This window comes from Vigna unguiculata, chromosome 1 (genome assembly GCF_037176805.1).
Source record: "Vigna unguiculata cultivar grain cowpea cultivar isolate G323 ecotype 2 chromosome 1, ASM3717680v1, whole genome shotgun sequence".
NCBI classification, from domain to species: domain Eukaryota; kingdom Viridiplantae; phylum Streptophyta; class Magnoliopsida; order Fabales; family Fabaceae; genus Vigna; species Vigna unguiculata.
Window position 1 is genome coordinate 31623988 of NC_140792.1, and position 72089 is coordinate 31696076.

General features: G+C 31.1%; 7 protein-coding genes and 1 long non-coding RNA gene across 10 annotated transcripts in view; 2 read left to right on the forward strand and 6 right to left on the reverse strand.

Moving 5' to 3' along the window:
- Positions 1 to 4508: 4508 nt before the first annotated feature.
- On the reverse strand, positions 4509 to 9377 carry LOC114190486 (protein NRT1/ PTR FAMILY 3.1-like). Its single transcript, XM_028079395.2, has 4 exons — positions 9213 to 9377; positions 6332 to 6549; positions 5690 to 6249; positions 4509 to 5588 (listed from the first exon to the last, which is right to left on the reverse strand). The coding sequence occupies exons 1-4, from the start codon at positions 9325 to 9327 to the stop codon at positions 4661 to 4663; spliced, it is 1821 nt and encodes a 606-aa protein (XP_027935196.2). The 5' UTR covers positions 9328 to 9377; the 3' UTR covers positions 4509 to 4660.
- Positions 9378 to 14098: 4721 nt separating this feature from the next.
- Positions 14099 to 17912, reverse strand: LOC146888867 (protein NRT1/ PTR FAMILY 3.1-like). Of its 2 annotated transcripts, none has more exons than XM_085671420.1 (4): positions 17757 to 17912; positions 15901 to 16118; positions 15228 to 15787; positions 14099 to 15153 (listed from the first exon to the last, which is right to left on the reverse strand). In XM_085671420.1, exons 1-4 carry the CDS (start codon positions 17899 to 17901, stop codon positions 14256 to 14258), a joined length of 1821 nt encoding a protein of 606 aa, XP_085527546.1. In that variant the 5' UTR covers positions 17902 to 17912; the 3' UTR covers positions 14099 to 14255. The 2 variants fall into 2 exon arrangements, with proteins under 2 accessions (XP_085527546.1, XP_085527550.1); XM_085671424.1 differs by having other exon boundaries at positions 15901 to 16047; positions 17757 to 17887.
- Positions 17913 to 24643: 6731 nt separating this feature from the next.
- Positions 24644 to 26228, forward strand: PPD6 (thylakoid lumenal protein (Mog1/PsbP/DUF1795-like photosystem II reaction center PsbP family protein)). Its single transcript, XM_028064990.2, has 3 exons — positions 24644 to 25060; positions 25375 to 25691; positions 25839 to 26228. Exons 1-3 carry the CDS (start codon positions 24748 to 24750, stop codon positions 26007 to 26009), a joined length of 801 nt encoding a protein of 266 aa, XP_027920791.1. The 5' UTR covers positions 24644 to 24747; the 3' UTR covers positions 26010 to 26228.
- Positions 26229 to 30439: 4211 nt separating this feature from the next.
- On the reverse strand, positions 30440 to 33797 carry LOC114195209 (bZIP transcription factor 17-like). The gene is made up of 2 exons (XM_028085639.2): positions 31778 to 33797; positions 30440 to 31140 (listed from the first exon to the last, which is right to left on the reverse strand). The coding sequence occupies exons 1-2, from the start codon at positions 33675 to 33677 to the stop codon at positions 30710 to 30712; spliced, it is 2331 nt and encodes a 776-aa protein (XP_027941440.2). The 5' UTR covers positions 33678 to 33797; the 3' UTR covers positions 30440 to 30709.
- An 11699-nt stretch (positions 33798 to 45496) lies between these two features.
- Positions 45497 to 48476, reverse strand: LOC114179782 (uncharacterized). The gene is made up of 3 exons (XR_003603526.2): positions 48082 to 48476; positions 47082 to 47151; positions 45497 to 45751 (listed from the first exon to the last, which is right to left on the reverse strand). It is a non-coding gene; the product is annotated as an uncharacterized LOC114179782 (long non-coding RNA).
- A 6042-nt stretch (positions 48477 to 54518) lies between these two features.
- Positions 54519 to 57658, forward strand: LOC114185619 (uncharacterized). The gene is made up of 4 exons (XM_028073463.2): positions 54519 to 54935; positions 55673 to 56297; positions 56571 to 56853; positions 57374 to 57658. The coding sequence occupies exons 1-4, from the start codon at positions 54824 to 54826 to the stop codon at positions 57422 to 57424; spliced, it is 1071 nt and encodes a 356-aa protein (XP_027929264.1). The 5' UTR covers positions 54519 to 54823; the 3' UTR covers positions 57425 to 57658.
- Positions 57659 to 61826: 4168 nt separating this feature from the next.
- On the reverse strand, positions 61827 to 64537 carry LOC114192576 (transcription factor MYBC1-like). Its single transcript, XM_028082339.2, has one exon. It carries the CDS (start codon positions 63781 to 63783, stop codon positions 62851 to 62853), a length of 933 nt encoding a protein of 310 aa, XP_027938140.1. The 5' UTR covers positions 63784 to 64537; the 3' UTR covers positions 61827 to 62850.
- A 1495-nt stretch (positions 64538 to 66032) lies between these two features.
- Positions 66033 to 72089, reverse strand: part of CIP111 (Cam interacting protein 111) — a 9764-nt gene continuing 3707 nt past the window's right edge. Inside the window, exons 4-11 of one of the 2 annotated variants that reach the window (XR_014993952.1) lie at positions 71281 to 71485; positions 70156 to 70363; positions 68762 to 69186; positions 67852 to 68278; positions 67544 to 67624; positions 67238 to 67428; positions 66969 to 67155; positions 66033 to 66824 (exon numbers count right to left, since the gene is read on the reverse strand). Coding sequence is in view for 1 of the 2 variants with exons in the window: in XM_085671437.1 (XP_085527563.1) it covers positions 67024 to 67155; positions 67238 to 67428; positions 67544 to 67624; positions 67852 to 68278; positions 68762 to 69186; positions 70156 to 70363; positions 71281 to 71485 (1669 nt within the window). In the remaining variant the exon portion in view is untranslated. The remainder of the gene's footprint in view (positions 66825 to 66968; positions 67156 to 67237; positions 67429 to 67543; positions 67625 to 67851; positions 68279 to 68761; positions 69187 to 70155; positions 70364 to 71280; positions 71486 to 72089) is intronic. The other variant, XM_085671437.1, reaches the window with a different exon arrangement.

The following is a 72089-nucleotide window of genomic DNA, read 5'->3' on the forward strand; positions in this document are numbered from 1 at the left end:
CATTTTTTTTCTATGTGTAGGTGGATCGAATACAAATGAAACCACTAATCGTTCGTAAAATTAATAAATATTTTGGTTATTATAAAATTTTAGTAATGTATAATTGTTTAGTTTTTATATAATTATTTGAATTTTCTCTAGTTGTTATTTGATACTTTAATTTGAGATTTATACTACTATAATATTTTTCTTAATATTTGACATCATTCAAAAAAAAAGTATGTTATTTTAATATTGAATATTTTGATAGTATCATGATTCCTTTAGTGTGATTTTCAAAATTTTTTATAAAAATTATTTAATTGATATTTAAAGCAGTAAAAAAATGGGTATGAATATAGGTATAAGAATATATTTGTTACCCGATGAGGATAAAGATAGATCAAAAGTTGTATACTCACTAGATTTGGAGATGAGGATAGATCAAAAGTTGTATATTCACTAGATTTGAAGATGAGAATGTGGATGGATTTTTATTATGGAGATGAAGATAAGATTATTATACCCGTACCCACCCCATCCATTATCATCCCTAATCACAAGAGTGGGTTACCTCTTTACTTTTACAATTTGGTTTCTTTTGCAAATTGATTGCATTTTGCATTGATGTTAGGTAAGAACAATAGTAAACAAGAGTGGTACTAGGTTTGCAAAATATGATAATCTTTGATGTTGCAGTTGCACTTTTTTTTCCGACAAGAACACCATTGTGTTATAACATCTCAATTCAATTAAAAGATCTAAGAACCATCTAATTGGGATTGAAACACAAATTTAAATTTCACACCGAATAAAAATATAAAATTTAATACCATATAAAAAATTCATAAATCTATTTTTTTAAAATTTTGGATTAAATGTAACATCAATTTCTTATACATAAATTAATGTTATATTTTTTAGTCTCTTGCCAATAATTTACACTCGATCTTTAATACTCTTTTTAAATATATTTGACTTGCCTATCATCGAGGAAGTAATGTTCCAAAATTGCCTTTTAGAAATGAATTTAAAATTTTTTTTCTGGATTTTTTATTTGTATTTTGTACTGTTTTTCAAAAATATATTGATTTTAATGTTTTAAAATATATCAAAAAAATTATAATATATCAACATCAATATATTTTTAATGTTCAAGAACAATAAAATAAATCTAAAAAAAATATGAACTTCTTAAAAGTATTATAAAGGTGAAAATGTTATATCAAATCTAGACTTAAATTCCTCTATGTTATGCTTTTGTAATAAGAATAGCACGATCCAAAAGAACTCTTATAATACACACACACACACACACATATATATATATATATATATATATATATATATATATATATATATATATATTATTCTTTGTTAATTAAGAAAAAAAGGAAAAACATGTCCCCATTTCTAAACATGACAGTTCAATTGTAAATAGTCTCTCATTATCAATAACATCACTCTCATCATTGTCACTAAGTCTTCACTATAATATTCACCATCAATTCCATGCATATTGTCAAACTTATATAACCAATTTGTCAATCACTTAAGGCAACTCACTTTCAAACTCGTTCCATTACCATCTTTAAGTACAATGTTTATCAACCTTAAGATTTATCCCAATGTTTTATTCCACAAAGGAATCATTATCACCGTCTTCATGTATAATATGCTCACTTTAATCTCTTAAACCACTTTTACTTCTTTAATCTCACCAATTTTACTTAAAACTAAAATTTAATTGTAAAATCACAAAATCCAATGATTTTATAAAGTATTTTTTATTTATATCCCATGCATGATTGTGACAAATTAAAATTGTTAGATCGTCGAATAAAATATTAAAATAATATAATTTTTTTTATTAAATGTACCACTTGTTCACCTTAAGTCCACATAGTAAATTCAAATGAAACTAAATTTAATAAAAAATTAATGTAATCAAACATTTAGCTTATTATGTATCGTTAATTGTAACACCATCCAAGATGAATGCAATTAAAATTCACTCTTTTCCACCTCAACACTTATTTACCTTTTTCATGAATGTGGTTTCAGTTAAAATAAAATACAAACCCAATTAAAACTTAAAAGTGTTTTGTACTACTCTCTTACTCTTGTTAATCCAATGAATTTCAATTTAAATAAAATTTAACACACACACACACACACACATATATATATATATATATATATATATATATATATATATATATATATTCTTTGAAAAGTAAAATCTATCATCTCTGATTTTTCAATTGATTTAATCATCTACTATCCTAATCATAATACCGACAACATCTCTTTTATTAACTTTTTCGCTGCTTCCAGAATTTTGGCCATCCCGCTCATTATCAGGACACATAAAAAATCCCTTTTAGGTTTACAAAGAAAGAAGGTTTAAACAAAATTATTAATATTTTTTTATTAAATTAATTACAATATTATATTTAAGAAAAAAAGTCTTAAACTTTTTTTTAGTACTAATATATATTTATTAAATTAATTATAAAATTATGTTTAGGTAATGAAAGATTTCAAAAGGAATATTTTATAACTAATATAGTTTTATTAAACTAATTATAAGTTTATGTGTGAAAATAACATTTAATTAAATTATTATTATTGTATGTAACTTTTGTTGGTATTAAGAATGATATTTGATGAGTTAAATTTTTTTTTGGTGAATTATAATTTTGTTTACGAATGAGATGGTGATTAGTTATCTTTATTTTCTTATAATTAATATTGATTCTATTTTTTTTATCTCTGCGTGACTTCTTTTGCCTCTCCTCTTTCTTCTATTTTATAGTCTTTTTTTTTAGAATTTTGGCAAATTACATTCTTTCAATTTCATGTTGCATACCAATTCATCTTCATTTCTAGTTAGTATATTTTTTCTTTCTATTTGTGTTATTTTATTTTGTTTGTTGGATTTGTATTAAAATTAGCAATGCATTTTTTTTTGCCCAATTTTGTTTTTCGGTATTTTTAGATTTATGGGTTTCGAGTTTTTTTTTTTGCATATATCTTGATGAGTAACTGAAATTTTTCTACAAAACTATTAAATAGATTAAGATTTAGCATTTTTTTTTGTGAATAATAGATTAATTGGAGCATAATTCAAAGTTAAGTTTTCTGTATAAAAAGAATTCAACTTTAGAATAAAAAAGACTTACTATCGAATCAAGAAGAATAATCATTTTTTTAAATTATTTTTATTAATGATTAATCTTAAAATAAACTCTGTTGGTTGTGAAAAAGTTGAGACTTGGAAAGGAGAAAGAGAATTGAGACTACAAGACACTACAGTCTATTCTCAAGTTTACTTTTTTGACAACCAGAACCAGATTTTATTGTTTTAACTCATTCATTTTATCTTTAGTAGTGTTTTATATATTATAATTTTTATATAGATATGTGAACTAGAAAATTTGAATCAGGCTATTCTAAAATCTATAAGAAGAGAAGAATTGAAGTTTTAAGTGTATAACAAAAACGAACTATGAATAAATTTATAAAACAATAAAAGAAAAATAAATTAGAAAATATAGATGAGTACTCTTTGAATAAACAAGATAATAACAATATAGATATAGGTGAAAACAATAATAAAGAAAGAGAAGCAGTTAATAATGAAGATAATTTTTGATTCTCAAACTATGATAACGAGAAGTAGATTAAGAAACTAGATAATGATTCTACTCTTGATAAAAATATATGATCTAAGCTAATAGAAGAATATTGATATAAATTTGAGAGATTTATTGGTTAAAAAATATTCTATTAAATCAATGATGTAAAATTTTCTAAGGATATACATTATAAACACTTTTCTTCACCAAATTATATTCAAAAATCTCGTTTTTTCATAAAAAAAAAAACTCAAAATATAAATTTTAAATAAAATGCTTTTTTTTAAAGTTTATTTTATATCTCCCAAACTCTTAAATTCTTGCTCATTATCATCTGGTGAACTCCCATATTTCGACCCTCATAATTTTTATCTCTAGTTGAACTCATATTATTAATAATATTAAGTTTAGACATAATATATATTCCTAGTTTTATCTACTCTTTATTTCATAATTACACAATTTTGTGATATTATTGTCATTCTCAAATAGTTTCAAGCTTCATGTAAGGGTTTTATCCTTTAGCTTCCGCTAGAATTTCGTAACTTCGTCATATGTTTAATCACCCAACTAACTCTTACACTAACAAAAAAACTACTTATCAATATTAATCATGGAAAGCATGTACATCAGCATGCTGCAAAAGTTGATTCATGTTTAAACTAAACCTCTTTTGATTTGGAATAACAAACCAAATTGCAGACTCGTAACCAACACAACTTCCTCAAAAATACAAACTCCTAAACTAAAAAAAAAAAACCCTCCGAAATTGACAATCCCTATTGTAACCTACGTTCGAAACAATAAAACCCTAAATTGAAATATGATGTACCAACCCCAAATCTAAAAAATATTTTCGAATCATAAATTGAAATGTCACACATGATCTTCGATAAAGCCTTTAGATTATACCATTTCAAACTAATGACGAGTGGAACCGAACACACCATATACCAAATTGAACAGAGTCCAATATACCAAATTAGCCCCTGTATACAACAAAACAACAAGTACATTAATTGATCAATTCCGAACTTTCTCTATTCAGCATCTCCACCATGTTTGGAATTGGCAGATGAGATGTTTGTATTATTGTCCTGTTCCAATTCCAAATCCTTGTGAATGCTCGCTTCAGTAAACTCTTCCAAGGGCTTGTAAGTGTAAAACCAAACACAAATTCCAAAATAAATGATATTCAAGACTTGAATCGCACTAACAAGCAAGTAATAGTAATCCAATCTACCCCTGTTGAGGTTCCTATCAGGCAACCAATTCTCCTCCTTCCCACTATACTTATGCACAAGTGATACAACCAGTGTACCAGCATAGCTCCCAAGAGCAATTACTATACAGTACAAAGCAGTGGCACTGCTTCTCATGCTTTCTGGTGACTGATCATAGAGAAACTCAAAAAGCCCCACAGACATGAAAACATCTGCTAAGCCATGCAAGCAATACTGAGGAACCAACCAGAACACACTGATAGGAATAGTGGCATTTGGACTGTCCAATAAGTGGTACTTGGCAGCAACAGCTTTTCTTTTTACTTCAACTGGTGCTGAAATTAATGTGGCTATAGTGTTAATCACAAAGCCTATTCCCATTCTTTGTAGGGTTGTGATTCCTGAAGGGTTCTTTGTGAACCTACGGATGAATGGAACAAAGAGGCGTTCGTATAGAACAACTCCTGACATCAAGGTTAGTACGCTGAAAATGGACATGTTGGCTGGGGAAATTTGGAATGAGTGAGAGAGGTGTCGGTCCATTGTGCGAGCTTGTTGAATTACAAAGCTGGGAAGATGTGATGAAGCAGCTATGAGCAAAATTCCTGAGGAAGATATTGGAAGGACTCTGATGATGGATTTTAGCTCCTCAACTCTATGAACAGTGGCCAATTTCCACCAGTTCGGTGGTGCATTTGGGTCTCTGCATTCTTCCCCTGTGACAATTGCAGCCTTGTCTAACCATCTGTGGACACAGTGAAGCAATGTTTAGCAATTGGGTCAGTGCAATGAAACCCCTTAGAAATAGAATCATACTTTTTATATTGGCTATGTGATTTGACTTACTTAAATTGATTTGTGTGTAAAAGTCTTCCTTCCAAACAGATAGCAGCATCGAGGTCATTGTTTTGGTACAGAAACTTGGGATCATTTGGCAGAGTCTTGTTCCTCTTGTTTATAGCTGCCACAATGACTTGAACCAAACGAACCAAAGGGCTTCCTTCTGGTTCCTGAGTCTTGTAGAGTGGTGCGCCCAACACAAAGGCAATGATGGATAGAAGCATGACGATAGTTGGTATGCCAAAGCCCCAACCCCAGCCCGTGTTGTCTTGAATGTAAACCACAATGGTCAAGGCACTTAGAGAAGCCAATCCCAGGCTGAAAAAGTACCAATTGAAGAGGTTCCATTTCCTAGATGCCACACCATTTTTGGTCATGTCAAATTGGTCCCCTAAAAAGGGCACAACGCAAGGCCTAATGCCACCTGATCCAAGAGATGTGAGGAAGAGAGAGATGTAGAATATGCTGAGTTGTGAGTGTGTGGCTTCTTGGCAATTCACTTGTGTTGGGCATGGTGGGGGGCGAAAATGGGGTAGTATTGCTGATACTGTTAAACTTACCAGTCCCTGTATGAAGCAAGAGAATGAGAAAACACTAAGCATTTACAAGTGTGATGAGATTGTGTGGAGAAAAGGAGAAGGTAAGAACCAGTTGATAGATAAGAGAAGCAACAGTGATGGTCCAAAATCGACCCGCAAAGGACTCGGCAATGAGAGCACCGAGAAGAGGGGTGAAGCTAGCGGTTCCACCATAGATTGTGAGAATGTTGGAGGCAGATACCAGTGGCATGTTCAGCACTTGAGTCAGGTAACTTATCAAGTTTCCATTGAAACCAGCTACTGCAAATCTATCACAGAATTCATTTCCTGCACTTTCACACACATCCAGCAAACTCAGTATTTACCTCAACATTCACAAAGAACATGAAACTCAACATTATGCATGAAAATAGTATAATATAACATTCCATTATGAACACTATATTTATCCAGCAGCAAAATCAATATTACAGGTAAGATTTTTTAGATAGCTGTTCACTTTGATCATGAACAATTAATATTTTTTCGATCTCAGGACACATCATCAGGTCAATCACCATGTATCCGAGATATTATTTGCTTTGGAACGTCGGTTCCGTTATGATTTTATCCTTATAAAGCATCTCGGTGAAAAGAAGGATAAAATGATATTTAAACCACCTTAGACATCGACTTCTAAGAAATGTGAGTAGGGATGTCAACGGGGCAGACAATAACTCTTTCGTACACTATTCGCTAGATAAATATATGTCTCGTATACGTACCTATATTTGTACGTCAGTATGCGGGTCCCGTATTATATTTTAGGTTAAATTATCTTTTTCGTCTCTCTATTTATCATGAAATTTCATTTTGGTCCTCGTGTTTTTCGTTGTCTCAATTTGGTCTTCATTTTCTTAAAAATGACTCAATTTGGTCTTCACCGTTAACTTTGACTAGACGGTGTTAAAGTCAACGTCACGTGTCAATTTCTTTTTTTTTTTTTTTTTTTAATTTTTTTTAATTTTTTTTTTAAATTTTTAATTTTTTTTAAAATTTTTTTCTTTTTGACACGTGTCACTTCACAGTCGTGCCACATGTCAAAGTGACTCAATTTGGTCCCTATATTTGTTTTTAGTTTCAATTTAGTCCCAATTTTTGTAAAAATGAAGCAATATTGTCCTTTCTCAAATTGAGACTAAATTTACTTTTTTATAAATCTTATGGTAATATTCTTATTAAAATTAACGTTTTTATTAAATATTTTTATAAATATTTTAAATTAACTTTAAATTCTACACAAAACATTATACTTTGATTTTGTTTTGAACTTGAGATTTAGTTCCTAAATTTATGTGTGACAAGTTATTTGATTTTTAATCTTTACTAAATTTGTATAATATGATTGATGCCTTTATATATGATGACAAAATTGTTAATTTTTGAAATTAAGTTTGGGATTTAACTTTTTTTAATAATAAAACTAAAAAAAATTTATTTAAAAATATTTCTATAAATATTTAATAAAAATGTCAATTTTATTAAGAATATCATCATAAGTTGTATACAAAGATTAATATTTTTATAAATATTTCTATAAATATTTAATAATTAATAGTCAATTTTAATATCCACGGATACCCGCGGACGGATATTTACAAAAAAAAATTTTAATATTTAACAAAAAATTTAATATAATACATAATATTTATTAAGTTCATATAAATTAAAAATAACTCATTTAAATAGTGTTGAATGACCTTTTATAAATAAATTGAGATTTTCTAAAACTAATTGAGAAAAAATAATCAATTTTCATAAAAAATAACACATTCAAAATTAATGTACTAATATTTTAATTAACATGCATTTGGTTATAAATTATAATAATTTTTAAAATCAAATAATAGAATAGTGAATTTGCAAAGAATTAAGAAGTGATTTGGGGGTGAAAAGATACTGACTATATCGATAACATATATTTTGACGACAAGGTGGCACTTTATTAGAAAATATTAATTTTTCAAATGAATTTTAGTGGAGAATCGGTCATTAATTCAAACTAAACGTTATACCAGCAAATTATTGGTCCTAGTAGTATTGAACTTTATCATTTTAATTAAAGTTTTTGAATTTAAGTTGTGAAAAAAATATAATTGAAAAAGGATATTTTATTAGAAATGGTCAATCAGATCCTTAAAGGAAATTAGTAATTATTGAAATCAATAAATGCATATTCACACCAATAATAAATAAATAAAATTTAACATCTATATAGCAATTACTTTTGATAAATATTGTATATTTAAAAGCATATAGTTAAACTTTAAAATAATGATAAGTTAGAAAGATAAGTTATATATAAGCCGTACAAGACGAAAGATCGAGTCACTATAATAGTAAATTAAGTGACAACTTGGCTTAAAATGGTTTAAATTACTGGCACATAATTTGTGAAGTTTTTGATATCAATTAATGATTAATTAATAAAGGAAATAACATCTATGCAATATAATAAAATTAACCTAATCATAAAATTAGCAAAAATTAGACATGCATAGTGTAAATGATCAGAATTACAAAACAGATTCTAATCCTCTGTCATAATCTTATTTTTCTTAAAGCCATTCAACCATTCTAAGAGACAAAAATAAGACCCATTAAAACGGGTATTAATCAGTGAACCCTATCAGTAAATAATAACTCTTTCACAAATGGTAAAAAAACCTCAACAATTTGTAAATTTCATAAAATTACGCGCAGTTCAATTAGTAAACAGATGAAATCAAAATCCTTCGCTCAATTACAACTTTATGTTTTCTCAGCAAGAAACAGAATCGCGAATGAGATAACGCAGACCAAGTTCGTTGAAAATTGATGGGTAAAGATTATTAAACATGTAATGAGGATGAATGAATAAGCAAAATTTAACTTAGCTGCAATATTTTCAATTCCTTAAAAATAAGAAAATAATATGATAAAATAATAAGAATAATAAAATGTTATCTGACCAAGGATGAAAGGTAATGTTCTGATGCCACCACGACGTTGCTGTGCTTTCTTCTGGTTCTTCTTCTCAGTAACCTCGCCACTCTCCATTTCTACACTCTTCTTCTCTATCTCCATATCTGCTTCTTCTGTTATCTGTAATAACTCACCTTTTAGCAGTTTTTTTCCTCATCTATATCTATATATATAAATATATACACCCATAATGTTCATATAGGTATAACAATGATAATATAATCATAATAATATAATAGTAGCTAAATCAATGAATATAGCGTGACGTACGTCTTCAGCATGTGCTGTTCTCAGTTTTCAAAGGTTGTCGCCAATTCATTTCCTCATGTGGGGTTGTGAAAGGGAATATTAAATTATAGGTTTATTTAAAATTAAATCATGTTTTTCAAGATAATTTAATCTATATTTTTTAATTAAGTAGATTGAGTTTTGCAGTATATCTTCTAAAATCTTGGCCTTTTTTTATTCAGAGGATTCATCAACTGTTCTAAATCCTTCATTACTAAAAACTCAGTAATTCAATATATCAAATTCCAATAACTAAAAGAATCACCTCATTTTTTTTTCCTTCCTCAAAGTTTTATCAAGTTTCTACTAAATTTGGAAATTTTAAGTTGAAAGAAATTGACGGTAAGGTTAATAAATTTGCGTCATTTTAAAAATAAGGAAAAAGTATAGAGTCGTTAGGAATCTAAGTGTGAATCTAAGTCTCACATTGGATAAAAATGAGAAAGTAGAGCACTATATAAGAATAAAGAACCATAAATTCATTCCCTTAAAGTGTTGGGTTGAGAGTGGTGTCAATGTCTTATGTGGTTGGGTTTAAATCTCATCCTGAAAAAAAAAATAGTTACCTTCACAAAATTAGGTTGAGAATTATAAAATATATGTACTGTATCTTAATGTTTTATTTCTTGTTTTTCAATATAAAAAAATAATGTTTTATTTCTTGTTCTTTTACTGATAACAACTGTAATTCGAGATTGACTCTTATTTTCTTCTTTTATAATAAGATATACTTTTTCAGTGTTATATATATAAATATATATATATATATATATATATATATATATATATATATATTAACAATTTTAGTTTATAGTATTAACTAATAACATTAACAAAACTATTCCTAAAATTAGTACTTGTTTCGGTCTGAAATTAAGGACCAAACCAGAACTATGATAGTTAACTATCGTCCAAAATTCTTCCCTTCTTTCCTTAATCCCTCATGTATATATAGGGTCTTTCAGTTTTAAAACTGCTATCTTACTGCTAGATCTTTAGCTAATCAACCTACCTATTTCTCCACTATTCTCTCATGAAATTTCGCATGGGATGGTTATTCCTAAAATCCAGGGATATTTGCTTGTCACCTCGGCCACCTTGACCCAAATGCTTGTCACCTCGACCACCTTGGCCCAAATGCTCGTCACCTCGGCCACCTCGGCTCAAATGCTCATCACCTCTGCCTGTGACTGAAACTCGTTGTTTTATAATAAATATTTATCAAGTCGAAATCCAAATGAACATGTTGAGGTCGACCATTCCCTGAACGGTATAGTACTTTTATTTTTTTACACGTCTTTCTCTAATATAAATTTTGATGCAATAAAAAAGTATTTATATGGAGGTTGGTGTTCTTAAAATTCTTATTTTGAATTAGTACAAAAATATATTGAAAGTTTAAATTCTTATTGTATTTTATTTATATTAATATATGAAATTATTTGATATTTCACTCATATAGTACAAAATCAACTTAATATAGAATTTTAAAATTTACATCATTTAATTACTTATTATTGTTATTTAATTTTAACAAAAAATTAATACTAATAGTTATGATAATATGAAGTTATAATTTTATAAATAAATTAACAAAATTTTGTCTTTTACATAGTTATTAAATTCATAAGATTTTTTAAAAGAATTACACAGATATAATTTGGAAACTCATGATTTGAAATTACACTTATTTTAACTATAGCTAAGGGCTATTAAATATAGTCAACAACATCTTTGTAACGAAAATTAGCTCCAGCTGGCAACAAAAATAAATGAAAAACATTGTTATAAATTAAACAATACTTTAAGTTTATATTTTTTATAAAAACAAACTTTGCTTGCTTTTTATTTGCAAATTGTAGCTCTCTTTGTTAATTTGTTAGCCATTTTTCATGGAGGTGACAACCCTTACTTTGTATAGTATAATTAAATAAATCGTAATAGACTCTTTCCATTGACTAATGAGAGAGTGCATGCAAGTTGTTTCAAAATATTATAATAATCTATACATACACGTTGATATGGCTAAGTTTTCACGTCGACTTGTATATATTAATTTCCCCTAAGAGCTAACTAATATTATTGTATAAACTAGTTGCAAATTCCATGCTTAAAAAAATAAAAAAATTATAGTGATTATAAAAATAACAATGGGGGATGAGAGTATGTCGATGTATTTATGTCTATATAGATAATTTATATTTATTTTTTCATAATTTTGAAATATAATTAACAATAAAATAAAAATATGAAATGTAAAGAAAAAACATGTTTGGTATACTTTGTTATAGAAAAGTTGTAACATCTCTCAGTATCATTTACATGACTATTAATTAATATACAATAAAAAAAATAGATTTAATTACCCAGATGATAGAAGTGTGTCAATTTGGTACTCACTCTTAAAAAAAGTCAATTGCATCTTAATTTTTGAAAAGTGTCTCAATTAAGTCTCTTTCAGAAAAAAAAAATAATAATGTCACGCGTCATGTGTCAACCTCTTTTTTTTTGTCTTTTTTTTAATTTTTAATTATTTTTTTGAAAAAAAAAATTGTTACCACATGTTAAGTTTATGATGTGACACGTAACAATGTCATTGCACGTGGCATGACAATTGTTTTGATTTTAATTTAGTATCTCCTTTTGTGTCATTGATTCAATTTTGTTTCAATTATTTGTAATAATTAAAATTATTTTATAATCTCCTTTTTATAAAGATTAAAACTAATTAAGTATAAATATTTTTACAAGATTAAGTACTCTAATATTTATATTAAAATTTATTGGTAAAAAAAATATATTAATATAATATTCATATTTAAAAGAAGGAAAATAAACAACTCGAGAACATAAATTTTCTTTATCATACGCTCTCGTAAAATATATGATCATCATAATTGATAAATAATACAATTACACACAAAACAAGTTAAGTTATTGTTTTAAAAGTTTTTTAGATGTATTTAAATGAAATCATACAGATATTACAATTACATCTCATCCATATACTCTCATAAATCCAATTTGAAATCATTTATTTAATCAACATCAGAGTCCAATTATGAATTAACCGACTACATTTCATGTTAAAATACTATTAACTCTCAACCACCATAGACACGTGATTTTACTTCCGGAAGACAGATACATTTAATCAGACACAAAGATTTGTATTTGTTATACTATCTTAACTAAGATTCACAATAACAAAACTACATTATAGAAACTCAATCCACTTATGTGATAATAAATCCTTATAATCTATTTTAGAAAACTTGGCTAATTTCATATTTGTAATCAATGTCTAATTTTATTTGTTGATTGTTATCCTACAGGAAGGGTATGATACCGGGTTATTAGATTTTATGGGCTGCAGGAAGGAAATAGAGGAAGGTGCATGAAGAAGAACCTTTAAAAGGACTATTTCTTGATTTATGTGCCTTCTTTGTGGGCCTTTACGAGATTATACAATTTAAAGATATATTTTAAACTATTCTTCAAAATACGTTTCTAAATTTGAAAATATGTCGGGAAATCTTGTAATGCATTTTGAAACAATTTAAAATACATTTCAAAATTCAAAAATATATTTTAGATTTCTGAATTACGAAATTCAGAATACAATTCTATAAAATATATTTGAGATTGTACTGACATAGTCAGGTTAGAACATATTCCAGATTGTGTGAATGCATTTTAGATGATGCAATATAGAATACCATGTGATCCTGATTACAATTTCAAAATCTAGATTATGTAATTTAGATTCTTCGACTCTTAGTAATTTGAACTTTATTCCCATTAAGGACGATAAGAGATCCGGTCTGAACATATAATGTTTATCCAGTACTTCATTTATCAAAAAAAAAATATTCACTATTCATTTGGTTATTCGTTAAATAATAGTTTAAAAAATATTCACAAATTTTGTAAAACTTACTGATACTCATGATTATTAAAAAAATATTTTATACATTTTTATAATAAAATTTAAAAATATATAAAATATAATATAATATAAATTAAATATAAATTAAATTTTAATTTTAATTTTAATTTTTAAAATATAAATATAATTTAATAAAATAAAAAAAAAATTATTTTTTACTATCCACGATACATATAATATCATATCCCCGTCCAATCTTTTTATAAACAAATATTAAGATATCAATTATCTGCAAATAATAATAATAGATACTCATAGATATAACTATCCATTTAGCTAGGTATATCTGCTAAAAGAAATTATCTGTCCAAAAAATTAGTGTCATTGATGGAAAAAGAAACCTATAAGAGATCCAATTCCTTAGGAGTATGTTGTATTTAGATTTTTGCTCACTGCACTTCATAATTACTGATTGCAACCTCATAATTTTTTTAGAATGACCTTTTTATAATGGTGACTCTTTTGATTAGTTGTTTTAAAAATATATCCGAACAAGTTTTCCAAAATTCCTGAAACATGATTTCCAAAATAAAATTTCTGGAATAAAATTTTGATACAGAATATCTGAAATAGAATTCTAGAATAAGATTTTTAAAATATATGTTATACATCTCGAAACAAACTTTCCACGATAAATTTTCTAGAACACGTGAAATGTTTTATTGAATGAATGAGCTTTCTGGAACAATATTTTCTAAAGTTATTAGAGTGACAATTGTGATGTGGTGCAGTAAGATAAGAAAATGATCTATTTAAATTTTTTTTGATTCTGCTACCTCCTTACATACACCACCTAAGTGACAGAAGAAGAGATTTTGTCTCTGTCTTGTTCCAAATCGTCCAGATTATTAACTTTACTAATTTCCTCCACGGACTTGTAAGTGTAAAAGCATGCACATATTAGAAAATAAACGAGATTCAGAACTTGAATCCCGCTAAGAAGATAAAAGTAGCACTCCAATCTACCCCTGTTCAGGTTCCTATCAGGTAACCAGTTCCTTTCCTTGCCAGAATACTTGTGAACCAGAGAGACCATAACTGTGCCAACATAGTTCCCAATAGCAGTAGTTATGCAGTTCAGAGCTGCAGCAGTGCTTCTCATGCTCTCAGGTGACTGGTCATACAGAAATTCCAAATGGCCAACAACCATGAAAACTTCAGCCACCCCATGCAGACAATACTGAGGTACCAACCAGAACACACTTATGGGAATAGTTGCATTTGGACTGTCCAATAAATGGTACTCAGCAGCAACTTTTTTTCTCTTGATTTCCACCCATGCTGAGACTAGTGTGGCTATGATGCTAACCACAAAACCTACTCCCATTCTTTGCAGGGTTGTGATTCCTGAAGGGTTCTTTGTGAACCTACGGATGAATGGAACAAAAAGGCGTTCGTAGAGAACAACACCTACCATCAAGGTTACAACAGTGAAAATGCTCATGCTAGCCGGGGGGATTTGGAAGGTGTGAAAGAGGTGTCTATCCATTGTGCGAGCCTGCAGAATCACAAAATTATGAGACGATGATGCAGCTATCAGCAAGATTCCTGAGGCCCAAATCGGAAGCATTCTAATGATGGATTTTAGCTCCTCAACTCTGTGCACCGTCGCTAATTTCCACATGTCTGGTGCTGCATTTGGATCTCTCCCTTCTTCTTCTTCTGTCACAATTGCAGCCTTGTCCAAACATCTGCACATATCTGATTGTTGATTAGGTTTGATTATGAAATTTGAAACTAGCATGATATTGTTGAAGTGACGTACTTGAATTGATGAGAGTGTAGAAGCCTTCCTTCCGAGGAAATAGCAGCGTCTAGCTCCCAATTTTGGTACAAAAGCTCGTGATCTTGAGGCAAAGCTTTCTTTCTGTTCTTTACAGCAGCAGCAACTACCTGTGCCAAACGAACCATTGGACTACCATTTGGTTTGACGGTTCTGTAGAGTGGTGAGCCCAACACAAAGACAATGATGGACATGAGCATGGCAATGGTCGGAATTCCGAGACCCCAACCCCATCCCATGTTGTCTTGGATGTAAACCACAATGGTCAAAGCACTGAGAGAAGCCAACCCCATGCAGAAGGAGTACCAATTGAAGAGGTTCCAGTTCCTTGATGCTACTCCTGTTTTGGTCATGTCAAATTGGTCTGCTGAAAAGGTGACAACACAGGGTCTAATGCCCCCTGTGCCAAGAGCTATGAGTAAGAGAGAGATGTAGAGTATCCATAGCTGAGAGGATGAGGCTTCTCTGCAGTTCACCTGTGTTGAGCATGCTGGGGGGCGCAGATGGGGTAGTATAGCTGATAAAGTTATAACAATCAATCCCTGTATCACGAAATTACACTGAATTCATAAACTTTCCAAAATTCTGGTAAACAAAGTAAGAATTTAACTTGAAAGTGATAGTGAAATTGTAGAAAGAGGGTAGTGTAAGAAACCAGTTCATAGATGAACGAAGCGACAAGAATGGTCCAAAAACGCCCAGCGAAGGAGTCAGCGATTAGAGCACCAAAGAGAGGAGTGAAGCTAGAAGTTCCAGCGAAAGCAGTGAGCAAGTTGGAAGCAGGTACCAATGGCATGTTCAGCTGTTGAGTCAGGTAGCTTATCATGTTCGCATGAAAGCCAGAACTTGCAAATCTGTCACAAAATTCATTTCCTGCACAACTCCTAGTTAATTAATCTTGTTAACCTAATAATTATGTTTCTACCTCTAACCTAACAATGTTCTTATTCTTATCTAAATAATATTACTTTATTTTTTCACCATTGTCCTTTACTTTAACATGATTTAATATAGATAATCAATTAATATATCATTATATATATTTTTTAAAGAATTAATTATTTACACTAAATTACGTCATAGAATAAAAAATAATAGTAAAAAAATAAAAATCATAATATAATTTTTCTTCTTATCTAGCACAGTTAATTAATTCAATAAATCTATATTTGTATGAAATTATATATGTTTTATATTGATTTCTGGATAATAAATAAAGATTCGTTTTATCCTTTTAAAAAAATGAGGATTAGCATTTTGACATGGACAAGTACAGATCTTTTTCTTATTATAAGATATCTATTACATATGTTTTATTTATTACATTATATACCAATAAATATATATATTACTTTTCTCTATTCGTGAAACATTTTCCTCTTGTCACAGCACAGCCAACACTAACATACACTGATTGGCTTTCCCTAGGACTGCATCAATGCATTATTGGCTCTTTAATATATTATCTTTATTCATTTTTTATTTGTTATAAAAATGATTAAAAAATAATTGATTTCTTTTTTGAATTTGTTAATAGATCTGAATGTAGTAAGAGAAAGTTTGACTAACATTTCTTGTGATTTTTTTCTCTGAGTAAACTACCGTTGAAAAGGAATAGTACTGTTACATGATTCTTAAGTTAAAAACAAATAAATTCTCAGAAGTGTAATCTGGTAGCCAAATTATTCCTAAACTAATATATATATATATATATATATATATATATATATATATATATATATATATATGATTTAAGTGATAATGTTAACATAAGGTGCACGACCAAAATAATAATGACAATAATAAAGAACAAATAAAGGAGAAGAATAAATATTTTTAATTTAAAAAGTACATGATGAAAATAAGAGAGATAAAAAATAAAATTAAATTGTAATGTTAACATACGTTTAAAAATAAAAGCAAAGCTGACGAACAGTTCGGGAAAGAAGAAGAACTGGGTGCGAAGAAAGTGAAAAAAAGAAGGTATGTTTAGTTTTAAAACAATAGAATAAATATCAGAAAAAAAAAAGTAAAAAAAATTAAATCGTACAATATTTTAAAAATGATAAATATATATGATTAATTACGTATCTTACAACGTTAACACAGAGAGTTGTTTATTATATAATGGATTATTTATCATTGTATAGATGGTAATGTACTAACTAAACAATCCATTATGTTTACGTAATGAATTATTTTCTTTTTACAGTGGTCGTTTTTTTACTTCTTTATTCATCCATTTTGAGATCTCTTTATTTCTGTGTTCTTCCATTCTTTTTTTTTTTCTTTCTTCTTTTTCGTGCAACCAAATATTAAATTTAAATATAAAAGTAAAGCAATAAAAAATTCCAAACATTGTTAACAAAAAACATTAGAGATGAAGGTTTAATTCACTATTCCCTGTATTGAATATTGGAATGTAATGAGTAAAATTGATGATTTGAATAGTAACAGATTGATCGGAAAAAAAGAAGGTTTGAGGAGGAAAGTGCAGAAATGAAGAAATACCAAGGATGAAGGGTAATGTTCTGATGCCTCCTCGTCGACGGTTGTTACGGTGTAGAAGCTCTTCTTTCTCCGCCACCTCGCCATTGTCTCTAATGTTAATGTTTTTCTCTGACTCCATTTTAACATCTGTTTCAGCATATGCCATACACTCGCCGATGTTGTCTATAGGTCTCTCAATACACCTGGCACTGTAATATATATAGAGAGATTAAGATTCATGTACCCGATATAAAATTTAGAATAAAAAATTTCTTTCCATTTACTTTCTTTTAAAGATTAAATATCTTTTTGGTTTCTTAACTTTCAATGAATGTTGGAATTAATCTATTTTAAAACTTTGTACCAATTTAGTTCTTCATCTTTTGAAATACATGAATTTAGTTTTTTTAATTAAATTTTGTTAAGTTTATTTGACATTTTAAGCGCATTTCATAATAGTATTTGATTTAACATTAAAACAAAATTGTGTCAAACAGTATAAACAACTCAAATACAATCCTGAGATGCGTACGAAACATCAAATAAACATAACAATTAAAATGACTAAATTCACGTATTTCGAAAGATAAAAAACTAAATTGATCTAAAATTTCAAAATTGACTAATTTCAAAATTCACTAAAATTTAAGAGAATAAAAATATATTTAACCATTTTTTTAACTAAACATCTACTTCCCTTATTTTATCTTTTCTTCGTTTTGGCTTTTTATCCTTTCTATCAAACTGGGGCATAAACATAATGTGATAGTTACATTACCCAACTTGTCATACTGACTACTAGTTTAACTTAACATGCAATAAATGTTGTTGATTTTTTTTTTATAATTTTAAGATACTATTTTTTTTTCTCAATGTAAACTAAGAAAAATATTTAACATTTTGAAAAAGAAACAAAAAGAAAAAGATTTAACTATTATTTATAAAATTTTAGCGATGGATATTTATTTTACATAATTTAAATATTATGATGTCAAGGTTGTATGTTCATAATCTTCTTTTAAAGTTTGAAAAGTTTTGTAACCTTTTATGAAGTCGAGTTTATTCAACTTAACAATTAAGCTTAATAAGAGATGTCACACAAGGGTTATTCTTAATGTTCATTAATGATGGGTTTTCAACTTTAATACTGAGTTACACCAGAATATAAAAAATGTTACAAGTAATAAACTATAACTGTTAGTGAAATTACACCTACACACCAATGATACAAATTAATTTATAAAGTAAAATATTATATTTATAGATTTTGCTTCACATGAAGCATTATATTTAATATTATCTTCCTTAATAATACAATAAATATAATAAATTTTCTTTTCCGCAAAAACAGGGTCGTAGTGACATGGCTTCTAAATGTGAAACTAAAATAGGAATCAAAATGACAAGCAATAAAAGACAGTATTTTTGGGTAAGTAAATAATGTTAATTACGATTACGTCCTTGCTTACGTTTGCAACACTTTAAGTTTAATCAGGATCGAGAATATGTTGTGTCATTGGAATAAGATCAAATCTTTTGATATGATGACAATTTTAATTTATGTGTTTTGGATACAATTATGCAGTTAGTAGTTAGATTAATTAATCCTCCCAAGAGATTGAGGTTCATAGTGTCTGCTGCATAGTGTTGTCCGTGACACATTGTTGAATACAAAATACCATATATATTTCCAAAGAGAGAAAGATTATACATGCTAATTTGAAGAAGTAACCATTTATATTTTCGATGTTCGAATTGAGATTTTCAAACAATTTCAAGGATAATTTTGTTTTTATAAAAAAAAAATTAAAATACTTATAATTATTTGTATTTATGTGATTGTACTTATCGATTTTCATTCATTTAAAAAATTCAGGTAACTTTTTCTAAAGATAGCCTAGAGATTAAATCATATAATAAATTAAATACTTTACAAGATAAAATAAATATAGTATCTTTCGATAAACAAATCATTGTTAATATAATAAATATTTAAATAGGGTAATGTCCCATTTAATAAAATATTAAATATACGTATGTATAAAATATTATATTATTGGTTGAATTTTGTCGGCAAAAATTTATTGGTAAAACAAATTTAGTGATGAATTTTATCGATGAGTTTTAAAATTTTAATTATTGACAAAATAATTATTGGTAATAAATTTGTTAGTAAAATATGGTAGTAGATTAGAATTTTCATTATCGATAAAAATATTCATAAGTAATTGATTTATCGGTAAATTAGATTTTTTTATTATTGATAGATATTTTTGTCTAAAAATTATTTTGGAAAAATTAGTTTCAAATCTATTGTAATAAAATATGTCGGTAAAATTAGTTGATAATTGAGTTTTTATTAATTTATTGATAAATTTGGTGGTAAAAGTGTTTTTGTAAAATTTCACAGTAAATTCAACACTAACTGGATTTTTTTAAATGTATTCGATAATTTAAATTTTGTTACATCCATTAGTAAATCCATTGTTACTTGTATTTTTTTAAAATTCACCAATAATTATGTTGATAAATAGACATAAAATTTGTTTATCAAATTTAGTGAAATATCTATTATAAATTAATTAGAAATAGGTGAAAAAAAAAAGAGAAGAAGAAGGAAGAAGAGGATGTGATGAAAACAATAGTAAAGACAATCATGAAGGAGGAGGAAATGGACAAAAGAAAACAAGAGGACGACAACGAAGAGATGATAATGACAATGGAAAAGGGGGAGGAGAAAGAGGAAGAAGAAGAAAAAAAAAAGAGACCAAATCACATTATTTACCAATGAATCTTATCAACAATCAAAATTTCTCAATAATTATCAATAAATATTTATCGTAAATTTTATCTAATTTGAATACTTATTCACATGCACATGAAAAATACATGAGAACCATAATTTTAAGAACTTAAAAGGTCAAGACCTTTTTGTTGACATGACTCCAGGAAATTATAACGATGATAATCTAATTTGTTGTGAATTAGAGTACAACATTAAACAAAATTCCAAACTTGTAACCAAGTGAAAGAAAAATCCTCTACTAGGAACATGGGTGAGATAATTGAGATTGACCCATTATCAAAATCAAGACAAGAAGATGATACATTTAAAAAAAAAAATTCAGGTTACAGAATTATGGATAGGAAGACAGATAAACTTGTTGAGTAAAGTCAACAAGAATAATCAAAGATAAATGTTCTTTGCAGAGACACCGGAGATTGGAAAGGATATTGATTAGGTTCATATTATAATTTAGCTTATAATTTAGCTTGGACTAAGAATTATAAAATAACATTTATTAATATTTGTTTAGAGTTTTAACTTTTAATATTGAAAACACAAATCAAAGATAACTTTCACTAAATACATATTTAATTCATAAAATTATATAAGTGTGAAAGTTAGCATTCAAGTGAGAACCAAGATGAAACAAACAACAATAATTGAAGAACATTGAAAACATATTGACGGAAAGAAAAAAAAACTTCAAAATAAAAAAGAAATAAGAAAATGTAGAAAACTTAAATGATTGTAAGAAGAGTTTCATTTAATGATGAAGTCCTCGTTTATATATAAACGTTAACGGTGCATCTTTTCTTGGTTAAGCTTGCATTCTCCTTTCTTTGACTCTTGTTTTGATAATTTACACTTTTGACTTGTTGTTTTCTAGTTGCATTTTTTGCTTTACCTTATCATTTGTCTATATTTTCTTTAAAGAAATCCATCTATATTTATACTATTTACACCACATAAAAATAACATTTCTAAAGTAATATTTTTCTAATTATATCTTCAAGAAATAATAAACAAAGAAAATAGGATTTTTTTTCATTGCAAGAGAATTTTGTCTAAACACATTTCTATTAATTCTTCTTGGGATTATATGTTATAGGTTATTTTTTATTCTTCGTTCTTAAACTCATAGAGAAAGCATATGGATCAAGTCGTTACGATGGAAATGACAGTTAAGGGTGAAGTCATTTCCCACCCGGCTGGTTTCTCTTTTTTTTTTTAAAAAAAACAATGTCGTCATTGAAGACGACAATTTATTTTAATTGAAAAGTGAAATTGTCCTCTAACATGACTACTTCACTTTTTGAAGGTTTTTTTTTCAAATTTCTACTATTTTTCTTTTTTATTTCAAAATTTTCAATTTTCATTATTTTTTCTTTTTTTTTTTAATTTTTGGTTTTCATTATTTTTCCTTGTTTTTCTAATTTTTTAGATTTCATTATTTTTTCTTTTTTATTTTCAAATTTTTCTGTTTTCATTATTTTTCCTTTTTTTCAAATTTTTCGATTTTGATTTTCTTTAATTTTTAATTTTTCAGTTTTCATTATTTTTCCTTTTTTTCAAATTTTCCAGTTATCATTTTTTTAACGTTGCAGTTTTATGTATTTTTGTTTAAAATTTTTCACTTTTTTTAACGTTGTTGTGCAGTTTTATAATTTTTTTTACAAATTTTGTTAGTCATAGAGATTATATTGATTTTATTTGTAATTATTTTTATTGGTACAATAAATTAACTTAATAAAATATATTAGATAATAAAAAATTACATAACAAAAATAAACTAGAAAATTGAATAAAGCAATAAATTACTGACGATAAGGACAGTTGTCCCTATCATGTTCTTCATTTCTACAATATAAACATTTACTTCGTATAAGACATGTATTAATTAAGTTAATTGAAAGATTTTTTTTTTAATTTGAAACTAGTGTCTACAAATTTGTTTAAGTTCTTGTAGGGGCCTTACATTCAAAACGAAGTTAATCAGTTGATTGTGATTGACATCCCTCTAGTGGCTAAAGCAACAGTCCCTGTAATTTGCTTCGCGACAGTCGAAATCCATCAGGCGGATAAGGTCATGCGTCAATTTGGTTTAAGATAAAACATACCACTTGACCCGATTAACCTGGATCAAGTCCACAGGGATGACTTGAGGGGGAGAAATGAAAGAGATTGGGTGGCACATCATCACCAGTGGATTGCAATTTGGAATGACCGATAAAATCGGGTCATTCAAGGTACACCGTTTAGCGGAAATGACCATTTGTGTGATGAAACACCCTACATGCAGTGGTACATCAACCATACTATCTGCTATATATCTCCAAATATTGAATCTTTCGACGATGAGGTCAGTTTTACTACAATGTTGTACATCATTTTATCACGCGTACTTATTCATGGCAATGACCTTGCTATTTATTTTACAGTATGATATGTCACAAGAACCTTCCCAACCTGCTTCACAACCCTACACTGGTCATTCGGGTCTTCTCCAGATTTTATATGTCATCCCTAACAATTTTTTGGACACTCGTCTATGGATCATGGTCAAATGTTTGGACATTCACACCATTAGTTTGGCAGCCCATCAAACGCCCAATTCCAACATGTCTCTTCCTCGTACGGTTTCTTCCTGCATCAGTCAAGTTATAGTGCTAGTCAAGTTATAGTGTTGGTTCATCACAGATGTTTGGCACTTCAGCCATGACACCACCATCTGCCTATTATCCAGGATCTTCATCATCAATGTCATTCTATCATCCGCCAATGTTTTCTCAAACCCCACAAATAACGGTTCACCATCTCCAATTTTCTCAAAGTCATCAATATGAAGATGATGATCATGATGAATCACACCAACAAGACCAACCAGACCCAGAAGACGACCTCCATATGGAACTGGAGGACATAAATAATTTTCTACTAACTTAATTATTGTATTTTAATTATTAATCAATGTTAAAATATATTAATGTTTATTTTTATTCCATTAATGTTTTTTACTATTTATTCTTCCAATAAGTTTAAATTAAAAAATAATCAAAATTCATTAATTAAAAGAAAAAAAACATAAAAAGTGAAGTTGTCATGTATGAGGATGATTTTTTTTTTTCTAACACACAAATCGTCCTATGTAAGGATGACATTACTTTTTAAAAAAAAAAAAAACGGCTGGGTGAATGACGATTTCATCTGTAAAGTCGTTCTCCACCCTGACGACTTAATCTTATTTGAAAAAAAAAAATTAACAAACCCATATTTAACAAATTCACTTCAAACACTGAAATAAAAAAAAAACAAAAACAGGACATTCTACAAACAAAACAGAAGATATAGTGTTTTTTTTAACCTTTCATATATATATATATATATATATATATATATATCCAACAGTAGTCGATTCCAAAGACGTGGAATGAGATGAGATTTTATCAGCACAGTTTTTGATAAAACCAACTAGATTCTAGGTTTTCAATTCCGCTTATATTCTAAAACAGATTTCATGATGATTGATATTTAGAACCAACCCTACTTAGATTTATACCATGAACTTGCATAATGTTAATGGGGGAATCATCTCTGCAGATCCAAGCTTTCATTTTGCAACACTTTTTTTCTTCTTCTTTTTGTCCTGTAGAATGCCTTTGCATATTATCTCTGTAATATGCAAAGCATTTTGCAACATTCCTTTTTTATAACAAGTTTTTTTTTTTCAACACACCGAATTATCTTCTTTATGTTCTCCTTGATTATTTTTATCTCCCACTCATCAATTTAAAAAATATTACATCGTAATTTAAATTTATTCATTTTAAATTTTAATTCTGACATAATTATAAACTTACAAATATTTGTTACAGTTTGTAATTATAATGGTTTATACATAAATATTCGTCTTGTGCAACATAATTATAACTGTTATTTCATCCCTTTTAACGAAAAACAATAGTAAAAATAAAATTGAAATTAAAACATATATAACAAAATGTTTTTGAAAAATGAAAAATAAATATTAAATTAATGTGATAGTAATTATATCGAAGAGCAACTTGAAACTTAACCTTATTAGTTGTTGCCATAGAGGGGGAGTACGAAGTGTGATGGTGGTGTGTCCACAATGGATAAGAGACAGAGTGAGTTAGATTCTAACATCAACCTTAAACCTTGTCCCTTCATAAACACATTTCATGAACATTAAGCCCCCAATCTGAAATGGCAACCCTTCCATTCACTTCCTTCTTCCCACTCACACTCTCATCTCCATCTTCATCTTCATCTTCCAAGCTCTCAACTTTACATGCTTTCAGAGCCTCAACTTCCCAGTATTTTTCCACCCAGCACACACCCAGAAGGGAATTCTTGAAGGGTCTTGCTTTGATGCCTCTTCCTCTTGTTGTGCTGAGAGAGCCACCCCCTTCACATGCCAGAGAAGTTGAGGTTGGATCCTTCCTCCCACCCTCTCCCTCCGACCCTTCTTTCGTTCTTTTCACGGCCTCTCCCAAGGACACTCCCGCCCTTCGAGCAGGTACATGGATTTAACACATTGTTTTATCATTGCATGCTTATGTATCTGAGCATCACATTGTTTTGCTTCATGTGCACGGACAATTTTTTATTCTGATCATGATGTTTCCAAGAACCTGAATAATTTGATAGGCTAAGGAAGCTATGATTTTGATGACTCTTATGCAGACAATCCGGCTCGTTAATTGATAATTAGGGTTTCGCAAATGATGAATTCTGTATACATAGATATTTGAGAGAGAAACCAAATCTCAGGCATTTGATCTTGCCTACGTTGTTCTATGCAATTGATAGTCTAGATTTAGTTCTTTGCAGGAAATGTGCAGCCATACAAGTTTCTCCTTCCCCCAACTTGGAAACAGGCTCGTGTAGCAAACATATTATCTGGAAATTACTGTCAGCCAAAGTGTGCAGAGCCCTGGGTGGAGGTTAAGTTTGAAGATGAAAAACAGGGAAAGGTTCAGGTAGTGGCTTCGCCTTTGATTCGCCTCACCAACAAACCCAATGCAACAATTGAGGACATTGGTACCCCAGAAAAGCTCATTGCTTCTCTTGGCCCATTTGTCACTGGAAACACATTTGATCCGGAAGAACTCCTTGAGACTTCAGTTGAAAAGCTTGGTGATCAAACGGTACATTTCTTTCCATGCCTATGTTGTCGAAACACTTGTGTTTTTTGCTTTCTCATGTTAGAGTGTCGTTTTACTAGTAATATTGCTGATTAGGAAAACTGTTATGAGCAATTATTAGTGAGTAACATTCTGAAATGTTATCTGCAGTACTACAAATATGTGCTTGAAACTCCTTATGCTCTAACTGGCACACACAATCTTGCGAAAGCAACAGCAAAGGGAAACACTGTTGTTCTGTTTGTGGTTAGTGCCAATGACAAGCAGTGGCAAACTTCTGAGGAGACTCTAAAGACAGTGCTTGATTCCTTCCAAGTTTAGTTTTCTGTCAGAGGTAGATAAGAGAAGTTTACCTGCAGTTTATTTCTTTCTAGTTTTGTTTATACAAGAATACTCAGCAATGCATTGGTCACCATTTCAAATTTTGTGTTTGGAGGTTGAATCATGTTTGACTGCTTTAACTTTAGAGCAGTATGGTTTTTTTCTTCTTCTTTGTATATACCTCATTGAGTAAATGACATATGTTTTGATTGCCTTAAATTCTTAATTTGTTTATCTTTGTAACCAAAAACTAGAATTGAGAAAGAAGATAAGTAACAACTAGAAGAAGAGAATAAAGATGTTCAGTGCAGTAGCCGATTCATTGACTTCATTTGCATTTGTGCTATAAGTAGTTTTGTTGATTTTTCGCTATTCATTTTGTTGATGTGTGTATTTGGTCGTTAATCAATGTTGGATTTCATGTTGCTCAGATAAGTTTGTACAAGAGACATATTTTTTCCTGTATGTTCTAAGCACTTTAATTTTGCATCCAATTTTGATTTCTTCCTTGGGAAGTACATCCGTATTATTAAAATAGACAATGATATTTTAACAACTAAATTTCAACAATTTTTTCCTATAACATGTGATGGTCATAGAACTGTCAAAATAGGTAACCCGGCTCGATCTACCATGGGTTGATGATTTAGTGAGCTATTCCAACCCGACTCACTTTTTAGCGAGTCAAAATTTGAACCTGACCTGACCCACCATGGATTGGCGGATTAAATCGGTTCACTTAATTAAAAAAAAAATACAATTTATTTATTTATTTTCCCGGTCAAAACTAAATTATAATTCTAATTAAAATCTAAATAAACTTTAATACAATCCAAATACAAACCAAAATAAAAAAATACAAATTATTTATGTGTTGGCTAAAAAAAATAACCTAACATGACCCAAATATAAAGTCCAATTTAATAAAAAACAATTGTGTGACCCTTTTATCTGCGGGTTGGTGAGCCAACCTGGCTCACCATGGGTTCAACCTGGGTGAGCCGGGTTCTAGATGAGTCGGGTCAAAAATTAATCTTTATTGAAATTTGTAAAAAAATTTCAATCAAACCCGGTCTGAAACTGTGGTGAGCCGGGTTGGCTTGCGGATTCTAATCCATTTTGACAACTCTAGATGGTCACTTAGGAGATGTCACCTCAGTTTGTAAGATAAAATTGACAAAATTTAATTATTAAAAAATATTTTCCTATTAAAATTGTCGATAAAAGTGATAAAATACTTATCTCCATGTGAACTATCTCCAAGAGCGTTTTCATTCTCGAGTACTTTTTAGTTTGGAACGATTTTGTATGCCTTTTTCTAGTCTAGCATGTCTCACATCTTTCTTTACTGGAAATATTTATAATAGGTAGGCCAAATAAATTTCTTTCTTCACCAATAATATAATCTAGAGAAGTGAAAATTATCAAAACCCATATGTTAACCCTGTTATAATTTGGAATCATAGAACCCATATGTTCAAAAAACGAGGAATCTACTCCTTAGAGAGTTAAAACTATACTATAACTAATATTGTAAGTTTTTTTTTTTAATTATTCTTTTGATATTTGACTTTTTCAAAAATATCAAATTGGTTATTCAGTTTTATTAAGTTTTAATTTAGTTTCAATTTTTAAAAATTAATGCAATACAATCCTTTTTGTTAAATTTTTTAACATGGAAATTAAATTTGTTGATAATGATAATTTTCTTATTAATGTAATTAACATAATTATAATGTTAATTTTAAAAAAAAAAAATCATTGATTTATTTCAAAAATTTAACAAAAAAATCCAAGTGCGTTAATTTTTAAAAATCAGAATTAAATTGAAATTTAAATAAAACTTAAAGATCAATTTAAAACTTTTAGACAAAAATAAGGAAAAAAAATAATTAAACCTAAGTTTTCAGTATTAATCCTTGTTCAATCAAACTCTAAATATTATAAACTCTCATATATAGACATCAAAGTTTTTCATAAATAAAATTTATTTTCTTATTTAATTTAAAAATATAAAATATAACATTATTAAAAGTAGTCAACTCTTTTTTTTAAACACTAAAATATTTTATACTAGTATTCGGGATAATAAAATGTTAGTATTTAATTGTTCAAAATAATTTAACGTAATTCAGTAAAAAAGAATATATTTATATTGAATAGAGTGAATTTAAATTTTACGTATTGATTCAGATATTAAAATCATATTTAATATTAAAATTACATTTACCAATACTTTATTTTACTAAGATCTCACTCAAATATTACACTGAATCACAACCCTATCCTTTTATGCCAAACTTTGGTAATAGAATAATATCAAAATCAGGTAATAGTAAAGGAATTAGAGGGGCGGTGCTGCTATAAATAACGTTGAAGCTTTTCATTCTTTTTGTTGCTGCACCTATTTCCTTCATAACTAAGAAACTATGATTCGTGGAATAAATTTTTAATCTTCTGACACAATTTATTTTTAGAATTAGTTGTATTCTATTCCCTTAGGACGCAGATAGTTTTAGTTATCTGCATTTTAACGTGATTTGGTTTCAGTTCTGAGTTTTTAGAATTTATGGTATATAAAGTCTTCTTCAAAATTGATTGGGGGTATTAAATAAATTCATGATATTGGTGAATTTTTTTTAACTTGCTCTTAAATTTATTTTTATTGTTTTTTGTCGTTGGATATTGTTTTTTTACGAATTTATGGTATATAAAGTCCACATTTCAAGGATGGTTTGGAAATATCTCAAAAGAAAATATGCTTAATGACATTTGAGAAGAAATATAAGTAATAAATATTAAGCTTATAAGCACATGGATCTAAGAGTTAAACTTGTAATTGTCCAAAAAACCTTATTTTTTTTATTCTAAGAGATACAAAAGGTTAGTTGGTAAGCTAAATTAATTCATTATGCAGTGTCTTAATATTACCTTTTTAACGAGTGCAATGAATCCATTCTCAAGAATACATTATTTTGGTTCGAGATAATTTTAATATCAAAGAAAAGTCAAAAACAAAATGTGACAATGTCAAGTCAAATAATAAATACAATATAATAAAATTAATCATTTGTAAGCTCCTGTGACTAATCAACTCTCTGAAGAGTTTAAATTTTGAAAAAGTTATCAAACATATGTGACAACCATATAACAATACATAGTTTCTAATCATATCTTTCATATAGAAAGACTATATATTTAAACTTAAGAAATATTATAACTACTAAAAAGAATTAATTTCTTTATAATTAAAAATATCTAAATTATATATATATATATATATATATATATATATATATATATATATTCATGTTATATTTTTATTGTTAGAAAATATCAAATCTTTATTTCTCATTTTCCAATAATTTAACGGTGTCACCTCACAATTTTGTAACAAACACATTTCAACTAAAAGAAAAACTAAAATCATTCAATTATAATATACCTATCAGACAATTAAAGCTGTATTTTATCAATGATTTTTTTTCACCGACCATTATTTTGTTTAGAAAAAAAAACTAATTAAAGTTGTATGACATATTTTATATCTTTCTAAATGTATTTATGGTACTAACATTTTTGTAAATACATAGTTAGGTAAGTGTTATTCCATTTTTATTCATTATGAAAGACGCATCATTGTGAGGAAAGAAAAGTACATGTTATATTTATCTGCTTATTTCTTCCAATCTCTTCTAGTAAAGTACATGTTTTATTCCATTAATTGTCCGAGGTTTTTTAAGTTATCCGTTTATTTCGTTTAAAACATGTTATATTTATCTGCTTATTTCTTTCAATCTCTTCTAGTAAAATAATTTAAATTTAAATATTTTTATTCTAAACTCGGAATCAATTTTTTAATATAAAAACTAAACATGTGGAGATCTATATAAAATCACACGTTTACTTAAAATCATATCAGAGTAAACGGCTATTTTAGTTCTTAAAGTATAATAACTTACAACTTATCCAATTACATTCTGAAACTAAGTTTGAGAATTTTTTTATCGTTCCGTTAAATTAAATATTTACTGATATTTTAATTTATATATACATGAATAAATTTCATATTTTGATTTCGTTTTTTAATCATAAATCATTAATCATCCAATAAATTGAGTATTTCAAGATTTTAGACTGTTATTAGCAAATTACTGTTAAAAAATTATTTAAAACATTTAGTTTAAAAACTGAAGTACCGATACTGTATGCGTTTTGCCCACTCAAATAGAAGTTCCACTCGAGCTAAGTCAAAGAAACGTAATATAAGCGATCAAAGCTCTGCAGCGGTTTCAAATCTATATCAATTTTACAGTCATCATAAAAACAATTTCATAAAATTATGATTATCCAAAATCGAGTTTAGAAGCTTTATCTCAAACACACATTCGAACTATAAATTCAGTCATGCGTGACAAGGAATCCGCTCATAAATTAAAAGGTGGGCATATATTATTAAGTTTCTAAGAAAGGTCTGAACCTTAAACGGTTGGTGAACAACCCCCATTGAAGCCCAGCTCTGTATTCTCAGCTACATTTTTAAGCCTGCTACTTTAAATATGTTATTATGTACAAAACTGGAGCAGAGTTTGTTTCCTTCCTTCCCTGCCGGTTCCCACATATCCTTTTGTTACAAAACTATAACTCGGGTTAGATGGTTCAGCTCTATCGGAACACTTCACCCAAGGAAGGATGGATTCTCATACATAAGCAGTTACCAAATGGGGAGAAGCACGAGGCAGACCGCAAGAGTAAGTCACATACTTGACACTGTCAATTAGCACAACCACGAAGATCCGAGAGAGTGACTTCGGTCTCATCATGCCATCGACATCACCATCACCAGCCTCTTTGGGATCAACAAGGACTGAAACCACCATGGAAGATTCATTACCATGGAGGTGGTTTTTCTGCAAGTTTTTTACATGCTCTTCAGTTACGTTCAGACTCGATCCAGTAAGAGAATCTGGAAGCCCATGAAGGGTTCTTCTATTCCTGCTCTTTTTCACCGAGGTAGCATTCTCACGCTTTTCGGTAGACACATTGGATACTGATGGTGCTGGAACTATAGCAGGACTTGAAACATCAAACTGGAAAACTTCAGTGCACGTGCCAGAACTTAACATCGGCCCTGTATCAGAAAATCAGAAAACTTAGCATATTTTCCATGTTAGGAAGAAACAAAATAGGTCAACGGGTTAGAGGACCAGCCAAAAACTTTGCCCAAGCATGATTTAAAGGAGGAAATCTCGAAGACAATGTTTTCAGCTCTTATATTCAGCCGAGATGCCATTGATAATGAATGTAAATCATGGCCTAAGAAAAGCTATTCTACAGCTACAACAATGAAGATATGCGCCAAAAATGCGAAACGTACTGGAAAAATATTTTTAAAACCAATCTCATCACCCTAGTTTGAGACTCCCAAGGAAACAAAGGAGAAAACATCTAATCAATTCGGAAGGCATCAGAATTTGTTGCAGCAATATTTAACCATAAATATATAAATGTATCATGATTTCTTATCATGGAAAACCAAGGAACAACCAAAGAAAAGAAAAAACATGTTATGTAAGCAAAGATAGCATCCTCAAGACTTAATCATCACCAAAATTAGAACCTAATGTGCTAGAATATTCACAGATTAAGATTAGAAAATAACCAAGACACGACATAAATTAGTAAAGAGTAATGTATCATATTAATTCCTATCAAGCAGCCTATACAGAATAAAATTAACAATGAAAGCCACAATATTGGATAATCACCTGCAAGACCTTCACGGAACCACTGTTGCATTTTACCATCAGTTGCAGAGGACTTCATATGGTCCTTCAAAGCTTTGGTTGAACCAGAGGCAAGAGCCTTCCTCTGTTCAGCAGGAACCCTATACACATGTGGATGTCTTCCAACTTCAGGTATAGCCAATGCAGAATCCCAATCCTTAGGAATGGCCAAACCTGTTTCTCTCTTCTCTTTTGCATCGGCAGTTTGAGAAGCCATAGTTTTTTCACTGGCCATAATGGAATGGATAATTAAGTTTCCATCAATCTTCACCATCTTATCATTCCTAGGAACATACAAAGAAGCAACAAGAGGCTCGCTAGCATTTCCCTGGCGACCAGAATCATCACGGCCCTGCCGTTCACCCCTTTCTTCTCCTAAATGCCGGCCTCTCTCATAATTCATTTTGCCTTTTACACTAAACCTCTCATTAGAAAACCCTACTTCCTCATCTCTTTCAGACCCATTCCTAGGACCATTCACGGACCAAACCTTACCTCCACCATGACCAAAAACCCGATCACTAACATAGCTAGACATACCAGTATCAGGAACATTGTCCACTAAACCGCCAAACTTAAAATCTACAATAGGAACAAGCCCACCAAAAAGCATGATAAAGATAAACAAACCCAAGAAACTAATACTAGCAACCTTCTTAGTTTTCCCCTCACTCTTCTTACTCTCGGACTTTTTGCCTTTGGGTGCAGAAGTGGGTTGCTGAGGCTTCAACCTAGGAATGGGTACCAAAGGAACCTGAGATCCCTGAGGCTTAACAACATAGGGAGCACAAGGCATCCAAGGATAAGGCATGGGTGCCATTGGAGGATGAGGGTAAATCCCGGGAGCAGGTGGTGGAGGAGCACACATCACACCAGCACCCACTTGCTGTCTAAGTGTAGCATTCTCAGCCACCATGTATGAAATCTTGCTACTCAGATCAGCAATGATGGAATTCATGGATCTCACTTTCTCCTCAAGCTCCTCCACGTAATGCTTCTTCCTCTGCCTAGAAAGCTGTGCACTTTCCCTATTCCTCATCAACCTTGCCTTCCTTTTTTCGTCATCATCATCAATTGCATTCACATCTGATGGAATCTGTCTCTCTATCTTAGTCTCCACCGAGGAGGAAGAGTACCTTCTGTGCTTTGTAGCACTTCCCTGACAACTCTCTTTCTTCCTCTTCAGATCACACCCAGAAATTTCCTCCAATTTGACACCCTTGTCCATAACAGCATCTGCATGAGACGATGTTATGTCCCTCGCGAAAGATCCAGAATCAGGCGAGGGCGAGTTTATGGCCTCATATACACCCGATCCACCGTTCCCTGAACCCTGAGACGAAACCGGTCCACCAGAAGACTCCTCCCGGTCACAAAATTCAGACTCCGGCGAGGAAATATTCGAAACCCTAACATCAACCGCGTCATGTGAACCCTCTTTGCACGAATTACCCTCAGAAACAGAGTCCGACGCTTGCGAATTGAAAAACCTTGAAACGCCGGAGCTCCGATCTCCAGAAACCGCAGACGTGTCTGAACGCGGAGAATCGGAATTCTTCGCGGAAGACTCGTCAATCGGCGGAAAAACGGAAGTGTTATTGGGGTTACATGCGTCAGGGAGAAGGAAATCCTCGGCGTCGGAGGGAATGCAGATTTCGTCGAGATCGTCGAAGGTGATTTCGAATTCCCCATTGTTGTCATCAAAATCCATGCCGAATTCGAGATCTGACGTGAAGGGAAGCGTGTCGGAGTTGAAGAGTGAGTCCATGGTCAGGAGGGGGAGGGATCCAAACTCGGTTGAGAACTCGTCGAACAAGGGATCGGAGGCCGGCAGCACCGCCGCCTCCGGCGACGGTTCCACGGCGTGCATTGACTCGGTCATGGGTGAGGGTTTCCACGAAGGGAGAAGGAAAGTTTGGGTTTTAAGAAATTTTGGGGTTTCGTTCCTTATTAGAAGACGAGAGCGTGAGTCACGCGCTATGAAACTGTCCCACTGAATACGTTCTACAGAATTCTTGTGTGTGAGTCACTCGTCTGTGCCACGCCTTAATTTTATTGCAATATTATTATTTATTATTATGAGAGAGAAAAAAAGACAAGAAAAGCGTGTCTAGAAACTTGTGTAGGAATCTGAGAATGGATAATGGGAAGAAAGTAGGAAACAAAATCCTGTGAGCAAGAATTGCGTTTCCGCTACGTTCGGTTGCTTTCAACGACCACGACGGAAGGTGTCATGTTTTAAACGACTTTCTTTTTAAAAGTTGAACCTAAAATTATAATGTAAGCAACTTAGTACTCATGTACATCTCTCACTGTTACAAAAATTTATATTTTCTGTTAATTTTGCTTTCATAAAAATTACTAACGAATTTTATCTCATTTTCTTACATAATATTTTATATAAAACATTTTTTTTTAATAAATTTTGTAAAAAATATTCGTAAATTTTATAATTTTATAAAAAATATTAACTATAAAAAAATTATCTGTCAATTAAAATTTAAAAAAAATAATTAAAAAGAGTTTTTTTTACCAAATTTTTTAATAAATTTGCAAAAAAATAATATAAAAATTACTAATAATGTCTCATTCTTTAATTAATTTATATTCATACTATTAATCAAGAGACATTTTAATTAAGAATTTGGCTTTTTAGTGAATATAATTTATTTTTTATCACAAAGCCTCGTAAGAAGTATGTAATAAGTATTGTAGATACCCCATAAATTATCAAATATTTTCAAAATATTTATACTTAATATCTTATATATCTTATAGTATAATCATTTATTATTAGATTATGTTATATTACTAATATATTCATATAATAATTAATTAATATTTTGTGAAAGAATAATTTATCATCAAATTATTTATATTTTAAAAATATTTATATATAATAATTGATTATTTAATATTTTATTGCATAATAATTTATTATTAAATTTTGATATATTAATTTTTAAGATATTCTTATATATTTTTAAGATATAATACTTTATTATTTTCGAGTAACTCGATTTGTTTAAGATATTTGTTCACTTATATTATAAAGAATGAGAATTGAATTCTCACATATAATTCTTATACAATTTTCTTATTTAATATTATTTATATTACACAAACTCTTTCAACTCATACTCATCTTTCTTTTATTAAATTGAACGTCAAAAAGGTCTTTTAAAGGTAAATCTTTAAGTTTTTCAAAATTTGAAGCTTTCTCACCAAAAAGTAATAGCTTGGCTCTTGAGAGAGTCGTACTTCACTCCGAAGACTACTCGTCCAATTTTGGTAAGAACATTTGGTGTCACCATGAGGTTTAGGTAAAACTTTATCATGTCTCCACATTTTATACAATCTGTATTCAATGTGATGACTTATTATTGAGATGGATGGTGAAGAGAGTCGATCACAATTGAGAATCATCTCACTCGTGCTACTGTGAGCATTTATAGTCAAAATTTTAATATTATATTATAATATAACATTTTATTCAAAAATTATGGATAATAATGTCAAAATAGTTTTTTTCCTTTGCTTTGATAACATCTGTCATAATAAGTGTTTCAAGTTCCAATGGTGCTCACACTAAGAAGAAGTGAGCCCATGAGCACTTTGGTCCAAAGGCTGAGGGTGAAATAGTTTTGCAAATACTTAATATCGTAAACCAACATCGTACGAGGAAGTACAATTTTAATAATGATAATCGATTATTTTACTAAATGGATAAAGGCAAACCCTTTATCAACTAACAATGCACAACAAGTGCAAAAGTTGTTTTGGAAGAATGTTGTATACAGACATGGTCTCTATTGTCACCGATAATGGTTGATAATTCATTAACACAGGCTTCGAACAATTTCTAAAGCAACTAAATATAAAAGCATCAAGTATCTTCTGTAGAGCATTCATAGATCAATGGTCAAACTGAAGCAACGAAACAAATAACTACACGACAATACAACACATGAGTAAAGGAATGGGCATTTCACAAAGACAACCTAGTATGGCGTAAGCTCAGAGAAGTGAGAAGAGATAAAATTGAAGGAAAGTTACTACCTAACTAGGATGGTCCTTGCCACATAAATGATGCATCCAAAATGGAGCATACAAGCTTGAAGACCTTAGTAGTAAACTAATATTAAGGACATGGAATGTCACTCAGTTAAAGATGTACTACAAGTGATGTCACATTTGAAGATATATGTACTCTTTTTCCATAGTCAAGATTTTATCCCTAAGTTGGGTTTTACTGAGCAAGATTTTAACAAGGCACATCAAGCATTAACCTTAACAATCCTCTTTTACATATTGTTATATTATATGTTTTGTAAGCATTCTTCGAGAAAATCTGATACAAGTGTTCGAGAATGTGATTAACTTGGAAAAATCCAAGAATAATTAAGTGTCTAAGAATGTGACTAACGCGGAAAAATTCGAGCACAAGCGTCCAAAAATGTGACTAGCTTGATAACTCTAAGCACAAGTGTCAAAAAACGTGACCACCTTGGAAAATTTTAAATATAAATAAGTTTCAAAAAATGTGACTACTTTGAGCATTGGTGTCCAAAAATGTAACTACTCGATAGATTTGAGCATGAGCGTCCAAAAATGTGACTAATTGGTAAGTTTGAGCATAAGCTTATGAAAATACGACCACTCAGTAATTTGAGTATTAGCGACCAAAAATGTGATTGTATAAGTGTCTAAAAACGTGACTATCTTGGTAAATCCAAGTACAACTCAAGAATTTCAAAAGTGTTAAAAGCAACGCATAAGCACAAATGGAAATTCATCTAAAAACTAATTTAAAAGTGTTTAACCATGACAAATCAGTTCATATGAAAACATATATGATGACTACTTCAAATGGCAACACATCCACAAGTTATGTATTTGGTAACAATTATCACAAAGAGATGTGTACTCATTTTCCTGTGTTCAAATTTTTTCACCTAAATTGGGTTTTTTTTAGCAAGGTTTTAAAGAGGCGCATTCTTCTAAGCTCATACGCACCCAACATCTGCACACCACAACTAACGGATGATGATAAAACTGGTTCATCCATCAACATAATCCTTTTACACCTTATTTTTTGCTTCCAAACTGAGGGGCTTATGTACATACCCTTAAGATATTGTGAAATATCTCCAATATATTTATAATTAATATCTTTGGTATAATAATTTATTATCATATCTATTATATTTTCAAAATATTATGATATAATAATTGATTATCTAATATCTTATCGTATAACAACTTATTATCAAATTTTGTTATATTCCAAAGATATTGTGATATAATAATTGATTATATAATATATTTAGAACATAATATTTGATTATCTTCAAATAACCAAATTTCTTTAATATATTTGTTTACTTATGGACTTGGATGTAAGACCTTAGACATTAATTAACTTGGGCTTAGAGAAGAGTAGGTATGTGGTAGAGATTAAGGTTTTATTAGTGTTAAAGCTTTAGGATAGTCTATATATTTTGGGATAGTGCCCTTTGGGACTCTGTAGGGTAAAAGCAGAAAAGAGAGAAAAACTTTAAGTTTTTAGGAGTTAAGCGCAATATTAAAGAGCAATGAAATGTCAAGAGTTAGTTAAAGTAGAAGTACCGGTCTAGGTAAGGGGAGTTGACATTCCTATTTTCTTGTTTTGTTGTTTTCTTTTCTTGTCTTCTTGCTTGTATGCGTGCATGATGAATTGGGATAAATTGTGGTTATTTTTTGTTTGATTGTTATCTTTTGAGGTCTAAAAGAGTTTTTATTTAAAATATGTTGAGATTGGAGAATTTGATTATTGATTTGGGTATAAGTTTTCAATGGGTGTTTTAAGAAAGATGATATTTTGATGAAAGAATATTTTTCATGATTTTGAGTTTCATGGGCACATGGGTGTGTTTTATTTATGAACATAAAACGAGTTTTGGTGGTGTGAGAAACCATGTATGGGCAATGAATGATTCCTGACATGTTTGTGTGTGTGGTGACTCGACGAGAGGTGATGAAGGGTAACTCTACATAGTTGTAAAAGAGGTGAACTTCGTCGGGAGTCTTAAGGAGAGTGATGGGAAGTGACACATGTATACTTTGTCGCGGAAGCTCTTGATAAGAGTGATGAAAAGTGACACATGATTCTCTAGGGAAGCTCTCGAGTGGAGTAATGAGAAGTGGAACTTGTATACTTCATCAGGGAAGCTCTTGAGGAGAGTGGTGGTAGTGGACCCTATTTGTGTAAGTTTTAAGGTAACGGGGAAGGGTGGTTCCTCTAGTGGTGAATGGTTGTTGGTAAGTTGCATGTGATAGTTATAAACTGACTATTGACGTTGGGATCACTAATGCTTGTATTAGTTGTTGTGAAGACATGTTTTGAATCTATGATAATATGTTTAAACTTTTGTTTGAGACAATAGGCTTTGTGAAGACGAATGATGAAACCGAATGGTGGTTTGAGACACCGGAGTTATGAAAGATTTGGGTTTGTTATATATTATTGATGTATATTATTGGTTATGGTTTTGATGTTCCTGTTAGTTCACCCTTGCATGTGTGTTTGATTGCCAGATCGTATATGTATGTCAATACACACAAGCAGATGTTGTCGTAGATGTTAATCTAGATGCATAATACTGAGGAACTTTAGGTTTGCTTTGGAGAAAGAAGTTTTGCAAATAAACTTGTTTTAGACAAAGGTTATTGTGAAGTAATGTACATTTTGATTTAATTATGATTTTTAATTTTTAATTTTACTATTAAGTTTGAACAAATAAATGAAAGTTCCAGATTATGTTAATATTAAATGGTGGTATAAGAGTTTCGACATACAAAATTTAAAAATTTACAAATTTTACTGGATATCTTAGTAGCAACTTAGATGAACCGTTAGATAAGAAGCTTGTAAATACAGCATCCCACAATGGAGAATGGGGATTTAATTCTCATATGAAATTCTTATACAATTTTCTCATTCAATATTAATATATTATACAGGTTCTTTAAACTCTTACTAACTTGAACGTCAGAAAGTCTTTTGCTGATGGATCTTACTTCGGTTCTTCTTTGGAACTCATCTTTTTCACCAAGAAGTAATAGCTCCATTCTTGAGTGTCTCATACTCCACTTAAAGACTAACCCTCTAAATCCAATAAAAACAAATATCAATTATAAAAGTAACTAATTAAAAGTTATACAATTATAATATGTAAAAATGCAAACACATGTAATATGTGTATTTTTTTAAGATAACAAAATATTATAAAATTATTATTATTATTATTGATATTATTATAATCGTGAAAATAAATATAAAATATTTATTTGTAGTTAATTTTTATATTATAAATAATTATTTTAGTCTAAAAAAGTTAACTTAAAAAAATAAAAATTTAAAAAATATTCACTTAAAATATAAAATCGATAAAATAGTTATTTTAGTTTTAAAAAAAATAAAGAATAAAAATGAAAAAAAGTATGTACAGAAATCTCATTTTTATAATGATATATATAGATCTATATACATTTATATATTAAAAAAAAATTGGTATAGTTATGAATTGATTTATAATTAATTGTTATTCTTTTCATTTTATCTTCTAAAATGGATTGTTTCAATAATAAAATCCAATAATTACTAGCATTAAATTTATCAATAATATAAATTATTTTTTAATCTTTTTATTAATAGGGTTCGGACTTATTAATTTATTTAAATTTTATTTAATAAGTTTACTTAATCAAATAAAGTGCATTTGACTATTTTTCATATTATTTTTCTATCTTTAAAGAGGGAAATAAATTTATTTTATTAATTTTATTACTTTATTATGATAACTATTGAATAAAAATGGTTTATGTAAGAACTTAGAAATGATATTTTCGGATTGGTAGAGTGTTTAAAATAATGATACTGATAATTTTAATATTAAAATGTTAAAGTATAAATAAAAGTTTTATAAACGAGTTTCATTATTTATAAATGCACCATCTGTCTAAAAACCTTTTTCTTAGAGCCTTTACATTTCTCTCTAGATTTCTAATTCTTATGTTCATTTTTTGGAAGATCGGAGACCGCAGGGTGAACTCTGTGATGAGCTCTCCACTCCTAATCGATCAATTTCTCCAATTGATTAAGTTAGTTTTTTTTGCTCTTTTCTCATGGTCAATTTATCTTTTTGTTGCATGTGAGTGATTCTAGCTCACATGTGGTGTCTGAGTCATCTTTGTGAGTCTCTGTTCATCAGTAGTTATAATGGTATGTCCTGATCATATTTGTGTTGTTCCTAGGTTTAGTTTGGGCATCATGTTGATTTGAAGGAAATTTGGTACTCTTTTAGCTGTATGAGATCTATCATAGGTAGGGGAATTATTTATATTGTTTTTGAGTTGTAGAAATCTTGAGTGAGTAAATTGTATGATTTTACTATGATTTGTCTGAGTATTTGATTTGTTGAATGATACATGATGTGTGAATTTTGGGTTTTAGATATGACGATGCTTAGTTTGAAATATTGATTGATATGGTATTGTATTTGAGATCAATTAGTATTGATATTTGTAATAAATTTGGGTTTGGCATGTTTTTGGTAACTGGAATGACCATTACACTAGACTGGAATGATATAATTATGTAGAATTATGCAGACTCACTGAATGAGAATATTCTTGCTAAGTGAATCCAAATTCAAGAAAGTCACTAACTTTGCAGTTGTTGGTAAGAATGTACTCACTGAGTGAATCCAACATCAAGGAGTTTACTGACTTTGTAGTCATGGAGCGAGAATTTTGGAGGAATTTAACTCTGTGAGTTCTAGTGATTTATTCGATGAGCGATCCATTTGGTCGCTGAGCGAGTGGACATTTGTGAACTTTTTGCCTAGCGAGTGGATGATTTCACTGAGTGAATACATCACAATCTAGTAATCATTTTCTATGCTAAAATTTTGGTGTGTTGTGGTAAATGTGGATTATTGCTTAGGAAATGTGATTGGTATATGAGATGGAATGGAGATTGATTTTATAAGGTTTAGGTGAGATTTGTTGATGCTAATTCAAGGAGAATTAGTAATGAATTATAATAGTGTATGCATTAGTATATTGATCCAGTTGGAATATATATATATTCTTTTAGAATATATCTTTTAAAACAAAATATTGTACTTCAACAAAAAGAATCTTCCAAATTTGAGCCTTATATCTTGTGCATATAAATTTTTACCCGAAAAAAGTGGTAGAAACGTACTAGTCTCTAGCTACATTCCTTTTTACTAAATTTTAGTAATTAACACAAACAAAATTGGTTTTCATTTTGGGTTTTAATATATGATTGCACATTACGACTTTGTGAATATATCTTGTTTCATGAGTCACTTAGAGACTTACGTATATCTCCAAGTGGTGGCCTTACCATCACACTCACTAAGTAAATCATGAATAGGTGTTATGTGAATTATATCCCTAAAATAATTTTCGTTAGGTTTATTAAAAGATATTTAAAAAAACATAATATTACTCATTGAACTTCATTCCATCTTCATTTCATCGGATCACATTTATGTAGAGATAAGTGTTCATTATTGCGATTAATTTATGGATTTTAGTCTCATTTACTTTGACGACTTAAATACTTTTTGTTGGTAAGTAGATCTACAATATTTCTTTTAGTCTTGTCAAAGTCAATAGAAAAAATAAGATGAATAATTAAGTTTATGATAGATCTGTGTCTTTTTCTCATATGTCTTCTCTTTCATTAAAACTTTTGCTAGAAGCTTTAGGTATCACAATTTGACTATCATAATACATTGAAATATGAGGTATTGACTTATCTAGTAATGGTAAATCATATAACTCTTTTTAAGAAACTATGCCTCAATATAATAGCATATAAAATAATATTTTGCTTTCATGGTAGATTATGTAATAATATTTTGCTTAGTAGATTTTCATGATATTGCACCTCCACCACAAAAACATAACTAATAGTTGATTATGGATTTTCCTAATTCACCAACTGTATATGTAATATCAAGTCTAGAAAAGTTTTTCAAATATAATAAGAAACCAATAATTTGATATTGAGAAGAAATTCATTCATCTCAACTTTTCTTTAATTTAATACATGAGTCATAAGGTGTTAAAATTGATTTCACATCAAACTAATTGAATTTCTTCAAAAGATTTTTTACTAATAAGATTGAGTTAAGATAAGGCCATCATAACATCTACCAAACTCCTTCATGTCAACATTACTAAACAATGAATATTTCACATTTTTTTATATTATCTACATTGCTACCAAATATTGATATATCATCTACATGTAAGCATGACATAGTATAAATATCATTATCACATTGTTTTACATACACATATTTATCACTATTATTAATATAAAAACCATATAAAAGAATAATTTGATCAAATTTTTCATGTCATTATTTAGTGCTTGTTTTAAATCATATATATATATATATATATATATATATATATATATATATATATATATATATACGTGAACTTGTGTTTTTTTTATGATAACAAAAATTAATAAATTTAGCATTTATTATGATTATAAAAGTATATACTAATGTTTTTATAATTTTATTATAGATAGTTATTATTATAGGTATATATTTTAAAATAAAAAATACATTTAAATTTCAAAAAATAAAATAGTCAAATAAAAAATTGTTACACTTTAAAAATTGACCATTAAAAATTAAAATTGGTAATAAAATTATTTTAATTTAAAAATTCTTATATTTATGTAAAAGGTAAAAATCTCGTTTGATAATGATACAGATAATTAACGATAAAGATGTTATTTTGTTAGATTTTAAAAAATATATTCATAAAAAATAAGTAATAAAATGAATAGTTTACGCCTTCAGTTTGAAGTTAAAACAAGCTGAAGTTATAAAATGTATTGTTTGTATTGAAAAGAAGAAGAAGAAGAAGAAACTGGTTAATATTATTTTTAAGTGAAATAGAAAGTAAAACTTACTCATTTGATTCGATTTCTTTACAAAGGAAAGAAGTTATATGTACTATGTATGATAAATTTAATAATTTCTACAAATAACACTTCACTTTATAATTAAGCGATAATGTCAAATGTTTTTGTTTTATATTGTTGACTATAGAAAGTTATTTTGTTTTTACTCGTGAAAGTATTTATAGGAGAAAATATATATAGGAAGCAATTGAATATTCAAATATTTTTTACTTTTTATTCATTTAATTTAAGAAGAATGGGCCAAGTTGGTTGCCGAGTCCAAAAGATTTATGGTCAAACACGGCCTACTCTGTCGAAAGTTGGTTTGTCCAAAATTAGTTGAACTAACAAATGCAGAAGCTAAGATATCATATCAATGCCTCAGAATAGGGTTTCGTGGATATTGTTTGGACTTTTAGTTGCAATGCCTGTACCATGATTTATGTTATATTTGTACACTCCTCAAAGTACATTCAACCACAGAGAATAAATAGAAGCATATAAGAATGAATGTTCATTCATTTTTACACTATCATTTACCTATAAATTATCAATAAATAGTTTTAAGCTTGTTATTAAAAAAGTCTAATAAATTTATTATATATGATAATACTGTAAAGTAAAGCATAATGTTTTAGAGAAAAACAATACAATAGGAGGGGTAGAATGCATACGGGATAAATATCAATACTTTTTACACGTAGTTGGTGGATGATTCTTACAGAGGAGATACTACGACACTGCAACATTTGAAATCTTTTTTTACATGAGTATGATAATTTCTTTAGTTAATGGGTGAATCCTTGTATGAAGAGGCTTCTTTTGTAATCAAGAATTTCTTTTCTTTATGTATATGGAAGTGTCAATTTTTGTGGGACCTCTGCGCGTTTTTTTTAACCTTTGGTTGATAAGATTCTAATAAACTTGTTTTTTGGAAAAATAAGTTGCTTAGTATGATGAGAAGAATTCAACTAGTAAATTCACTAATTGTTGGCTTATTGTTTTATAGCTTTCATGTTTACAAATGGCATATTAAGCTTCTTCTTGAGGTGGAGCAACCAATTTGAAATTTTGTTTGGATTAAAGATGAAAAAAAAATCAGGACTATTCAATATTAAATGGTCCATCTTTTGTGGTTCTAAGTTAAGTAGTGGTTTGTAGATTACTAATATTTAGTCAAAGTATAAAGCCTACCTGTTACGTTTAGCTTAAGAGTTTGCTTATGGCAAAATGACTTATACTAAACTCATGTGTATTTGATTTCTTAAGTTTGAGTATCAGAAATATATGTTTTAAATCATCATCAATTTGGCATGGTATTAAGGATGTAAATGAAGTTATTATGGAAAATACTTTTGGGCACTAAGTAAATGTGATTGTATTAATTTTTGGAATGAATGATGTTGGTGTTCTGACATTTGCATATCTAAATTGGTTAGAATTCCTTATTCTAATAGGGTAAGGTTATGCTTTGTTGTTAGTTCGGCCTAGACAGGTACTCATTGAATCTTTCCTTCTTTCGTTTTTAGTTTATGTGATTTTTCTTCTTTAATGGTTAATGAGGATGAGGATGTGCCTAATTGGACTTTGGACCATACTAGTGTGCTTTCTAAAAAAACCGCAAGAAAATTTTACTCTTCTGGTATGAAACATATGGATTGGGGGAACTTGATTTGGTTGGATGAGGTGCCACCAGCTAAAACTCTGGTTCTTTGGAAATTATTGTATGGTAGTTTACCTATTGATTTGGAAATTTAAAAAAAAAAGTGGTAATAATGAATTTTTCTTTCATTTGTTTTTTCATTATTCTATTATTATATAATTGTGAGAATGGTTGAAGGAAGTTTTTTTAGGATTTTCAATTTTCTTCTTTGGATTTGGTTGTTTAGTTTATGAAGTCTCCTTGTAGTTCTTTAGTTAAAGTGATTAAAGTGACTGTCATTACTACAATTATTTGGATGATTTAGATGATGAGAAAGCATACTGGATTTTACGATCTAGTTGCATTTCCTTCTACTATTTTTCAAATTAAGGAGTTAGTGTGTATTACTGAGAATAAGTCTAAGAAACATGAGTAATATTGTCTAACTTTTTTGTGCTAAAATTTTCAATATTCAAACTAGGGAGTGTAGGGTGGTTTCATTTATGAATGTAATATGGCAAGTTCCATTTGCTAATTGGCTTAAGGTGATTATTGATGGTGCAACTATGGGTTGTCCTGTTTGGGCTTGATGGGTTGATTATTTTAGAGGAAATTGAGGTGAATATGTAGGTAGTTTTAAAGTGTTTTAAGTGGGTTACAAACTTCTATTTATGTTGAGTTTATGGGGTCATTATGCTTGGGAACATGCTTAGAGGGAGGGCTTTCAGAGGCTTTGGTTGGAAAATGATTATTCTTTAGTCTGTCATGATTTTTTGGATCAACGAGTGGTTCCTTAGAGTCTTAGAAGAAGGTGGTGTCGGTACTTGCATTTCTGGATGAATATGTAGTTCAAAGTTTCTTATGTTTTTTGGTAAGGAAATCGTTGTGTTGATAAGTTAGTTAATTTAGCTTTCATTCATAGAAAATAATATAGGTGGTTTAATGTTTAGATCCATGTATTTATTTATATATAGTTTGTATATGTCTCGTGAAGTATAAATTTTATCATGAGTTTGGTGTGGTCTTTGTAACGTCCCATTTTAACTAATAACCCAAATTAAAAGGAAACGTCACATAGAAGTTATCTTAGCGCAGTCTCGGAGTTTAAACACCACTCCTCACAAACCAAGGCACACCTCGATGCCAAATGAACCAGATACACATATTCAACAGTAATAAAATTGGGAAAGTAAAGATAACAGACAGTACATGGGTCGTGGCTCTAAAAGAAAGACTAGAGTGGACAAATCCAGCCCAGATGGCTAAGCAGCAGAGTCACCATTTCCCCGTTGGCCGCGAGTACCTCTCGCATCTGCTTACATTAATAAATTGATGATCATCGCAAAAGGAGAAGAACCACATACAAGACAATCAAACAAGCAAAAGGGTAAGCTAGAGCCAAAAAGATTTCATCAATGCAGTCATAAATACTTTCACAGTTCCAAATACACGTCTCAACCAAGCATGTTATGACCTTTCAATCAATACACTAAGACTCGACTCGACTCATACAGATTACATATAATCTGGTCAGATTCAGCGGACGCTTGCACTTGTGGTGGATACCTCTGCTCACCCCTGAGCTATGTGTTACAAGTGTTAAAATGAATCAATCCCACACACAATATTAGCCCTTAATGAGTTTCAGGCCTCCTGCTACTCTCACCACGAGAGTCAGTCCGCTCTAAGTGAGACTAACTGACTCCTTAGAGTGTCAGGATGCGATCCTTACCTTGAATCCTTACCAAGTTATATAGATGGGGCACCACCATGGACACCCACTAACAGGGGCCATGAAGTTACGTCCCGACCACTGAAGCACGACCCTGAGACCCCACCTAGAGATCTCAAGGATTTACACACTGACACAGACCAAGCATATCAATCAATAAATTAATCATTATCATGCACAGGATTCTCATGCCAATCTTCATAACAAAATTCCTCATTCACATTTCATGTTGAATACCATTCCAGCTCATCAATCCCTAACCATAAATATAGCATTTCACCTCATGCCAATACCGTGCCATTTTGATGCCAACCATCTCATGTTCATTACATGTCAAGCATTATTCAAAATTCATCATTCATAACTCATACTCCCTCCCACTCATGCATACTCATCCCCCCATGCCATCATATAATAGTACAATCAAATACAAGTCAAACACCCAAGAACAAGAAGAACACCAATCTAAAACGCACTCTCGCCCAGCTCCTCGCTCAGGCTGAAGGGCCTCGCCCAGGCGAGAGAGATTCTCGCTAAGGCGAGCTCCCTTCGCCTAGGCGAGAGCTCGAGAATCTGGAACAGTGGCCTCTGCACGTTCTCGCTTAGGCGAGACTCTCCTCGCTTGAGCGAGACGCTCGCTCGCTCAAAACTGAGTTGGTCGCCTGAGCGACCATTCGCGCGAGAAGGCTTGGGCGAGCCTTTGCTCACCTCGCCTAGGCGAGACAAGCTCGCTTGGGCGAGATTATCAGTCATCGCCACTGTTCGTTCCTGCAGTAGTTGTATTTTCACACACCAACGACAACACCAACCATTCCATGCATCCACATCAACATACCAGTTCAAGAATCATGAAAATACAAGCAAAACAAACCGCAATCGCATTAAACAAAAAGGTTATAGATTCCCTTACCTGGAAGTCGCTAGAAAGTGCCTCGACTCTAACTAACGAAGCTCGGCAACTCAAAGAGTGGACTTGCAAACTGAACAAGACAGTGGAACAGAGTTAGGGGTCACTTATGTGGAGCAAGAAGGGGTTGAACAAGCTTGGAGATAACGGAGGTCTAAACCCTAGCAGAGAGTCGCGGCTGCTCTAAGAGACAAGGAGGTTGTTTTTGTAAAGTGAAGGGAGTGATGTGTTAGGGCAAACTTAGGGGTCTGGTTTCCCCTTTTGGGCCAGCCCTTAAGCCCAACTCACAAGGGCAGTCCTTATAATTTAAGGCAGAAAAGAATAGAAATTTTAATGGGCCTTACTAGGGGTGGCAAAATGGGCCAACCCGGCCCGTTTTGACCCGACCCGTTTGTGACCCGTTTTTTACGGGTCGGGCCGGGCTGGCCCGTAAGGTAAAAACGGGTTGTGTTGGTGAACCCGACCCATGGGCTGGCGGGTTGGTGGGCTGACGGGCCAGCCCACCAGCTTTTTCCCAAATGTATCATTGGAGGTCCAAAATCATATTTGAAGGATTTTTATTCCAGAATTAGTTCAGTGAACAATATCCCAATAGATAACCAAATAAAATTCTCCTTTAATGAAGAAGACAACAATGACCTGTTATAAAGGAAATTAAATTATCACAACACAAAATACCAACCCTTTCAAAAGGGGTTTGTTTCTGTTCCTCCACCCTGAACTCTATAATTAATCACAAAACTTCAAAGTAAAATTACACAGAGAATGTTAACCTATAGAGTGAAAAGATAATTGAACAGTGCAGTTTTGACACAACCACAAACCAATGGGGGAGCTAACTCGTACACAGAGAAGCAAAACATCAAATTTTTAGGCTTACATAAAATCGGGTTCAAAAATTAGCATACAAAAGACGAAGTAACAATAATTGAATAGAAAGCACTGCAGTCACATTTGTAAATCAAATCTGCAAAGAAAAAAATGAGGAAGGAAGCAACATTACCTAATCGGGCAGTGAATAGAGTTCCTTCGTTGCAGAGGCGAAGTATGACAGAATCAGGGGGCAACACTGTAATTCCTTCGTTGCAGAGGCGAAGTATGACAGAATCAGGGGGTTGCGCGGTTTGGGTTGGGAAAAAATTGAAGTGTGCAAACCCTAGAAAGGGTAGAGGAGGAAAACGCGAAGACGCAAGGAGGCGACGTGGTGGATGTCACGGTGGAGGAGAAACGTGACGTGGTGAATGGGCTTCGTGCTCCTGGCCAGCGACGGTGGAGGAGAAACGCGTGCAGGGAGCACCAATTTCGAGCGAGAGAGAAACTAGGCAGTGGATGGAGAATGGAATGGAACTGTGTGCGGGAGGAGAGCACCAAAATTAAAACACAAGAGCTGCACTGCACGTGTTGTTTTAGAGTAAGTTAAACGAGCTGCAGGCTGGCCCGACGGGCCAACGGACTTGGCGGGCCGGGTTGTTTCGGGCTGACGGGTTGATTTTCTTGACCTGGCCTATGTTTTTTCTGTCGGGTTGACGGATTGGCCCGTCGGGCCCGACCCATTTTGACACCCCTAGGCCTTACAGTCTCCCATATTTTTGTATTTAATTTTTAACAAATTTTCATGTAATAACAAATAATTGATGGATTTTAGAGTGTCAATGTGACTCAAATGTTAAAGTTCATAATTAGCCTAACATGATTTTATTTGAATGATTTTTTTTTTAATTTAATAATAATAATAATAATATTATTATTATTATTTGCTTCAAAAAATGAAAATGAAAATGAAAAAATATATGAACAATCTTATTCAGGATTTATACTAAATGAAAAGATGTTTATATAGGAAAGAAATGAATGTAAAGTAAATATTTCATCAACATAAAAGTCACGTGAAAAGGTGAAAGAATCTATAATAAATAAAAAGGGTTTGTTTAAATTTGTGCTCAAATAAATTGTCAATTAATTTTCATATGTTTTATTTTCTAATAAAGTGTGAGATTTTTTACTATATATATCTAACAAATATATTATCACAATATGTAACAAAAGGAGTAGAAATTTTGGTATGCAACTCATTACACAATATTAAAACTATTAAAGTTCATAAATTATTAGGGAGTCTAATAACAATTTGAGATGTCAAAGTGGGCCTACTCCACTAACGCACTAAGAAAAGGGTAGACTGTGTTGCATTTTCAATTATTAGTCCGTTTTGATCTGATTTGCTTAACCTGTAAAACTGACATACCAAAGACGGGACAGTCTGCCTCTGGCTCACTGGCCTGTTTTTATATTTTTTTATTTTCACAATTAAAAATAATTAAATCCTTGAAAGTTAACACAAATGTTAATCCAAAGAAAAGTTAATCACCGCTCAGAGATGTAGTATAGTTGGTAACATTGGAGCTATAACATTAACAACATACACTTGCCCATCCTTGAAAGAATTGGAGATTTAAAAGTAAAAAATGATATTCCATTTACTTGAGAAATCAATTAAATATTCATATAGCATAATAAAAGATGTTTTAGTAAAAGCTGATCATTTCATCTTTCCTTTGAATTTTATATAATAATAATAGATGTAGAATAAAATGCAAAAGTTATACTGATAATTAGTAAACCATTCATAAAGATAATAAAAATTATCATATAAGTTGAGTTCAACATAATGTAAGAACTTCAACTTTTTTTAGACTAATAGAGCATTCTAAAAATAAGAGAAAATGTTTCATCCTAGATACTTCAGAAAAAAAAAATTACTTATTTCAATTTAGAAGTACACCTACAAGTCAAGTTCACTAAAAAAAATTATTAATAGATAGATACAAAAAGTACACCTGCAAGTCAAGTTCACTACAAAAACATTAATAGATGAATCGAAAATTTGAAATTGTTTATTTTACTCAATAAATATCATCGATATTATTTTACTATTGTTATTTGACTTAGTAAATATCATTAATACAAAATCAATATTACTTAACAAATATATACAAGGAAAATGTTATTTTGATACCACTTGTACAAGTTGACAACCTACTTTTTGAGGTATTTTTTATTACTAAAAAAGTTTCATTTTTATATTTGTAAAGAGAGAGAGTGAAAGGTAAAATAGTATATATAAAATGTGTAAAAATTTGTTGAGTATCAAATGACATGTGGCACACTCAACTAGACTACTCAATTAATTTAAAGAAAAAAAAAATGATTGGTAAGTCAATTTTTAATAAAGCAAATGCATAAAAATATTAATACGAATATAGTTTTATTTAGCGAGATTCTAACATCTTCAAAACTTATATCAATAAAAAAAATCTAAGTTTATACAAAATGTACATAAATACAAATATTTGTAAATGATGAGTCAAGTTAAAAATTCATATTGTGATCCGGATACTATTTGCTTATACATGATATAGTCAATTCATGTCACACCACAACGTCATATACAAGAGTAAGTTATTAAAACAATTTTTTATTTAAAAGTTATATATATATATATATATATATATATATATATATATATATATATATATATATATAAAGATACATTTTAATTAACTAGTCACAACAATTCACTTTTATTAAAAAATGCAACATATAATAATCACATATACCAAACATATATTTATTCATAAAAAATATTCAATAAGTGAAATATCAAGTGACACCTTTCAAAGGACAAATATTAAGTATGGAGAGTAATATATAATTCAATCAAAGACATGAATTTACTAGCAAAACCATGAATCATGAAATTAGAATAAGTTCATTACAGCCTATGCCGTAAATGTACACATGTTGTGGTGTGTAAGAAATCCATATATTTTTCTTACCACCTGATATCTTAGTTTTTATAACTTAGATCATAAGTGAAGCAAGTTGTTTCTATTATAACATAAGTGTCAATATTTAATATTTAAATCAAACAACAATTCACTTATTATCACATATACGTGACAACGAATTCATGTAAGGTTCATCATTCTCAAGTGAGTTTCAAATCATTGCACATTCCACATATACATTTTGTTTCAGTCAAAACTCATCACATATCATCAATCACATATATTTTATCTCAATTTAAATGCTAATAAATCTTCCATTATATTAATATAATGTCCCAATGTAATGTAATAATCAAATAAAATAAAAACAATAAAAGATAACTAATTTTAACATTTAAAAATATTTAAACTCATTTCTCTAGAGTTCATAAAACATTCTCTCGGTCATCATTTGGTTCGTTTAGCAAAATAAGCACATGTTTAAATTTACTGTTAGAATTTTGCTCGCTTAGCTAAAAGCCTTAGCAAAACAAGTGGATTTTGGATTGCCCAACGAAAATTTTGCTTGCCTAACGAATAACCACTTGGATATTTTATAAAATAGTTTCACTAAGTGAGGATATGGCATGTCTAGTGACTACAAACACTAGGAGAGACTTGCTCAACAAGACTTAACTCTCTTAACGACCAATCCTCTGTGCTTTTGAGTTTTTCACACAACCAATATCACTTAGCGAGAGATTGACTGATATTCAAGTTTTCTCTTTATTTCTTATGCCAAAATTGATACATATAATTGAAAATAAGATCAAACTAAACAAATCTAACTCAAATGATCAAAATTTAACATTTAACAAATATTCAATACAATACACCAAGTGAAATATATAAATTTCAATCAACCCATCAAACCTCCATAAAATCAATATTTATTAACCATATAACTTCTATGATAAAATATAATCAATATCCTCTTAAAAGAGATGAGATATAAAAAGGAAACTTAAAATAAAAAGGGAAGAAGATGAGCTAGAACTTACAATATTAATTTTTTTTTCTAAAGCAGTTAAAGTGAATAATTAACCCAATCGTATATACCTCACACAAGTCTTACATAATTAAGATTCTTTTAAAATAGATGAGATATAAAAAGGAAACTTATAAGAAGAAGGGAATAGGAGGAACTACGACTTACAAGATTAAATTTTTTTTTTTCTAAAGCTATTAAAGTAAATAATTTACCCAATCATATACCTCACACAAGTCTTACGTTATTCCTAACATTAAGGTTGTGTTCTTTTGAGATGAAGGATTAGAAGGAGAGGAGGAGGAATAGATTAGAAGGATTAGAGGGTGCAGCTCGTGTTGTTTCTTTTAAGGGATTCATAGGTGATTTTAGAGTGGATTAGAAAGTGAAGTTTGTGATTGAATTTACTGATGTGACATATTAAAAAAAAACTTTTAATAGAAAAAATTTATATTACCAAAATGTCCCTATTATTATATGTAATATAAAATTATATATAAATGATTTAAAATTATTTTTATAAATTTTATTGAATGATTGAAAATATAAAAAAAAATATTTATAAAAAAAATGAATAATACAATATATTTTGTATGAAAATAAATTTAATATATAAGATGGAAAATAATTTATTTACATAGAATTTTTTTTTCTTTTTAATAATAATTTTAAAAGTAATAATTTTTTATTATAACTATAATAAATTATTATTTGCCTTACTAATTTTTATTATGTTGTTTTTTCATACTAAGGAGAACAAATAAAAGTGAAGTCATTGCAATAGTCATAAAGACATTATCTTTGAATAAAATACCGTTAACATAGGATTAAAAAAGTGAACTGAAACCATGTGTATTGGTTTTAAAGACTAAATCACATACAACAAAAATTAAACAATGAAAGGGTAATTTGGTAAATTCAAGGGTGTCACCCTCTAATCTCACCATTGATAGTGGGATTGAATTTTCAATGAATCCTCCTAATCATCTCTTTCCATCACTGATTCACTGTGTATCACTTCCAAAAGAATACGCTACTCACTCCCTAATCATCGCTTTTCATTCCTTGTAAATAATACATCCACTCAAAAGACCCCATAAAAACAAATATGCAAATCTTACTTATCTCAATTCTCCTCCTCTTACACCAATTTGAGTATTGTTGGAAACTTCAATTTCATGTGTTGAAAACCACTTTGAATCTCGTGTACATACTAATGTTACTAAGAAGATCTCTTCAAGTTCAAATATTAATTTTCAAGTTTTACAGATATATTTTATATATTTTCATTGATTTTGAAATAAAAATTCATACACTTCGCTCACGATTGACACAAAACACAAAAAACAAATCTCAGTATTTATTAGTTTAATGATATGTTTAATAGAAACACCAATATTAAGATTAGTTTAATGAATAGTGATATAAAAAAATTCATAATAAGAGCAAATATATTTTTAAAACATGTAGTCATGTATCACTTCTAAAAGAATACGCTACTCACTCCCTAATTATCGCTTTCCATTCCTTGTAAATAATATATCCACTCAAAAGACATAAAAACAAATATACAAATCCTACTTATCTCAATTCTCCTCTTCTTACGTGAATTAGAATATTATTGGAAGCTTTAATTTCATGTGTTCGAAACTCATTTTGAATCTCTTGTACATTACTAAGAAGATCTCTTCAAGTTCAAATATTAATTTTCAAGTTTCACAGATTTATTTTATATATTTTCATTGATTTTGAAATAAAAATTTATACACTTCACTCACGATCGACACAAAACACAAAAAACAAATATCATTATTTATTAGTTTAATAGAAACATCAATATTAAAATTAGTTTAATGAATAATAATATAAAAAAAAATCATAATCAGATCAAAGATATTTTGAAAACAAATCTTCAATATTTATTAATTTAATGAAATGTTTGATAGAAACACCAATAATAAAATTAGTTTAATGAATAGTGATAGAAAAAAAATGTCATAATCAGACTAAATATCTTTTTAAAAACAAATCTTCAACATTTATTAGTCTAATGATATGTTTGATAGAAACACCAATAATAAAATCAGTTCAATGAATAGTGAGAGAAAAGAAAAAGTCATAATCAGAGTAAATATCTTTCTAAAACCAAAAGCTAAATTTATGTATTTTCTTAGTTTAAAAATGGAGCATGCAAGTGTTTAAAATTGAAATAAAAACCATCAACTTTAGTCAAACAGATATTTGTTTTTCAAATTTTTTGAAAGCTAAAGAAACTTACTAATCCTCTAAATATGTTCTTGATAGTATTGTAAAGAAAAGCAGACAAAATAATTAAGAAAATGATATTAATATTAGTACTAGTTTCTATTAATTGATAAAGAGAACAATGCATAAAACTAGATTGAGTAAATATTATTTTGAAACAAAAGGGGAAAAAAGAAAAAAGATAGTGTGGAATTAATGATTTGTGATGGATGGAATTGTAGAAAGTGAACCATGAAAAAGGAGATAATGTGGTAAGGGTTTTTGTGTGTTCACATTTAGAAGGAAAAAAAAAAATTAAAAAAAACAAAAGGATGAAAAGAAGATTTGGAGAAGGAAGTATTTATTATTTGTTCCGTGGAAGCAAGATAAGAATAAGAGGAAGAAGGAGAAGAGAGAGAAGAAGTTGAAGGGTTGGGTTTTGTAATCCAATCTTCCTTTTTCCTATGCTTTTAAGGCACAATTTCTTCTTCCTCGTCTCTTCTTCTTTCTCCTCTTCCTGACTCTTATTATTCCTTTTCTTTACCCTTTACCTTCTGCCCGGGAAAGGAAGGGAAAGAAAAAGGAACAAGCAATTGTATTATTATTATTGTAATTATTCATATAATTATTATTTGTTATTGTTATTATTAATTTAAAATTATTACTATCGTTGTAATTCCTCATCCATGGATTCCTCTTGTCTCTCCAACGATTCGGTTTCTGGATTCAAAGACAAGGAGTCAATGGTTGACCCCTTTTTAGTCGAGGCTCTCCAGAACCCTCGTCACCGCCTAACCAGTTAGTATTTTCTTAATTATCTCCTTTTATTTTATTTTTTTTCGAATTTTTATTTCTGGGGTGGGATTTTTTCTGCTGTTGTTGTGTTTCCGCGTCGTGGGTATGCTTCAAAATTGTTGCTTTAGCTCGATTTCGCGTTGACCCCTTTGTCTTCTTTTTTGAATTTTTCGTTTACGGGTTTTGCGTGTTGGTTTTCTATGAGAATCTTTGTGCTTTTCGATATTTTTAGTTGCGTTTAGGTTAATTGAAGTCAGATCCGGGATGGCTGTGGTTGTTTCCTGCTTAATTGTGATAATAATTAAGGAATAGGATGGTCATTTGGGGGATTTATTGAAAATTACGTTCTCCTTGAAATTGATGTGATCGTAGGCCGTGTAGGCATGTATGTTTCTGCGGAATAAAATTTTAATTTGGAATGAAATAGGGAAGCAGCTTAATTTCCAGAGTTCATAGATTGAATTGTTCTGCAGCATTTTTATGCGTTTAGTTCTTACTCTTTAGATGGAGTTGTTGCGCTATTGCTTGCTTTGATCAAAATTTCATCTGTCACAAGTTTAAAGTAGTAGTGTATGAGTGGTGGTTCGCAGTTGCATCAGGAGTTTTCTGGCTAATGGATGGCTTATTCGTTGATGATTATGTTCTGCCCGTAATTTCCCGTTGCCAATGTTGATTCTAATCGCATTTTTTGCAAATATTTACATTTTTCTTATTATTTTGTACTTTGATTTTGTCCTCAGTTCTGCGGATGGAGCTGGACATTCAGAGGTTTATGAATAATGCTGATCAACAGCATTTTGAGTTTCCACATTTCCCTTCTTCCTATCTCAGATTGGCTGCACATCGTGTTGCTCAACACTACAGCATGCAAACAATGGTTCAAGATATTGGCTTAGATGGTCAGGGAAGTAAAATTCTCGTGAGAAAGTTACCAGAGAGCAAGTATCCTATGGTTAAGTTATCTGAAATACCTGCAAAGCAATTGGAAAATGATAAATCTCAGCAGAAAAAATTTGTTATTAGACCTAGGCCTAATAAGAACAGTTTGAATGATGCTAATGGAGTTGGGATGAAAGGAAATCCTGTAAGAAGTGTGGAAGAGAGGAAGGAAGAATATGACAGAGCACGAGCTCGTATCTTTAGTAGCTCTAGAATCCCTGACTCTGCTGATATCTCATCCATGGTTCCAATGGATGGGAGAAATTCTTCTACTACCAAGGATGAGAGTGAAACCAGCAAGAACCCCGTGGCTGCTGATTCAGAAAGATGTGTCAGTGTCAGGGATATTTGTTCAAATCGAGTTGCCATTTTCAGGGATAGGGAAAAGGATCGTAGTGATCCAGATTATGACCGTAGTTATGGAAGGTGAGTCATGTCACTGTACCCTGTTAACTACATGCAGATGCATGATAATATAGTCATTTTTCTGCTCTACATATAGAAATTGGAGTTGAATTTGCATTTGAAAATAAAAGATTAAAACTGAACAATGACAATTTTGTTATTTGGCTGGCACATTTGATGGATTTAAGAATTTATATAACTTGTGATGGTTTTGTTTCTTCAGGTTTTTTGGTTATTTGTACTGATTTAATTTTCAGTGTTCATTTATCAGACTGAATTAAGTTATTGGTGCAGGTATGCCAGGAGTATTCCAACCTCTGCTGTTAACTTGGTGCCATTTAACTTGCAAAAAGTTCAACCTTCATTTGCTCAATATGACGCTACATTTAATCATATGGGTCAGATGTCACAAACCCAGGCCACACATGGCTATATACCTCCTTCTACCCCCATAATGAATCATTTTTGCACCACAGGATTGAATCAGACACCTACGGACGGTGCTTACATACAGTGGCCTAGTGCTGCTATGATGTATGCACATTCATATGACCAATTTAGACATGCTGTTTTCCAGGTAACTAACATTTAATTTGCTTGTTTTATTATGTTGGAGACCCTGTTGCAACTAAAGATAAAACGGGGTGCAAATTTTATTTTACAAACCATTTTATAAAAGTGAGTTAGATTTAAAGTTCACAGTTTAAGATATTCTCTGCTGAATTTGACAAGTGTTTTCTGTATTTGCTTTAAAAATTACATAGACATGTTAGCAATAAGTGTAATAATTTAATTAATTAATGATGTAGACATTAGTTAATGCTCTCAACTCAACTCCTTAAAGTTGGTTTTAGAAATGACTTTTTGTGTTGAAGTGTGTCTGTAGTTTGTATTCTTGCAACATAATGCATATAGATTTCTTAGACCATTTTTATTCTCAAACAGTGCTGTTGATTTTCCTGATGTGTGATAATTATGCTCTGTTTTTGAGTTCTACTCTCTGACAAGGATACAATAATGTTTTTCCTTTATTTCACTGTATCTGCTTTTACTTGTCATTTTTGCATCTCATCTCATACTTTTTACTGTTTTTGCAGGCTCCATTTGGTCAACAGCCTTTGAGCTTTGACTATTCGCAGAACTATTAGGTGACATATTCAATTTGGATGAAAAAAGTTATGTTAGCTTTTTAGAATTTCATGTTAGGTTTCATTTGTCAGTGCTGTCATAGACCCTTGTTGTAGTATTATGTCTTTTCTTTCAGTTTTGATGTTATAGTAAAATCGTTGGGTACTTCTCGTGTGACAGTTTATAAAATAGTGAATTGTAGTGCATTACTGGACTTACAGTTATATCATAAGGTTTCTGTGGTGCTTTTTAAACTACCTTTCTCTAATTTGGGGTTACACAGCATTAGAATGTTTTTTTAAGATTTGGAAAAATTAATTTTGACCCGTGAATGTTATTGGGATGAGTATTTAAATTAATCTTCATAAATTTTAAATTAAAACGTGTTATGGAAAGATAAATTGATTAGGAAGGTTCGACAAATGGACACTTTCAGCAAATACTTTTCGATCAATTGGAAAATTTTTCTACTACTTGGAAACATGTTTGTTGAACTACTTTGTCTTTTAGCATTGTTTTCCTACCTTCTTTCTTTCACATTTTTTTCGTAGGTCTTTTGATCTCATTATTTTATTTTGTGAAGCTTTTTTGAATTATTGTTTATTTTAATTAATGTAATGCCTGTTTTAGTTTTTCTAAAATTGAGTCTCCATTGATAAAAAGTTAAAATTGCAAAAAAAGAAAACGGTACAAAGAAATATAGTATAAATTAATGTTTTTATTATTAAATTTTAGGAGTAAAAAGAAAAGACATGTTTGTGCTGTATCCCACCCTGTAAGGATAAGGACACCAGTTGGATGGTAGGCATTAAAAAACCAAATTGGAAGATTAGTTTATTCTAAATACCAACTGAACATTCTAGATCTAAGTTATTCAATTTTTTTATAAGATCCAATCCAACTCAATTATTTTAGTTTGTTTGAAAAATTAGTGACTATAAAAGGTTGATGTATGAAGAGATTTTTTTTTTCAAAGTTGAATGCATAAATATTTTTAATATATAAATCATAATTACTATGCATAACAAAAATAATTAGTATATATTACTTATGTTTTAAATTGTGATATTATACTATATTTTATTTTTCACAATGGGTGTCCTTTTTTGCAAAGGAAACATGTTTAGGGTTAACCCTCAAATGTGAATATATAAATTTGAACCTTTTACATAATGTTATTTTTAATTATTATCAGTTTTAAAAGGTTAAAATTCAATTTAGAGATGTAAGGAATGAATCTTATATTAAAAAGTAAAAGAAAAATATTTAAGATTAAGAAAAGTTGTTTGAGTAAATATAGAAAAAGAATGGAAAAAATCAATACAAGGACTAAAAAAACTTGATTTAAAAAAAAATGAGAAAATATGGAATAGGAGAAAAAAAATTGTAACACCCCACTTGAATTATATTTAAGATTACTGTATAAAACTCATTCACAGTGTATTTTTTAATTTATTCAAAAGTTGTGTTACAATGAATGAAGATTTTTTTATGTAGAAAGGAAAACGTCCAAAATCTAAATAAAGCAGAGAACAGAAGCATGTGCGTTCCATGGCTTCAGTTTTGACTCATCTGTCTTGAAACAGATTCTTTTTATCCCTGCATTCATTGCATCGGAAACTCTTCTTTTTGTTTCCCCTAAAGATGTTAATTGATAGAAATAGTTCCATAAAAAATGTCAAACTCTATATTTTTTTTTCTCCCATTTAAATTAATTATGATAACAATTTATCATTAGAGTGATTTTATTGTTATGAAATGGAAAGAATAGTAAATTAGATTATAATTGTTTATAAAATTTACCAACCTTAATATTTTGTATTTTGAATTACTAAATATTTAAATTATTTTTCAAATAATGAAACACAGTCTAATATTGAAACTATTTATGAAGTCATATTCAGTAGACTTTTAATTTTTCAATTTTACTTTTAGTAGATGTAATATCGAAATTTCAATATAAAAATAAAAAAATCACATGTGATGAAGTAAAATTTAACATTCTAAAAATTGAGTAGATTTATTTAAATAAATAATTTAAATTGTCAATTTCTTTTTTTTTTCCAAGATGTAGATTCTGTACCAAAATCTAACAAATAAAGGTGATGAAATTGATTTCAAATATTTATATAAAATGGTCAAAGTTTTATTCCCCAACAATGAAATTAATCTCGACACATTTAAACCTTCGATATGCTATATAAATCATAGACGTCATTTATTCACCAATAAGGATTGCTGAACCAAAGAAATTGAACAAGATCAACGAAAAAGGTGGTGAGTTGGACTATTATTATTTTTGTTTAGGTTGATCTTTCTTATATTCTACATAATTTATAAAATCATATTCTTTATTGGAGCGAAGAAGAATACAGAAGATTTTCTGAATTTTATTCCATTCCTTTGACCCATTGTACTGGAATCCACCACATCATGTTCACGTCACCGAGCCCAAATCTGAGCCACTGTGGCCCATACTTAAATAACAAACAATGGGGCAAGATTTTGTTGGCCCACTTACAAGTCAACTAACTATGTTCTTTGAATATGAGATATCTATTAAGCCACAAAAGATAGAGAAAATGTATATTGTACATCAAGAACTCCCTTTTAACATTCTCTCTTTCAACACACTATTAATTAGTTTTCCTAAACTCTACTGAGTGATGCAAATTTAACCCACAATTAAATGAAGTTTTGTTTAAGACTAAAAACCTTGTGTGAGTTTTATGTGCAAATAAAAATGTGTCAAGTGTATACAAAAATGCATTTTACTAATACAGGAAACAAAGACAAGATTTTTTTTTTTTTTGGTTTCTTCTGTACATATGACCCACCTAATCCATTCCTTTGCCACTGCAAATAATAAAGGAAAAAAAATCCTTACTTTTAATGTTACATTGTGTTCCTCTTATATGCATGTAGAAGCAAACAAAAAAAAAAAAATTGAAGCAGAATTGACTATGTCCACTTTTTTCATTGTGATAGCTTAAGAGGATAGATCTGTCTTTCCCTTTGTGGTTATTATCTTATCTTGAGAAGAAATAATTAAAATGGTTGTTGCTGTGAACACTTTTATGTATAAAAAATGTAGTTCATGTTGAGTCTTGGGATGACATTAGTCATAAGAGATTTGACGGGCACCAAATGCACCATCCAGACAATTGATTAGTGGGAAGTGGACAAAATGACAAAGTCTCTGCGCACAAACTTAGTGAGTGCTGATGTGTGTACAAGCTCTGCTTTCTTCCACAAACCAAACTTTGAATAAGGACTCAACTTTCCTCTCTCAAGGGTAAAAATATCGATTGCTTTGCACCAAATGTCAAAATTTCATTCGTATATTTACTTTTACAACCTAGTGTAGTGTACCTGTCGTAGCTCCTAAGAAAACAAGAGACAATAACGTGATCACTAAGAAAACAAGAGATAGTGATATGCCATTATTGTCATAAAAGCATTTATAAACTAGTAAACTATCCCACATAATAAGTGCCACTGCAGTTTTTTTTTTCTTCGATTTGATGTTTATTTTCTCTTTAGAAATAAAATCTCTAGTTAATTTTTGCAATAACTCTTTTCTTCCTCAGAAAAGGAAAAACTAACCAGCCCGGAACAGGGTAAGACAATGTTTTAGACAACGTACGAAAAGAATTGGGTACTGAAAGATTTAGGTCACCCATAAGAATCCGTGATTGTTATACGTGGCTCAGGAGAATGCCACATAAATGTATATAAGTTGTTTACCAATAACAGGAAAACTAAACAGTAGTTTAGTTACAGATGGCAAGGATATTTTCTTCACATGAAAGATAGAAAGAAATTCGTATTACAGCTCGAGTTCATCATAGCAAATATGTAGACAATAGATAACAACAGGAATTAAAATTCATGCTAGCCCTGAAAGGACAGACTATAAATTTGTTTATAACCTTTTAAAAAAATAATCTCGTCATGCTAAAAATGAATAGTTTCAAGAAAAAATTACTAAGACAAGAAGAAACTCTGGAAACTGGAGAAGATACAAAGAACAAGTTATTTGAGTAACTAAAAAGTGATGTAGACCGCACCAAACTGGTCACTTTTTTTAATTGACATTTAGAAACTGCAGTTAAGACAAGATAGATAGAGGAAGATTCCTGAAGACGATGATCCAAGAATACACTGGTTGTTAATTTTCAGACTTCTTTTGACCTTGCTGTCAACTCATACTCCAGCTATGATATGCATACATATATTTTTTAGTGCAAGCACATTATGTTCATCAGTTTATCACATATAATAACATATATCATATAGGAAATGAACTCAAAACAGAGTATATATTTCTTAGTAGATCAAAAGCACCAGTTGTCCTCTTACCATGACATTTAAAACTAGAAAAAAGGATCTCAGTGTGAACAGTTGGAACATCATCCCTGGTGATTCTAAAACATAATCATCAAATTAAAAGACTCCTGAGGAGTCCCGGTACAAGAGAAAAGAAGAGAATTGCAGTCAAATGAGAATTACATGATTAAGTAAACATGAACTTATTGTTTCCGTAAGCAGGGTAAACCTAGAAATTATGGAAACTGATTTACTTGAGTTCATCTAACATATAGACCCCACGCGGGAGTAAGATTAGAATATTAAAGGATTGCCTCACATCAGGCATTCAACTCTTCTATAGAATCAAACAATGTACAACTCACCTCTATGCTGCACAACAAACTCAACACCAAGGAGACAAGTCTTTCGCAATAGAGGTTCCCGGACTTAGTCGAAGAATTCACATTCACATCCAAACACGCCAATGGGTTTGAGTTTCGCTTCCATTAGTTTCTACAAAGTGTAATCCGTGTTTACTACAACCTGCAGACACAAATACCAAATTGACATCTTTTGTCAATCCTTCCATGAACACCAACACACATCCATCCATTCAGTGATCTTCCAGATTTTTCTCCAGATTTCGTCCAGCCAGAGACCAATTCCCAGAGAATCAGAGGAAGCCCCAACACCACGAAACCACTGATTGCCACCCAGAATTATTGGCAGTCACATTACTATTGCCGCTCAAAAGTGACATCATGATGAATGTCAGTCACCTGAAGCTGACGGAGAAGTTAATCCAAGCAGTCGCGGATATTGGTACCCCACAAGGTAATTAATTAATTACACCATACCCACCGGAAGTATCATGACTGCTGGAGCTTTTGAATCTGCAGACTTAAACTCTAGACTCCAATACCCCCAGTTAGCAACACCAAACTAATTAACAATAACCCTAACACAAAAATACCAATTAAGACCTTAACAAAACATGAACTTCACATTCACAATACAACAAGGACACAGTGACACATACCAGAAGATCAAATAGTACCATACTATTACCATCATCATCATCATCATCATCATATCATCGTATCATGATCATCATATATGACCAAACTTCATTCAATCAATCATCCCCAGTCGGAAACAGAGTAAGAACCTTTCTACCTCCTGAGGCAGCATTAGCAGATTCCATATCCTCCACATACCCACTAACAGGGTGGTGGCTATGCACGGGACCACCTCCACCCCCACCCATCCTCTGAAGATTCGGCCTAGAAATGAACGGGTTCTCGAAGTGCCCGTTCGGCGGCGACCCGAAATGCCCCACCTGTCTATGGTACTGGGCCGCCGCGGCCAGCTGCTGCTGTTGCTGCTGGTGGTGGTGGAGCGCCGGCACCGGCACAAAGGGAAGGAAATGATCCGAATTTGGCCTCGTCGCGGGGTGCAGGAAATGCGCCGGCACCGGGGAGCTGGCGAAGAGGTGGTCAGTGGCAGGGTCCGCAACGGCGCCGGAGGCGCCGCCTCCGGGACCACCGGGTCCGGCGGCGGAAATCCCCTGCATGCGTTTGAGATACAGACGGTACTTCTGCAGGTGGCTGGCGACGTTTTCTCGGGTCAAACCATCCACGCTCATGAGCTGCATTATGGTCTTGGGAACGGCGTTTTTTATGCCGAGGTGTGCGACGGCGTCGACGAAGCGCTTATGGAGCTGCGGGGTCCACACAAGGCGCGGGCGCTTGAGGGTTCTAGCGGGCTCCTCGCCGGCGGTGCCGGAGCCGAGCTCGCCGGAGTCGGCAAACTCGGTGGAGGTGGGTTGCTGGGGGTTGGGGAGCGAGGAAGGGTTGGACGGTTGTTGCTGTTGTTGTTGTTGCGGTGGCTGTTGTTGGTGTTGATGCTGTTGGGCGGTGTTGGGGTTGGTGGTGGTGTGGGGGTTTCTGATGTCGAAAGCCATGGCTAGATCGGGCGTGATTAGGGTTTGCGATAGGGGCATGAGTTCCTCTGGCGGAGGGAGCTCCTCTTCCCATCGCGAAAACCAATTCGAATCCTCTTCCCTCATTTTTCGAATTGGAGGAAATTCGTGTTCTTCTCTGTTGTTTGAAAATTTAACGGTTTAAGGAGAGGGTGTGGATGAGATAGCGGAGATTGGGATTTGATTCGTTTTGGGAGAAGTATTCGATTAGAGGGTGTGAGAGAAAGAGTGGTGGTGGTGGTGACGAAGGGTGGAGTGTGGAGAGAGGTTCGAGGTGGATCTTGTTTTTCTCTCTCTCTTTTCAGCTTTTTATTGTGGGCACTGTTGTTGATGCTTTTCCTTATGATTTTTATTTTTCCGGGATTTGGGGGTCTTCTTACTTGAGAGTGAGTGTTACAAGATCGCTCCAGTATTTTTCTTACTCTTTTTTAGGGGTGGGGCGTGGGACAAACGCGCCTCCCTTATCCACAGTGCAATTCTAAGATGTAATATTTTAAAAAGAGCTGTCCTTTATTTGGCAAGGGTTGATATTAAAAAATGTGAAAAGAATTGAGGGGTTGGGGAGGGGGGAGAGAGTGGCGCGTGGAATGCAGGGAGGGGGAAGGGAGGTGGGGGAGAAGTGGGATGTGGGCAATAAGGATGAAATGTACGGGTATGGTATGGGGAAGATTTTTGATCTGGGAAGGAATGTGGAGAGAGATGCAAAGATTAAGATTGTTGGGTTTTGCGGAATTTCTTTCCTGTTTGGTAGATAGGGAATAAGTTGAGCTGGTGTTGGTTTGCCTCTCATGATGTTTCCGCTTTCAAAGTTAAAATTCGATTTGACCGAACGTGAATGAATTCGGGAATAGGGATATATGCACAAACAACACAAGGTTAGGGAAATTGACGGGTGAGGTTACTTAATTAATTAATAAATAAATAAATAAATTATTTAGATGGAATGGAAAAAGAGGATGAGGTATTATATAAAATAATTGGAAAAGGTTAGTGCTAGGCCATGGAGGGAATTAATAATTAATAATTAATAATGAAAGAAAAGTGAGAAAGTATGTATGTTTAGTTTGGGGTTGGAACAGAAAGCATGAAATGCCCAGAAGGGAAGTGTTGGAAGTGGGATACCTGTGTTGTTGCAGAAATGGATTTATACCCCAATCACTCATCATGAGTCACTCACTCAGAGATTGTAGTGTGTTGCATTGCATTTGCAGCACTACACAAAAGAAGGTGAGGGGGAAACACAAGAGGCATGAAGGGTTGGGGGGGTTTGTCTACCTATTCTTAGCAAAAGGGGATGGTGCAATTATTGTCCCTAGAAAGGCATGTTTCCTCGTGCAGTATTGCCAACAGTACTGACTGACCAATTGAATCAAAGTAATATGATAAGGGTACCCCCATGTGATACCCATGTTTGATGTTTCAACAAAATACCAATTTCATGACAGGTGTATCTCTTCTATCATTAATGTTTTGGCATTTATCACACAATGTCCTCCTATACTATTCTTCTCTTCTCCTGCTATACTTGTTTCCCCCTCTTTTCTCTACCAGGAATATTCATCAAAAATACCCACCAATCCAAAACTATTTACATCTCTAGAATTAGAAATATCGAACACCCTGTCTTCATACCTCCTCTTCGTCTTTCCCTAATATAAAAATAACTTCGTCTCAACAATACCTAATTTTCTCAATCTTTAACATTTAAATAACAAATACGCACCCTATTTTATTGGAGCAATAATATTATTGGACTTCGGAGATCAAATCCAACAAAATAGAAAAAACCAATATTTTGAAATACTGTTTTATATATATTTCCTATTTGATGGTGATTTATGGGTTTGTAAAAATAAAATATTACAATGATGCAAAATGAAAAAAAAAAGGAAACAACTTTACCGCGTACCTTTTTTACTTACAGAAGTGACAAACAAAAGTATAACTTTTGTAAGTTAAATAGTATTTTACACGACGACAGATAAGTAACTGACAAAAATTTGTGGCATCGTGTTATTACTAGACTGTTTAATATACACATGAAAAATTTGACAGCTTAAGAAACTACCAAATGGTAAGAATCTTAAAGTCGTGATGTTTATCCAATCATCACAGACAAATTGTTCAGATCTAACTACGTGGGTGAGCTGAAATTACATAGACAAAATGTGCTAGCAGTTTAGAAATTCAAATCTCACTGAAGACACGTGGCTAAACATAAGTCATCAAACACCAAAATAACTATGGTGCCCGAAAAACCCTTTGACCAAAAAAAAATCCCATACCAAAAAGTATGCATCATTCATGACTGACGGGAAACGGGGGTAGTGAAGTAATTTTGAGCGGAGAAATAGATTCTCATTAAAAAAACGTACGATAAAAATCACTTGTACATTTCAATGAGTAGATTCAATGAGCCCGCTGCAGCCATCCAACAAAGAAGACTAATAATAATAATAATCTAATGATGTGTCAATAATGCAGCATCTACAAAAGTTAACAAAATCAACTTTTCAGCTAATAAACTTTTGACCAATTTTCTAAAGAAATTGCTAGTAAAATTTTTTTATCTACAATTGTTATGATGGCCAAAACAAGGATAATCTGTATATACGTTGCCCTCAGCAAATTTACAACATATTCCTCAAACTATTTAAATTTTATCAACAAATTCGATAATTTATTATTTTGTGTGCAAACCTATGTGGTCGAGACCTTTAGAAAATTGGCCTGCTGAAAAAGACACAGATTTGAGTGACCGTTTCCTCAGACAACGTCCTTGCTTCTCTCACCTTCAAAAGTAATAAACGTTGAAGCAAGCAAGACCACGTTAGTAATCATTCTAAAAATATTTTCATCTTTCGCCGGAAAGGCTGACCATGAGTTAGTCAAGGGAGTTCTCAGCACATATTTCAGCAATTGCATCCTTTTTCTTCTGTTGGTGTACACACTGATCCTCATGATTTCATGATTGTGCTACATAAGTAGGTAGTGTTCATACTTATAAAGGCATGAACCCAGTTATGGGAGGATATTATGACAAACATAATAGTTATCTGAGGACGGTAGTTAATACTTCGAGCAGTTCTTAAATTGAAGATGGCAGCGGGAGTCTGATAGAGAACTTCCTGCTTATTCAAAGAAATTAAAAAGAAGAACAAGATAATTTAGTCACAATTGGAGGTGTAAATAAAACCATTTTCAATTTCTAATTCCACCCTGTGGACCCAAAAAACACAAATGATTATCACATATGGACAAGACAAGTTTACCAAATGTTGAAGTGGGTAGATTTAATGTCGCACCGCGTAGAATTGAATTCATCCTTTATATCACTGGAGTGACGGCCCTTTGAAATTTTGTTGACAGCTTTTGGTAGGAGTGAACATCTGATGGCTGGATCTGTTTGATTGCCATATTTAAATGCTCCATTGATATAACTGAACCATCAACGCTCTCCTGGTAACATAACATCAAAACAAATTTTACTTTCACAAAAAGTGACAACACATCCATCAAAAAGTCATGTTGATTGACACACCTCAATTGCTGCAACAGCTGCCTCCCGACATATAAATGATATGTCAGCCCCAGTACAACCATCGGTGAGTAGAGCTAGTTCTCTAAGGCTAACATCAGAACCGCATGGGCTTTTACGTAGATGAATGCGAAATATCTCTTCCCTATCCACCTCATTTGGAGGTCCAACATATAGCAGACGGTCAAAGCGTCCTGTAAATGTTTAACATCAGTCATTTTAAAACTTATGCTGTTAATACCACTCACCCACCATCATGTATCTGAATGGGCATAGAAGACTTGGAGAGTAGCATAAGAGAGAGGATACCTGGCCTTAAAAGGGCAGGGTCAATCTTGTCTGGCCTATTTGTAGCAGCTATGACAGTGACATTAACTCTTTGATGTAGACCTGACACAAATAAAAATTTGTCAAAAGAAAAATATGATGTCAGTCCAAAGTTCCAAACTAACTGATTTTAAAACAAAAAAATAAAATCATTTTCTGGCCAACAGATATCTAATCAACATGTTTTAGAGCCACACACAAGCTGAATAAGTCCCAGTTTATCTTAAATCTTAAGCAATATGTATATAAGCAATAATTCACATTTTCACTGCCCAAGATTCATCACTAACCATCTAACTCAACAAGAAGTTGACTCATGACCCTATCTGAGACTGAAACTCCATCACTTTCCTTCCCACGAGTTACAGCAAGACTGTCTATTTCATCAAAAAATACTATTGATGGGGCATTGGCCCTTGCTTTTGCAAATAATGTTCTGACGGCCTTCTCAGATTCACCAACCCATTTGCTAAAGAGTTCAGGACCCTTGACGGCTAGAAAGTTCAACCCTGCTTCAGAAGCAACTGCACGTGCCATGAGAGTTTTACTACAACCTGGAGGTCCAAACATCAATACACCAGTAGGAGGGCGAGTTCCGATACGGTCGAATGCATCATGATGTTTCTGTGGCCATTCAACTGCTTCCATCAATTGAGCTTTGACCTCCTTTTGACCGCCAACATCTTCCCAATTAACCTTTGGAACCTCAAGAATTACCTAAGAATTCAAAAATTTGACAAAAATATTATGCTTCACAGTCTCTTTTCATAAAGAGTTTGAGGTAGAAATTCTGATATGTACATATCTAATCATGTTATAAACAACAACGTTACAAGGACAGAACATCAGACTATAGTGAGAAGCTTGTGCTCACAAGTTCCTCAACTTCAATAGTTTGTATCAAATAAAGTGTAAATAAAGAAAATACAAAAGGAATATCATTTTATTTAACAGAAATTCCACACATCACAGTTGAACAGGGTGTTGACAAGTGATGGCATTCCTTGTATAAGTAATTTTAATGAGCCAAGATATGCCTGTCGGCAACACTAAGGCAATGCATTCTATGATGAAACTTGAAAGAGATTAGTGGAAAACTAGGAAATACCCAAATAAATAAGACAAATCTTGGGTCACGGATAATATACTTTTGTAAAAAAACTAGTTCACAAAACATCCTACTCATGGCATCAATCATACCTCTCTCATGGCACTAGGTCTTATTTTCATCCTGGCCTCCTGAAAATCTTCAAAGCTTACTTTCAAAATCTGATCTTCTTTGCCACTATGAATTAAATCCATAGTTTCGTAAGTCCTTCTGGTGGCCCACATATCTGAAGTAGATGAAGTTGCCTCATCCAAATGATCTATTGAGTTTGTTGCACCATTCATCAGAACAGACTTCTCGGCTATATGATCAGAACTAGAATCATTAGTCTTCTTAAAGCAAGCATAACGCCGTAGACAAATCAAGGCTGCTTCATTGCAAAGTGCAGCTAGATCAGCACCCACAAAACCATGAGTGACTGCAGCAAGCTGTTCAATATTTAACTCAGAGAGACAATGATCCATTTCATTGAGAAGAGTGAACAAAATATCTGAACGTTGTTTGGGGGATGGCACACCTGCATATGGATTTGACATGTACAGTGAATGAGTTATTCTGTTAAACCATTGAAGTATTTAAAACAGAAAAATTGATCTGTATCCCAAACGCTTGCTTCAAACTAACATTATTTTACGAGTCAAAGTCACTCATGAACATGTAAATCAACCACTACACCATTGTGGCATTGGTAATTTTCAAGTATAAAGGATCAAAATGGATTTTACCCTGGCCCTCAAAAAAAGCACATACTGCATTTCTCTTTCACAAAATAAAAAGACAACAATATGCAACTTTACATATTGCTAGTATGCTATTTCATAAAATAATGCAGAACCAATTGTGATTATGTAGCTACCCATGGCAGTAATAGCTAAAAGCCAATTTAAATAACACATTTGTAAAAAAATATTTATCTCAAAAAAACCATGACAATGTATGTCATGTGCTCTCTTAATAAAACGCTGCCAAAAATGAATAGTTATGATAAACTTCACACGGTTAAGAGTAGTGGGTTTGTTTTATTCAACGCTGTACTCTAAAACTCAAATATTATGTTAAAATAGGAAGATGAAAATTTGCAGGGAAAGAACCTCAAGGATATATAAAATAAAAGCTTATAAATCCAAAACCCAACATGTATAATGGAGCAGAATTTTATTATTAAGTCATCATTGAATTATCTGGAAATCTCCCCATTGCAAACTGGCAGTCTTATAACAGAATATAATCAACTAAACAAGGGATTTATAGTAGTAAAGTAATAGAAGTTTAGATATTGGAATAAAAAGAAACAATAATACATTATGAACCTATTTTTTCTAATTTTTATAAAAGTACCCATACGCATGATGCAGAAATCGCACTCTGTTTACATATCAAATTAGATCATGCACAAAGTAACATGTGGAGGCAGAGTTAGGCATGTACGCATTTATTTTAAGATAGTAGAATGCTATTCACCGGGAGGTACTAGTTTAGGTCTTACTAATTTCAATTTCCTTGTCAAATCTTCCAGGTCGTCTGAGAGCTGGCTCAATATGGTCAGGGCGGTTAGTGGCACCAATTACAAGTAACCCTTCAGTTCTACTAATTCCATCCATCATATTCAATAAAGTCGCAACCAATCTTTGAGATAGCTCTTCACCTCCTTCTTTCCTTGCAGGAGCAATTGCATCTAATTCATCAATGAATACCTTACATAACAAAAATCACATATTCATCCCATCAAGAGAACTTTGAATATAAACATTAGTTTTAAAATAAGGGGAACTATTCTCACTGAACCTTAAAAATAGTAGAGCATCAAAAGCTTGGAGAAAAATATCAAGATTGGAATGTTTCAACAAATCTAAGAATATTGAAGAGTGTCACTGATTTAAATATACCTGTTTTAACAGCGTAACACTAACCTGAATATTTTGCGATGAATCTCACACCAGAGAAATTATAGATAAAAAAATAATTTCCAGTATAAGACTGTCTTTTTACATCACTGAATAACACAATTAGAGGCTATCAACAATAACTTCCCAAAGTTGTACGTAAAAAAACTATTCATGAATTTAAAATAAAAACCAGAGCATTAAATGAAAAAATAAAGCTTAAATTCTAATTTTATATACTTTATACTATTGCCTTCAAATCTCACCGACAATTAACAACATTTAGTAATTGAATGCATCAGAAAATTCAGAAATCTTTATACCGTACCTCCTTTAAATTTCAGTTGATTTATTTAGACCACCATTCTGGCAGCAAAATTCTTATATATCATGAAGCCTCAAAATGTTAAGTGTGTTGTTACTGACTCCACAAATCAAGCCCCATATACCATATTAGAGATATTACCGGAATTCTTTAAGGAAAGGGTCTCTTGATAAATGCGTTAGTTGTATCACAAATGAGAAAAGGGAAATCACAATTTAGAAAATCCCCACTAACCTACATGAATAATTGCAGTATTGCACATGGTAAGAGTTACCGCTAAAGGTCTAAAACTAAAATGTCAAACTTCAACAAATTCATGTGATATGTAGCTTGTAGAAATATTATTTTGTTCAAACACAGTGGAAAGAAATAACAGAAACACAGTATTTTGACAAAATCTAACCACAGCAGGTGCAGCTTCAATGGCAGAATCAAAAACTTTATGCAAAGCTTGCTCACTTTCCCCATAATATTGGGTAACAATTTCAGGTCCATTTATTGGGAAAAATTTGACTCCAACATCATGAGTACATAATTGAGCCAGGGAAGTCTTTCCTGTACCGGTTGGACCATGAAGAAGGACACCTCTTGTAGTTCTTAGACCAAAGCTACAGTTGGGAAAAACAAGAAGCATGAGCATTTAGAAGTGCATGTCCGAATACAAATAAGTATGTGATAACACATAACCATGATCATGGAGGTAAGTACTTTGAACTATAAATTTAATCATTGACAGTTATAAACTGATATATATATATATATATATATATATATATATATGAACAGCAAGAAATTATCAAAATCCATGCTTCTAATAAATTGACTGATATAAATCAAAGAATTAACTGAATCATATGAAGTTTTAAAAAAACGATAATATATGCAAATTAAATCAATTAAGAACAAGAGATAACCACTTGTGCTTTATCTTGTTCAAAACCTAATCACCCAAAAATGGTATCTGAAGAAAAGCTATTAGTGACTGACTTTTATGAAGGACATGCCGTTCTCTTATGAGTCAAATTTCAATGGTTATCCATTAATTAAAAAAACTGTTCTTCACACATAGTGAAGTGTACAAGAAAGATGAATTAAATGATAATTAACAATTACAACTTACAAGAACAACAAGAGTAAGGGAGAAGGCAAATACTAAATAACGAACATGTAGCATAACAAAACAATGATGAGAAACTTTCAAATATTTAATCT

Coding starts and splice junctions, on each gene's coding strand:
- LOC114190486 (XM_028079395.2), bottom strand. CDS start 9,327: ATGGAGATAGAGAAGAAGAGTGTAGAAATGGAGAGTGGCGAGGTTACT. Junction 6,550..9,212: donor AACATTACCTTTCATCCTTG/GTCAGATAACAT, acceptor GTGAAAGTGCAG/GAAATGAATTCTGTGATAGA. Junction 5,589..5,689: donor TTACACACAAATCAATTTAA/GTAAGTCAAATC, acceptor CTGTGTCCACAG/ATGGTTAGACAAGGCTGCAA.
- LOC146888867 (XM_085671420.1), bottom strand. CDS start 17,901: ATGGCATATGCTGAAACAGATGTTAAAATGGAGTCAGAGAAAAACATT. Junction 15,788..15,900: donor CTTCGTTCATCTATGAACTG/GTTTCTTACACT, acceptor TTCGTGATACAG/GGATTGATTGTTATAACTTT. Junction 15,154..15,227: donor CTACACTCTCATCAATTCAA/GTACGTCACTTC, acceptor AGATATGTGCAG/ATGTTTGGACAAGGCTGCAA.
- PPD6 (XM_028064990.2), top strand. CDS start 24,748: ATGGCAACCCTTCCATTCACTTCCTTCTTCCCACTCACACTCTCATCT. Junction 25,061..25,374: donor CACTCCCGCCCTTCGAGCAG/GTACATGGATTT, acceptor AGTTCTTTGCAG/GAAATGTGCAGCCATACAAG. Junction 25,692..25,838: donor AAAAGCTTGGTGATCAAACG/GTACATTTCTTT, acceptor TGTTATCTGCAG/TACTACAAATATGTGCTTGA.
- LOC114195209 (XM_028085639.2), bottom strand. CDS start 33,677: ATGACCGAGTCAATGCACGCCGTGGAACCGTCGCCGGAGGCGGCGGTG. Junction 31,141..31,777: donor GTTCCGTGAAGGTCTTGCAG/GTGATTATCCAA, acceptor TTTCTGATACAG/GGCCGATGTTAAGTTCTGGC.
- LOC114185619 (XM_028073463.2), top strand. CDS start 54,824: ATGGATTCCTCTTGTCTCTCCAACGATTCGGTTTCTGGATTCAAAGAC. Junction 54,936..55,672: donor CCCTCGTCACCGCCTAACCA/GTTAGTATTTTC, acceptor TTTTGTCCTCAG/TTCTGCGGATGGAGCTGGAC. Junction 56,298..56,570: donor TATGACCGTAGTTATGGAAG/GTGAGTCATGTC, acceptor TTATTGGTGCAG/GTATGCCAGGAGTATTCCAA.
- LOC114192576 (XM_028082339.2), bottom strand. CDS start 63,783: ATGAGGGAAGAGGATTCGAATTGGTTTTCGCGATGGGAAGAGGAGCTC.